Below are 56,416 nucleotides of genomic sequence, written 5' to 3'. Positions count from 1 at the left end.
GATTTACAGTAGCTGCAAGTGGCTTGGTCTTCCGATTAGAAGAAGTAGAGAACAGCTTTTAACAATTGGGTTACCTCAGGAGCTAGTGCCAGTACATTCTATTTTATGTTGTTCACTTTGTTCAAGACACCTGTGCTTGTTAATATGGGCAATAGAAAATATACTTTTTCTGAAACTTTTAAAGCAGAATTTCTTTTCTTGAGCAAAAAACAACATATACAAATGTAGAATGTACTTTATGTAATTCAGTTTTCTCCAACGAACATCAAAGTTAGGCTGATATAACACAGCACCTTAAGAAAAAGCAGTACATGTTGGGAGTTTCTGTGAGAACTTCCAGTAGTACAACTTCCTTTATAAGTACAAATTGACAACAAACTGAGCAAGATAAATGTATCACTGCTGAAGAAGGGTTGTTTGTGTTTCATACTGCAAAACAACCATTCACTCCACTCAATGGCCTGCATAGATCTTATTGTACAAGAATGTTTTGAGAAGAAATTTACATGTTCCAGGACAAATCGAGAGTCAATTTTAGTGAACGTTTTATCTTCATATGCAATGCATGAGGTGCAGCCAGAACTCAAAGACACTAAGTGCATGTCTCTTATGGTTGAAGCATCAAATCAAATAAGCGTAAAATTAGTCCCAATTATAGTTAGGTATTCAGGGCAAAATAATTTTCTGCAGAAAACTGGTGGCGAAACAGCAGAATTATTTTCCAGTTATGCCCTGGGCATCACAAGAAAGCATAATTTAGCTGACAAGATCATCACATTTTGTGCAGATAAATGTAAAGCTAACTTTGATTGGTACAAAAAGGCTGGGACACAATGGTTATTACAAAGTGAAGAGAGTGATCAAAATGAACATTCAAGGTTGGTTGGTTGGTTGGTTTGGGGAAGGAGACCAGACAGCGTGGTCATCGGTCTCATCGGATTAGGGAAGGATTGGGAAGGAAGTCGGCCGTGCCCTTTCAGAGGAACCATCCCGGCATTTGCCTGGAGTGATTTAGGGAAATCACGGAAAACCTAAATCAGGATGGCCAGACGAGGGGTTGAACCGTCGTCCTCCCGAATGCGAAACATTCAAGGCATTGGTTGTGTACCTCCCTTTGGATTGATATAAGAAATCACTATACTATCAAAACAATTGCAATCGCAATTGTTAAACCTCATTTTCAATACTTCAGCTGTACACATCAAAAAATGTTTTGCATCACCCTGGTTCCCAGAACTCATGAAGACAGATGTTGACTGGATACAGTATCACAGGCACAGTCCCTTTGACTGTTCAGAGATGTCACTAAACATGCCCAAAGATGTAAACAACCATGCATGAGCAGCACCTATTAGACGGAAGGAGTCGGACATCTGATCATTTCCAGTCATTCCACCTGAAAGGAGGTATTCACATAGCTCCAAGCACTATGGGACTTAACATCTGAGGTCATCAGTCCCCTAGACTTAGAACTACTTAAACCTAACAAACCTAAGAACATCAAATGCCCAAGGCAGGATTCAAACCTGCGACCGTAGCAGCAGTGCGGTTCCGGACTTAAGTGCCTAGAACCGCTCGGCCACAGTGGCTGGCAGGAAGAAGGTACATGGTTCATGTTGCCTGTAATTCAACAATGCCTAGATGGTCAACACCACAGTTTGATCACATCCACATTGTTACTTTGTGTCAGGAAGGCCTCTCATCAGGGGAAGTGTCCACGTGTCTCTGAGTGAACCAAAGCAATTTTGTTCGGACATGGAGAGGGGGGTGGGGGGGGGGGGGGGGGGGAGCGAGAGAGAGAGAGAGAGAGAGAGAGAGAGAGAGAGAGAGAGAGAGAGTGTAAATCACATGCCTCACTCAGGCCACCCAAGGGCTACTACTGCAGTGAATTACAGCTACCTATGGATTATGGCTCTGAGCAACCCTGATAGCAATGCCACCATGTTGAATAATGCTTTTTGTGCAGCCACAGGACGTCATGTTACAACTCAAACTGTGTGCAATAGGCTAAGTGATGCACAACTTCACTCCCATGTCCATGGCAAGGTCCACCTTTGAAACCAAGACACTGTGCAGCATGGTACAGCTGGGCCCAACAAATGCCGAAAGGACCGTTCAGGATTGGCATCATGTTCTCTTACCAATGTCACATATGCCTTCAACCAGATAATCATCAGAGATGTGTTTGGAGGCAACCTGGTCAGGTTGAACACCTTAGACACACTGCCCAGCGAGTGCAGCAAGGTGGAGGTTCCCTGCTGTTTTGGGGTGGCATTACGTGGGGCCGACGTACGCCGCTGGTGGTCGTGGAAGGTGCCGTAATGGCTACACGATACGCAAATGCCATCCTCTGACCGATAGTGCAACCATATCGGCAGCATATTGGCGAAGCATTTGTCTTCGCGGACGACAATTTGTGCCCCCATTGTGCACACCTTGTAAATGACTTCCTTCAGGATAACAACATCGCTTGACTGGAGTGGCCAGCATCTTCTTTAGGCATGAACCCTATTGAAAATGCCTGGGGTAGATTGAAAAGAACTGTTTATGGATGACGTGACCCACCAACCACTCAGAGGGATCTATGCCAAATCGCCATTGGGAAGTGGGACCATTTGGACCGACAGTGCCTTGAACTTGTGGATAATATGCCACAATGAATACAGGCATGCATCAATGCAAGAGGATATGCTACTGGGTATTACAGATATCCATGTGTACAGCAATTTGGACCACCACCTCTGAAGGTCTTGCTGTATGGTGGTACAACACGCAATGTGTGGTTTTCATGAGCAATAAGAAGGGGCAGAAATGATTTTACGTTGATCTTTATTCCTATTTTCTATACAGGTTCCGGAACTCTCGGAACCAAAGTCATGCAAAACTTTTTTTGATGTGTGTGTGTGTGTGTGTGTGTGTGTGTGTGTGTGTGTGTGTGTGTAAGGAACTCTGCAACCTGCTAACTAAGCAATCCGAAACACTTACAAGATTTCAGGTCTTCTGGTAAGTACAAAATTCCTGGTTCAGACATCATTGCGTTGGTGTTCAGGAAGTATCTGTGTCTATGGTACTGTTTTTCTTTTATTTATTTATTAATTTTTTTAATTCTGGCAGAATTCTTAGAAAAACTATGTACTAGAATATGATTCAGTGTCATGATATGTATGTTTTTAAGTTCATTATTAAAATGAATGTCTATTTCTGTATATGAAAGTTTTCATTTTTTCATTAAAGCAGTGCTGACATACACTAAGCATCCTGCTTTTTCCCCATTTTTTTAAATTTGTATTTTTCAGGAATGCTCCATTTTTTACATAAAAAACCTGGTCACCCCAAATTATCAGTAAATTTAGTTACCAATCCATCTTTTAAACCTCAGCTCCAAATGTAGTGGTGCCCCATACTTTTACTATTTGGTAACTTAATTTACCTGACACTTTTGAATGATTTATGAGATGTTCTAAACTGTAAGACTAAATCATGCATCAGTCATTTCATACTCTATAAACTCTTCATAATTGTGTTCTGCCTGAGCTATTAGTGATAGAGACTGTGTTGTTTCAGAGAAAAACATAACATTTGAGAAGATTTTAGGAATAGTGAGATGCCTTCCAATGACTTGTTGGATAGGAGTTTCCATAGTACTGATGGTTCAATAGAAAAGAGGGGGGACATGGAGAAAACAAATTTGTAAAATTAAGTAACCTTTAATAGTTTATGTAGTGGTAGTTTGTAAATACTTCTTAAGATAGTTCTTACCTCGTATGTTTATGTAATTAACTTAATTGGTAGTACTTACCAATATAGTCCAACACAAACACATGCAGACATTAAAATTATTCTAAAACATACCTGTTCTGGTATGTGCATACTAAGGGAAACTATCATAATTTTTGTGTGTGATACTTTGGGTGTGCATCTAAAGAAGCAGAATGGGGTGACTTACCACTTTGGAGACAGGCCACTTTGAATAATATCGGGCCTAGTAAACTGGGCATTTATGTCATTATTTAAAGCATTACTGGTACATATGTAACTGATTTATCTCTAAGAGTAATACATACTAAAATGAACCAAGTTCCAGTATCTATTTTTCATGTTTACTTTAGCTTCTTGATACATTACGAATTTTAAAATAATAATTACAAAGTATAACTACTCACCCACGAAAAAAGTTCGAAGTGCGTCATTGAGCAATTTATTCCTCTTGAGCTCCCACAATTTCTTGCTCATGCAATGAACTTTACTTATCTGTGGCAAAGTTATAGCGAATTGCAAAACCTAACAAGTACACGCACGAAATTATGTCAATGCAATCATATTGGCTCAGCCATTTGAGAAAGCAGCTGTTATGTTCACTAATGTTTCTTTCAAACTATTTCTACAAATTGACAACAGAAGGCAGGACAAGTCAAGGGACAGGTGGCAAGATGTCTGTACATTGTTCTCACACAAAATGAGTCCAGTTTTTGAGTGACAGGTGGCTCGCACATCAAGAAAATCGTGGCCCAAACTGTACTCAGATGCAGTCTTTTTAACACAAAGTTTTGGCCCAAGCTATGCTAGGATTTGGTCTTCAGTGTTAACAAAACTATGATTCTGACTATATCGAAGTACCTGATACTGTCTTGCAATGTTTACACGAAGTAGTAAAAACATGAGCATGCACTCCAACACTGAGTACAATATATTAATGTAATTAGAATACCTGTAACACAGCTATGGTGAAATACAATAAAAATGGAATGAAATATAGCTACTATCCGAGAATAAGTGAAAAATTTAAAGAACTGTTAAAACCTGTTCTTACAAAATTCATACACAGAATCCTCACTGTAATTATTGTTCAGCTAAGTGTAAGGTTGCAGGATTCATGTTAGTATCAAAACTGAACCTGTATTTAAAAAGTTGAGATTTTTAAATTAAACATCATTTAATAGAACTGACTGACTCAGTTTGTAGATCCTGGCATCACAAGGAGTCCAGAATTTTGTTACAGGTGGATATAAATGTTATGAGGAGATACATACCTCATTTACAAACTTCAAGAAACAGCAAATTAAGTATCCAGTTTTAGATACATGGAAGGTCACTACATTTTATGGGGATACTCAAGAATGGGTCACCCAAGTGTCCTATATGCAAACTCTTATGTAGGTAAGATACATTTTCCGAATAAAATGCTGTCTAACATTTGCATTTTCTACTACCAAAGTTATAAACTATTTTGTATTGCTTTGCAGCATTATGCCTATATATTTAATCAACATTGCTGTGTCAAGCAGCACAACACTAATACTTTATTAGAACATTATGGGATTTTTTCCACTACTCATTTACATTTTTTTTGTCATCACACCAAACAGATTCTAAGTCACTGTATCTTTCTACATGTACTTAACAGTGATACTTTCCTGATTACTGCAGCAACATGAGCAAAAATTAACAGACCGCAGCTCACGCTCTGTCAGATCATTGAGTATACAAACGTGGTCCTATCACATGTTCCTCGGGACACTACCTAAAATATCCTTATGCCTGACTGACACACACACACACACACACACACACACACACACACACAAATGTAATGGCTTCTGTTATTTAAAAAGTCTTCAAGCCACTCCCTTATCTGGGAATCTACTCCATATATTTAGACCTTCATTAACAGTCTGCAGTGGAGCACCATGTGAAGCAGTATCTGGAAATCTGAAACCATGGGATCAGCCTGTTGTCCTTCACACATGGTTTGCAGGATATCACGTGAGAAAAAGGCAATCCGAGTTTCACATGAGAGATGCTTTCTAAATTTGTGCTGATTTGTGGACAGAAGCTTTTCTGTCTGAAGAAAATAATTATACGCAAGCTTAGAATTTGTTCCAGAATTATGCAACAAACCAATGTTCTTTTACACTTCTATTACACAGGAAATGCCTGAAATTTTTCCCAGACACCTAGGACTTCGCACTGGATGGGAGGTTTGTGATGCATGCAAGCTAAGTAGAGGGGCCAATGCCGTAAGAGTACTTGCTGTAAAACAGGATTGTAAATCCATCGTAAGTGGCAACTTCTTTGTTTTCAGTTGCTTCTCTGCACCAGGGACGCCTATTAATATACAAACTTCAGCATGCTTTTTGCTGTTGTTTACTGCCACTCCAGAATAGTCACATAGATTGTCCATCTACTACCTCTTGTACTTGAGTGCTACAGATGAAATGAACACAGTCATCATATAAGATAGCCCAACAACACTAGTTGTACTTATCAGCTGTAATGTGTGTGTGGCAAAGTTGCCAACAAATTAAGGAGTACTAAACTGAAGTCCTTATTATGGACACAGGTGAAAAGACAATCTAACATACATCATTTTTAAGAAAACCATTTTCTTGTTGTGAACTGTGCTACAGATTACTGACAATTCCATAAGGTAAGTAATGCTGAGAAAGTAAGTACCACGTTACTGAAAAGAACCATTCAGATTATTGTCCATTTGTGTTATAGTTTTAATTTCTGAAGGTTTCCTCACCTGACAAACTCAACTTTCATCATGTTTTTCTGGTGAAAATATAGAAGACAAAGATGTTTTTCATGTCTGAAATGTCTTATGATGGTAATTACATGCATGAAATAATTACACAGTCTTAACTCTAAATGAAGGCACAAAATTGCCGAGAAAAGCATGCAGACAATATTTGAGGTACTCTGAAATAAAGACTTCTACAGGGTTTACATAAGAGACTTTATTCAATTGCCAATTTACACAATTCATCTCTGAAAATCTGAAGAAACATGAAAGTACATATTCTGTATAAAGTAAATATATACCAAATTAAAGACTAAAATGATTCAGCTGCCCAATTTTGCTTCATCTCGAAGAAATGAGGCACAAAGCTTTTCTAAATCATCTAAACTGAGATTTAAAATAGATTTGTAGAAATATATCATGAATTCTCTAGTAATTTTAGAAGAGTCACTTTCATTATAATACTGCCGTAAATATCTGTACATTGCATCCTTTAGGACAGTGCAGTCTGCCTCACCCTCCCTCGCCTTCACAACAGCTACTTTTGCTTCATCCTTTATTCCATACACAGAAAGCGGAAAGTCATCTGTAACACAAAAGAACACATTTCAAACAACAAGAAGTCCCAGGCAACTGGAAAAAAACTGCAAGCATTTCCTGTATACAAGAAAGCTGAAAGAACATTGGTGTGTTGCATAATTCTTTAAGACATTATAAGCTGGAATACAATAAATTTGCTTAAGACAGAATACTGACCTGGTCTGGTGGTGACAAATACAAACATCTACAAAAAAGTTTAGTATGCTAATCGAAGAATCACTGGATATGGGTCTGATGCCTATGTGTGATCAAACACTAATACATTCTCACCGCGAAGACAGTAGACTGGAAGCAATTGAAGGGTAGCAGTTTTAAGGGCACAGGGGAAAGAAGTGCCACAGCAAACAGGCACAAAGATTATGATCAGTATCTGAATAAAAGCAGTAATCATGACATCTTGGGTTGTTGGGTGTTCTGCCCAATATCAGCGTCGTACTTGCACGCTATTTCGGCAACGTAGCTCGTTATCGTCATCAGGTGCGACCTGAAACTACTCGAGTGGACCTGGTCCAGTATTTATGCCTGTGGCCTTCCTCCTTACCCAGGCACTCCCTCTGCAGTCTGCGCCCACTCACTGATCTGCTGGAGCATTGCCATTCCATTTTTTTTGTTGTCCGCTGCGGTTTTACATGTTCCCTCTATGGTCCGCGTCCGTCAGACCCGACCCTGGGTGCAGACCCGACCCTGGGCATTCCATCTTCAATCTGGCGTGCCCGGAACTCTGTATGGGGATCGTTCTGCCTGTCCAAGCCTTCAGTTCTATTTGTGGAGTGCTGCAGCTGTCCCTGTTGCTTCTTCAACAATTACAGAGCAGGATCCCAGGCTCTACTTAGCTGGTACCCCGTGTCACAGTTCACGAGATTATTGGTCACTTTTATCTCTATTGATTCCCTTATAACACTGTTCCAAAATCTGGGCATTTGTGTCAGAAACTTGGTTTCTTCATAATTCAAGGCATGACCAAGCTCTAGACAGTGTTCAGCAATGGCTGATTTTGTTGCCTGTCTTAATCGAGTGTGCCTCTGATGTTCCTTGCACCTGATATCTACTGTTCTTGTCGTATGGCCAATGTAGGACATGCCACATTGGCAAGGTATATTATAAATCCCTGGTTTCTGTAAACCCAGGTTGTCCTTAACATTTCCCACCAGTCTCCCGATCTTTCTGGATGGACAGAAAACACACTTGATATTGTGTTCACAGAGGATCCTACTAATTCTGGCAGAAACAAAACCAGCATAGGGCAAATACGCCACCTTCTTTGCTTCATCTTGCACTGCTTCTGGAACTTGTGGTATAGTGGCTGGTTGGAGTGCCAACTCAATTTTTTTCGATGTATACCCATTTTTGCAGAACACTGTTTTGAGTTGTCTATTTCTGTAGGTAAACTTTCTCCATCTGACAGGGCACGTGCTCTGTGGACCAATGTCTTAAGAACACCGTACTTCTGTGCAGGGTGGTGACAGCTGCTGGTCTGCATATATAAATCAGTATGTGTGGGTTTTCGATACGCACTGTGGCCAATTGATCCATCTGCTTTCCTTTTCACTAGTACATCCAGAAACGGCAGCTGTCCATTCTTCTCCTGTTCCATGGTGAACTTGATATTCGGGTGGCACAAGCTAAGATGTTCCAGAAACTCTTTGAGACTGTCCTTGCCATGAGGCCAGATCATGAAGGTGTCGTCCACATACCTGAAGAAGCATGTGGGTTTATATCTGGCTGTCTGTAATGCCCTCTCTTCAAATCTCTCACTGAACCTGTTGGCAACCACAGGAGACAGTGGGCTACCCATAGCTACACCTTCAGTTTGCTCATAATAGTGGTTCCCATACAGGAAATACGTGGACGTCACTATGCGTGAACAGGTCAGTAGAGCACCATCAAATTTTTTTGCCATAAGTTCTAGTGAGTCTCTCAGTGGGGTCCTTGTGAACAATGATACCACATCAAAACTAACAATGATACCCAAATCTGTGATGCGTAGTCGCTTGAGGCATTGCAGGAAGTCGTCTGAGTTTTAGATGTGGTGAACATATTTCCCCACATACGGAGGCAGCAGATTTTTCAAATACTTGGCTGTTGCATACGTAGGTGACCCAATATTACTGACAATAGGGCATAGAGGCATGCCTCCTCAAGCAACTACGCATCAAAGATTCGGACATGGTTGGTTTTGATGTAGTATCACTGTTCACTAGGGTCCCACTGAGAGACTCACTAGAACTGATGGCAGAAAAATTTGATGGTGCTCTGCTGGACCTGTTCAGGCATTAGTAGGATCCTCTGTGAACACAATATCAAGTGTGTTTTCTGTCCATCCAGCAAGATCGGGGGACTGGTGGGAAATGTTAAGGACGATCTGGGTTTACGGAAACCAGGGATTTATAATATACCTTGCCAATGTGGCATGTCCTACAATGGCCAGACGACAAGAACAGTAGATATCAGGTGCAAGGAACATCAGAGGCACACCAGATTAAAACAGGCAACAAAATCAGCCATTGCTGAATACTGTCTAGAGCTTGGTCATGCCATGAATTGTGAAGAAACCTTGTTTCAAGCACAAATGCCCAGATTTTGGGACAGTGTTATAAGGGAGTCAATAGAGATAAAAGTGACCAATAATCTCATGAACTGTGACACGGGGCACCAGCTAAGTAGAGCCTGGGATCCTGCTCTGTAATTATTGAAGAAGCAACGGGGACAGCTGCAGCACTCCACAAATAGAACTGAAGGCTTGGACAGGGAGAATGATCCCCATACAGAGTTCCAGGCATACCAGATCGAACATGGAATGCCCAGGGTTGGGTCTGACGGACGCGGCCACAGAGGGAACATCTAGAACCACAAGGGACTGAAAATGGAATGGCAACACTTCAGCAGATCACAGTGAGCGGGAGAGGATCACTGGGGGAATGCCTAATACCACAGGTGGAATTACAAACGCTCCAGACCAAAGATGCAACACCCAGGTGCATGTCTGGCGTGCGTGGCCCGCAAAGAGAACACCCAGGACTGCAGCGGACGGAAAATGGAACAGCAATGTTCCGGAAGATCGCAGTGAGTGGGCACGGGCCACAGAGGGAGCCCCTGGGGAAGGGAGAAGGCCACAGGCATAAATACTGGACCAGGTCCACTCGAGGAGTAGTGTCAGGTGGCACCTGATGAAGATAACGAGCTACGTTACCGAAATATTGTGCAAGTACGACACTGATATCCGGCATAACACCCGACAACCCAAGATGTCATTAGAGCGCCGGGAAAGTCTGCAGAATTACACCAGTACTCATTGTGATTTTCTTCCCGACAGTGAAATACGGTATCGTAACTTTGTAATTTATTTATTTATTGAGCGTATCCTGAATATCATGTTGTTGGACCTACCACAAACTGAACTGACAAAAACGGGTACCATATGTTCACAGGTTTGACTTTTACACAAACCATACCAGAAGCAATTGCAACACACACCATCACACAAATACAGTGTGGAATAAGAATGTGTTTTTTTTTACCAAAGCAAAACCTTCACATAGAAAACTACATTAAACTAAGAGGAAATGAATGTAATGAGGGTAATGCAAGGAGCATTCACTGAATTACAAGATGAAATTTTGTCCAACAATCTGAGGAACCACCCTAAGGAGCTTGGACCTTATGTAAAGACAGTAAATATGGTTAAATTATCTAGACACTCACTCATTTATCAGACTAGTACTGAATTGGATGATGACATGGGGAAATACAAAGTGATTTCGTTTTTCCTTAATGTTTTAGCTCTGGAATATCTTAATATTGTTTCTCTCTGTCATCTCACAAATAATTAAATGTGTGTTGATAGAAAACAAAATCAAGGAAAATTGCTCAACAGAGGAAAGACAACTGGAGCTAATGGTACACTTATGATCCAATATCAGAGTTTGCACAGTATGCAGAAACTGCATGCATGTGGCCCCAGGCTTGGCCTGTCTTGGCACTACTTGGCCCTTCTCAGAAGTACTCAGTGAAGGGAGACATTTCATTCGGCAATGCAGTGCGGTATTTCAGTTGAATCACTGTGTCAGCTCTATTTATCCTTCATTATTTATTCATAATATGAAGGTAGTTCACAGTTCCAGTGGCTGATTGCACAAAAAAGGCTGTCTAGTGACCTGGCACCACAAACCTTTCAAAACGAATGCCAGTAACAGAAGAGATGGACACAGTCATGGGTACCACAAATTTGTTATGGAACGATACTACAACACAGTACAGAAAGGATTTAAAGATTTAGTTAACAACAAAAGAGCAAAACATTACAATGCTCAACATATGATTTGTGCAGGATTCACTGTTCTATACACCAAGAAGTACTTTGTGCTAAATTTGCAGGCGTAGAGGATGTGCTAAAACTGGTGGAGTGAACAGTAAATGTTATTTAGTTGCATGCACTATTACACTACCTGTTGCAATAGTTTTTGACAAAAACTGAATGATGATTGTGGAGCCCTTACATATTTTGCGAACAATGTTGGTTATGTCAAGGGGCATGCCTGCAACAATATTTAAATTTAAAAGCCACTATTGTTGAATTACTAATGGAAAAAAGAAAAGCAGGAAAAAAATTAGAACGTCTGGAATAGACTGCCGATCTCAAATTTTAACTAGACTGGACTGTACCAAGTCTAAAATTAGACACTGCAAGGTCAGAAACAACTTATTTCTAATTTGACAGGGAGGCATTTAAAAAGAAAATCTAATTGTGGAAGCAACGAATCCCGACAAAAACAGTATCTATTTACATAAACTCAATGGTGTTAAAAAGAACATGATTTTGAAGAACTGTGGCATTCAAAGAATTACCAGATTAGTTTTCTAAACATTTTGAGTGCTCTGCCAATCGTATATCTGTTTCTGATCTGTTTTCGAGACCATTTGCCATTACAGAACACTGTGCATGAGCAAACATAACTGGTATATCTGGAATGTACAGGGCTTGCCCGCAAAGTAATGCACCATTTCTCTTTTTTTTAAATTTTGTGTTCAGATGGGTTCAGCAACTTAAAATTCATCCAAAGTATGACTCTTCACCGTCAATACACTTTTGCCAGCAAAACGTCCATGCATTATGAGCTTTCTGAAACACCTCAATCTGAATGCTCTTCACGGAAGCCATCGAAGTACCTTGCACATTGTCCACTGACTTAAGACGCTTTCCTTTGAGGTCCCTTTTCAGCCGAGCAAACAATAAAAAGTCTTCTGGGGACAGGATGGGACTGTAGGGTGGCTGTAGCACTGTTGCCACACTGATACTAGTCAGGTCAGAGATGACAAAAAAAGTGGTGTGAGCAAGACCACTGTTTTAGTGCAGTTTCCAAGATTCATGGAACTCCTTTCTGACATAAGCACCCCTGTGATTCAGTCTCTGGTGCACTGCCTTGTAAAACTGAGCATCGACAGTCTGGTTCCTGTTCAAAGAGTTGTTCGACTTCTTCACACAATTCCACTTGGTGCCATGTATGCACATCTGCCAAAAGTCTCAGCACAAGTTTTTCACGAACCTTTCCAATGGTCAAGTCTTTAGATACAATCTTGCAAAAAAGCATTTTCAGCATGTCCAAAATTTCCAGCACCAAGCAAACACTCAGTCTACGATCTGAATTCAGTAACTGGCACACATGAGGCACATGGTCATCCATTTTCTATGTTGTGTGTGCTGCACAGACCTTATCAGTGACCACCTCTAAATATCTTGTGCCACCTGTCTGTCTGACCCGTACAGCCAACCATCACCAAAGGTTTTCTTAAGCATTCCAAAAGTTTCCAGTGGCATCCTGTTGAGCTTCACATAAAACTTTATTGCACGGCGTTGCTCTAAAGATTTATCCGTTGCACATTCAACATGACCATTATGTAGAGGTTCACAAAAGAAGTCATCCTAAACCACACAGAGGCAATTGAGTGACTTACCACTCAAACGCTAAGGGTCCCTCCCACCCTCCCCAACTGGCCCAACTACTCTAACATATAATCACGTCACAAAAAATTTTAACATTACTTTCTGGACACAATCTTTAATTCTCATTTAACAGAAATATCTTAAGGTTAAAACTGTACAGGAGTTCTATGTAGTTTTCCTCGGGAAGGGGTTCCACATTTCCATAACGTGGCTGCAAACATGATACAATATTTCAGAAATATGAAACAAAGCTGCATGCAAGCAGTTTAGTTTTCCTAGTGAGCTGTTTTTTTTCCACCTAAATATGGCACATTCACAGTTTCCACCTCTTCCTGTGTGGACACCATTGCTTGGTAGTGGGGAAGTGTGCAGCCAGGCAACAGTGCTCCAAATGCATGCGACATTACTGTGTACATGCAGAATTCTTGGCTGTCCCCGATATGAATCACGCAGAAGAACGTATCGACTTCTAACAATAGTTTAGCATAAATTACTGGAGAAACGAACTGTTCTAAGCAATCAGAAAAAGCCACATATCGTTTCAATTACCAAGAAGGGCCATCAACTGGCTGGAGGCCTACATCAATGACATCACTCTTGGCAGAACCTATGGGGGTTTTTTGAACACTTATCTTATTAAACTGTCCTCCCTTTCTCATTCTGCCCATTCACAAAAGTGACAAACCAGTAGACCAGTAGACAACAGCACCCAGGTTGATGCCATCTCCTTAAATTTCCAGAATGTGTTCAATACAGTTTTGAATATCAGCTAGTGAATAAAGTACAAGCTCAAAGACTATTGCATCAGCTTTGAGATTGGATTGAAGACCAACTATTTTTTAAAAATAATGATATACTGAACAGACAGATTATCAGATGTAAAATTAACTTCAGGCACAATGTAGATGAATGTTAGGCACAGTGAAACAAAAAAGATGTGGCACAGGTGTGGAAGCAGGGTGGTGGACATGTGGCATGGAGAGGACATGGGCAATGCACACTAAAGCTGCACTGCTCAGACAAGACAGTCCTGCAACCAAATACTGGCAGAGATGCCATCTAGACCAGACCCAGACAGTAACTCATTTAATATTTTGTGGCATTTAGATGTTGAGCAGCAAAGAAGATACTGGATCCTTGCATTATAATTGAAAAATGAGCAGAGAAACATTAAATTGTGTACTGAACATTCCAGAATATTTACAGGATGTCTCAAAAGTGTTTCTACATTGTATTAGAGAAAGTGAAGGACACAATTCGGAGTAAAGCAACGTACTATGGCCCCATGAGAACCTATTTACCCATTTATATGAACCGTGGAACCTGGGTAACTGTCAGTGGAGTGGACAATAAACACACAAAAGTAACGATGCATGCATGATCGGCGTATGTTACTGAAACCAATCTGATTCTTTTTTAAATGTGTTGTCATTCACATATGAAGTAAGTATATTTGTAACAGGGAAGATGGGTGAAATTTCATAGCAGTTATTTTGGACAAGCTTTTTAACATCACCACCTTAATTTACCATATAAATTACATTGTCAAGTGTGATGTTTAAGGTTTCTTTCCATTCAGTGACAGGTAAGAGGGACCCCTTTGAACAAATTTAAAGGAATCTGTGTCAATGAATCTGTTTACAAACAAGCAACGAATACTCAGTACCAAGTTTTTAAGAGGACAAAAATCAGAAAAATCGATTTGGTGCTTTAATATAAAAAAATAGGAACTACACACACAAAACTGTGTTACAGCCCTCTGTAAGTTGATGTTATAATTCTAAGTACTCACATTTTACGCAACATTATTCAGATTTGTGATGGGATAATTTCCATGTCTGTGTGTCAACACCACAATACGAGGGCTATGCTGAAAGTTTTTAGCAGAATGTGTGAAAAAAAATTTATTTGCAAAAAAAGGTTTACAACTTTTCAAAATACTCTCCATCAGAGTGCATACATTTTTCCATTCTCTGAAACCACTTGGAAAACGTGTCAGTCCAAGCTTCTTTTGGGATGTCAGTGCACTCCCATACGCTGCAATGGCCTCTTCGTCTGACGAAAACCGCTGCCCTTTAATTTTTTCCTTAGTCTTAGGGAACAGAAAGAAGTCACAGCGGGCCAGGTCAGGTGAGTATGGGCTAACACTCCCACTTTTTCCTTCTCCAGAAAATCCATCGTTCTGGCAGCCCTGTGCGCAGATGCATTGTCGTGATGCAGCAGAAGGTGCCCACTCTTGGGCTTTGGTTGCTGTGACTTCCATGTGGCAATGACTTTTGGAAGACAATCTTTCACGTACCATTCAGCATTGACTGTACGACGTGTCCAAGGTCACAGAGGTGAGATGCCCGATCTTTATGAAAAAGTTGCCACCATCTTTTTTCCAGAGCTCTGATGTCGTTTAACTTTTGTGGGTGGTTCCTCCCGTGGAAAGCACCACACAGAAGACTGTCTCTTCATTTCAGGGTCATAATGGTAGACCTATATTTCATCACCTGTGACGATATTGTAGGTGTCTTGGGACTTCCCTCCACTGAATTTTTCAAGCATGAAATGACACCAGTCCACTCTCGCCTCCTTTTGGCTTTCTGTCAGGGAATGTACATGGGCACATCTCTTAGTAAGGCCTAAGTGACTATGAACGATGGTCTGCACTGCTGTTGATCCAATATTTAGGGTCCCTTCAATGTCGAAAAATGTAAGATGTGGATCTTCTTTGATGATTTTCTTCACAGCACCAATGTTTTCAGGAGTCACAGCTGTAGCTGGCCCACCAGGACGAGGTTCATGTTCAACTGACTGCTGACCCCTCGAAAACTCTAGAAACCAATTTCCAACTGTGGCCCTAGAAGGGGAAGCTTCACCAAAAACATGCAGCAAATAAGAATTGCATTCTTCGGCTCTTAAACCCTTTTTATAATTGCAAAAAATCATGGCGCAAAAGTTGCGGGGCGACAGCTTCATCCTGCACCGTCTGGCTCAGCACTGCCTGTGCTTTCTTACCGCGCTGTGGGGGGATGACCGCTAGCCAGGGGCTGCGCGCGCACGTCCCAAGGCTGAAAAACATTGCTCTTTCGAATGAAAACAATCCCATTATCCTCCGCCTTACGGTTTACGGGCTGCTAAAAACTTTCGGCATAGCCCTTGTACAACATTAAAATGGACAATTAAGGCAACAGCCATCTCCAAGATACATTGAAATCTGCCTTTCCACATACTTCCAGAAACATCCTCATTTACTTTCATAACAGCTATTGTGTTTACTAATCACTCAGATGCACAAAATTTTATTTGTTCCAGATAATGTCTTACATGCTTTACTCATGACAAGCACTGAGGTAAAATGTTTCTGATAACTGATTTCCTCAGATAAACCTGTTTAATGCTTTCAGCTAGGTATGACACAAATTCACAAGTGGTAGCCAGCATTAAATTCATTCTCATTATCTGTCAAACTGCACAGTGCTACATCTGGTCCAATACTGGAGACTGGGATGCCTCCACCACGCATCACTTTGAAACACCACTCATGGCTGCAAACTGACTTGGTGCAGCTGATGAAGGGATGTGCTGCCGCCATGCCACTCTTTTTTTTATTTTGGTTTTAGGGCGCAAAACTTCTATGGTCATTAGCACCCGGTCCGTGACTTAGGAAACAGTAAAAAGCCGAAATTGAAAACCAGCAGCAATGGGAACGAAAGTCATAAAATTGGAGAAACTAAAAGCAGAAGGAAGGCTTAAAAATCCACTACAGAATGGGGTTAGTTGTCCCCAAAAAAAGCTTCAAATGACTGACGTCATTTCACTGGCACTAATAAACTTGAGAACGCGGTCGGCTGAGCGCGTGTCATCTGCTAAAATCGACAATATATCAGGCGATAGCTGTAGACGGGAGCGTAACGGATTAAAATAGGGGCACTCAATTAAAAGGTGTCTTACCGTCCACAGCTGAGAGCAGTGGGGACAGAGTGGGGGAGGATCGCCGCTTAAAAGATGTCGATGGCTAAAAAGACAGTTCCCTATCCGCAGTCTAGTTAAAATTACCTCCTCCCGACGACGCATTCGGGAGGAAGAGGTCCAAGCACAAGGAAGAGCTTTCATGTCTCGCAATTTATTATGGGTAAGTGTCGACCAATGCGTGTGCCATAAATGAACAACACGTCGACATAGAACGCTCCGTAGATGGGCGAAGGGAATCGATTGAATAGCTGGCCGAGGGAGAGAGACTGCAGTCTTGGCTGCAATATCGGCCGCCTCATTTCCACAGATACCAACGTGTCCCGGGAGCCAGAGGAATGCCACCGAGACGCCCCCCAGGTGGAGCAAGGGCAGACAGTCCTGAATCCGGTGGACCAGAGGGTGCACTGGATAAAGAGCTTGGAGACTGAGGAGAGAGCTGAGAGAATCTGAGCAGATAACGTACTGTATCCGCTGATGGCGGCGGATGTAGTGGACAGCCTGGAGAACAGCGTAAAGCTCCGCAGTATAAACCGAACACTGGTCGGGAAGCCGAAAGTGATTTGGGGTGTTGCCAACAATATAGGCACTCCCTACACCTAACGATGTTTTCGAGCCGTCGGTGTAAATAAATGTGGCGTCAGTCATTTGTGCACATAGAGCAGCAAATGCCCGACGGTAAACAAGTGAAGGGGTACTATCCTTGGGAAATTGACAAAGGTCACGGAGCAGGCAGATCCGGGGACGGAGCCAAGGCGGTGCTCTACCCCAAGTTGTCAAGAAGGTTTTAGGAAAGTGGAAGGAAAGAGAATGGAGCAGTTGACGGAAGCGGACTCCCGGTGGTAGTAGGGAGGAGGGGCGGCCTGCATACCCTACATCAAAGGAGGCGTCGAAAAAAATGTCATGGGCTGGATTAGCAGGCATGGAAGACAGATGGCTAGCGTAACGACTCAGAAGGACTGCTCGCCGATTGAACAGCGGAGGTTCAGCAGTCTCAGCATAAAGGCTTTCCACAGGGCTGGTGTAAAAAGCTCCAGACACTAAACGTAATCCACGGTGGTGGATAGAGTCGAGACGCCGAAGAATAGACGGCCGAGCAGAGGAGTAGACTGCTTCCATAGTCCAATTTCGAGCGCACTAAGGCACGATAGAGGCGGAGAAGGACCACTCAGTCCGCTCCCCAGGAGGTACCATTCAGGACACAGAGGGTGTTGAGGGATCGTAGACAGCGAGCCGAAAGATAGGAAACGTGGGAGGACCAGCACAGTTTTCTGTCAAACATAAGACCCAAGAACTTAGCGACGTCTGAAAACGGAAGGTGGACAGGACCTAGATGTAAGGAGGGCGGAAGAAACTCCTTATGTCGCCAAAAATTAACACAAACGGTATTACTGGGAGAAAAACGGAAGCCGGTTTCGATGCTCCAAGAGCGGAGGCGATCGAGACATCCTTGAAGACGTCGTTCAAGAAGGCTGGTCCGTTGAGAGCTGTAGTAGATCGCAAAATCGTCCACAAAGAGGGAGCCCGAGACATCAGGAAGGAGACAATCCATAATTGGATTGATGGCAATGGCAAACAGTACAATACTCAGCACTGAGCCCTGGGGTACCCCGTTTTCTTGGGAGAAGGTACGGGAGAGAGTAGTGTTCACCCGCACTCTAAATGTGCGCTCTGCCATAAATTCGCGAAGAAAAAGGGGCAGCCGACCTCGAAAGCCCCAAGAGAACAGTGTGCGGAGGATGCCTGTCCTCCAACAGGTATCGTATGCTCTCTCCAGATCAAAAAATATTGCTACTGTTTGGCGTTTCCGGAGAAAATTGTTCATGATATAAGTGGAGAGAGTAACAAGATGGTCAATGACAGAACGATGCTTTCGGAAACCGCATTGGGCAGGTGTTAAAAGACTGCGGGATTCCAGCCACCAAGCTAAACGGTAATTCACCATACGCTCCAAAACCTTACAGACACTACTCGTGAGAGAAATGGGGCAATAGCTAGAGGGGAGATGTTTGTCCTTTCCAGGTTTCGGAACAGGAACGACGATAGCTTCCCGCCATCGTCTGGGAAAAGTACTGTCGGTCCAAATTCGATTATAAATGCGAAGGAGGTAACGCAGATTATGGGTTGATAAATGCAGCAACATTTGGACGTGGATACCATCCGGTCCTGGGGCGGAGGAGCGAGAAGAAGAGAGTGCATGTTTGAGTTCCCGCAAGGAGAAAACAGTATTGTAGCTTTCGCGATTTTGAGAGGAGAAAGCAAGAGGTCGCACTTTCGCTGCACGTTTCTTCGGGAGAAACGCTGGCGGGTAATTTGAAGAGCTCGAAATTTCAGCTAAGTGCTGACCCAATGAGTTAGAAATTGCGACGGGGTCCACTAATGTATCATGCGCGACAGTGAGCCCAGAGACCGGGGAGAAACTAGGCGCGCCTGAGAACTGTCGAAGCCGACTCCAAACTTCCGAGGAGGGAGTGAAGGTGTTAAATGAGCTAATAAAGAATTTCCAGCTTGCCTCCTTGCTATCGCGGATGACACGACGGCATCGCGCTCGGAGCTGCTTATAGCGGATACAGTTGGCTAAAGTAGGATGGTGGCGGAAAACGCGGAGAGCACGTCGCCGCTCACGTATTGCATCACTGCATGCCTCGTTCCACCAAGGAACTGGGGGGCGCCGGGGCAATTCGGAGGTGCGTGGTATTGAATGTTCCGCAGCTGTAAGAATAACGTTGGTAATATGTGTGACCTCATTGTCGACACTGGGGAAGTGACTGTCATCGAAAGTCGCTAGAGACGAAAAGTGTCCAATCGGCTTGGGCAAACTTCCAGCGTCGCGGGCGCATGTAGGGCAGTTGAGGCTGCAGTCAAAGGACACATGGAAAGTGGTCACTCGAGTGTGTATCATCAAGGGGGAACCATTTGAAGCGCCAAGCTAGCGGAACAGTACCGACCACAAGGTCCAAATGAGATAAATTTGTCGTGGAGGCAGACAAAAATGTAGGGACCCCAGTGTTGAGGCAAACTAGATCTGCTTGGTGGAAAACGTCTAGCAATAGTGAGCCACGTGGACAAGGATGTGGAGATCCCCAAAGCGGGTGGTGGGCAATTTGTCGTGGAGGCAAATATGGGGGTGGAAGCTGACCAAGAAGATGAAGGAGATCAGCTCGTGCCATTGGTGTGGATGATGGAATGTATACAGTACAAAGAGAGAACGTGTATCCGGAAAGGTAAAGACGGATGGCGACAGCTTGGAAGGAAGTGTTTAAGTGGATTGGGTGATAATGGAGAGTATCATGGAGAAGAATCATGAGTCCTCCATGGGCTGGAGTGCCTTCAACAGAGGCGAGATCATATCGGATGGACTGAAAATGAGGGAGAAGAAAGCGGTCATGGGGACGCAGCTTTGTTTCCTGAAGACAGAAGATGACCGGCGAGTAGGATCGTATGAGGACCGACAATTCATCCCGATTGGCTCGAATGCCGCGGATATTCCAGTGGATAATGGACATAGGGTTAACAGAAAATGGAGGAATGTGACCAAGGTCGCTGTCAACTCAACGACTGCTCAGAGCTTGCGACCGACAGCATGGAATGGCATTCAACCGAAGGCAGAAGATCCTGATCCATAGGTTGGTCAGGAGCAGCTCCTGCCACCAGCAATCGGCCGGTTGAGCGGCCGCCAGCAGTGCGCCTCGGCGACACAGAGGACGGCCGAGGGCGATTTCCGCCAGGTGGTGCTGTAGATGGGACACGCCTTTGCGGAGAAGGAGAGGAACTGGGTTTCTTTGTAGCCTTCTTGGAAGTATGATGTTTAGAGGAAGGAGGAACCGATGGTTGTGAAGTTGGGGTACGTAAAAACTCTTCACGAGTATGCTCTTTTTTCAAAGTCTTGGTGTCTGACTTTTGGGCTCAAGATTTAGCAGAACTCGACGAAGGGTGAGCCCGAGAGTGGGCAGGCGAAAGTGGTGAGGTTGAACGGGCGATCTTTGCGCTGGCCGATCTGACGACTGTGGCACTAAAGGTGAGGTCGCAAGTCAGCGTGGCCGCCTCTTTTGTTGACCGAGGAGAAGCAAGGACAGTGCTGTATTTTCCTTTCTGAGGCACGGTGGGCTGTCGACTGGCGAATAATTTTCGAGCAGCAAAGGTCAACACCTTTTCCTTCACTCTGATTTCCTGGATGAGCTTTTCGTCTTTAAAAATGGGGCAATCTCGAGAGGAAGCAGCGTGGTCACCCATACAGTTGATGCAGCGAGGGGATGGAGGTGGACAAGCACCCTCGTGGGCATCCTTGCCACACGTAACACATTTGGCTGGATTGGAACAGGACTGGCTGGTGTGATTGAACTGCTGACACCGATAGCAACGCGTAGGGTTTGGGACGTAAGGGCAAACGGAAATTATCTCATAGCCCGCTTTGATTTTCGATGGGAGTTGAACTTTGTCAAATGTCAAGAAGACAGTGCGGGTTGGAATGATGTTCGTGTCAACCCTTTTCATAACCCTATGAACAGCCGTTACGCCCTGGTCAGACAGGTAGTGCTGAATTTCTTCATCAGACAATCCATCGAGGGAGCGTGTATAAACGACTCCACGCGAGGAATTTAAAGTACAGTGCGGTGCCACCCGGACAGGGAAGGTGTGTAGTAGTGAGGTACGCAGCAATTTTTGTGCCTGGAGGGCACTGACTGTTTCTAACAACAGGGTGCCATTCCGTAATCTGGAACAAGACTTTAGAGGACCTGAAATTGCGTTGACACCTTTCTGAATAATGAAAGGGTTGACCGTGGAGAAGTCGTGACCTTTGTCAGACCGAGAAACAACAAGGAACTGTGGCAACGATGGAAGAACTGACTGTGGCTGAGACTTAGTGAACTTACGTTTGTGAGCAGACATAGTGGAAGGTGAGGAAACCATTGCGGAAGAATCCCCATGATTACCGGCGTCTTCGATGGCGCGCTCCTCCCTTGTGGGGGCCCTCACCGAGGGCACACCCACCTTAGGGGATTGTTCACACCTCAGGTCACACCTCCCGACAAACGGACAGAGGGACCAATCAGCACTTTCGGAAGGTATCAGCTCAGGTAATCACCCCTCCCTGGGCCTGGCCGTTACCAGGGGGTACGTACGTGTCCTACCTGTCTACCCGGGGCGGGGAATTATGCGTTACCCCGTCACCGGCTACGCATGGAAGTGCGTGGGTCGGCCTTCAGACACGCACAGTGAGGAAGAAAGAGAAAGGGAAAGGAAAGAAGAGAGGTCTCAAACGCCGCAGCGGAGAAAAGGGTAAAGAGAAGAGGTAAGGAAAAGAGAAGGACAAAGGAAGGATGAAGACATACAAGCAAGGAAGGCGAAGAATGCGGTACATTTACAAGCGTCCGTCTCCGGACGTAGGCACAAACCATACTCCCAGAGGGGGAGAAAGGGAAGGAAAGAGCCAGAGGTGAGGGGGGGGGGGCGAAAATGGGGGATGGGGAAGGATGCGGAAAGGGAAGGTATGCAGCCCGGAAAGGAAGGCCACATTAGCTCGGGGTCCCGCGCTCGCTATGCAAGTATCCACAAAAGAGTTGTGGATCCCCTGGGGGGATGCCACTCATGTGTGTGATGTCCCATTTGTTAATAAGAGGGCAGCCCTTAACCAGTGCCATGACTGCCACACATCCATGCCATGCCACTCTTGTGTGCATTGGACCTTATAGGGACATACTGCTTGAATATAAATTCACTATCAACTGGGTAATGTCTGAAGCTCCATTAGGCTGTTCACTGATATTGAGTGAGGATGTATGCAGGGAACACCACGAAGTTTTAGTTATAGGCAGGAAACTCTCCAGAGGATCAACACTTAGTACAGAGACTGGCACTCATTTTCCCTAATCACACGATGCAAGACAAGAACAAAGAGAACCGTGAACAAAAGATCAGAACTAACAGCATCTCCTAGCATGCACTTCTCAACTATTTGTGAAGCACAGATCTAACACTGTATTTTTTCATTTTGCCCATTGTCAGAGTGGTTATTTTTAGCAATGCCTGCACTACTTATGGTAATTACTATGGCTGATGCTGCAGGTATGTCCAACACCACCCAAATATCCAGAGTTGCAAACATAGCTGGTCTTAGGATTTTATATAATTTGACTTTCATCTCTAGGAATGCGCCATGTAAGGGAAGAAAAGTTACACCACACACCTGATCTCATATTACACTGTCAGTTCGGAAGACCTCATCTAGAAAAACATTTAATGTCAAACGAACCTCCAGGTTGCTAATCGCTTAACATTTTTAATTTTAGTACAAGCAACTTATGGGATTACATATTTTTCAACAAAATTTTTTAGAAATTCTGAACAGAACAGGAAGTTCTACTGGCAACAAAGAGTAACTAAGGGAATGTGGAGAGAGAGAGAGAGAGAGAGAGAGAGAGAGAGAGAGAGAGAGAGAGAGAGAGAGAGAGAGAGAGAGAGGGGGGGGGGGGGGGGGGGGGGGGGGGAACGCACACTGAGTATGAATGCAAAGAATAGACCTTGAAGAATCAAGAGTTTCCAAACAGTCACGCAACACTGAAGTGTTTTCCTTCAAAAGTAATGATAAAGTATACACAGCATCACATTATTACTTTATCATCACTATTACAATGTAAGATCTGTCCCAAAACAGTACTATTAATTATGTGATGCAAGCAGATTTCTCCACTTTGTGGTATCAATGGGAGCACTTCCCCACACTTCACTTTTCACAGAATGGAAACTTTGAGCTGGGAGAAGGCATTGCAGTTAAGAACTTAAAGCTCTTCACAGAAATGTAGAGGCCAGCTGCCTGAAGTGTTCTTGAGGCAAATATGCACTTGACTGTGCCCACTTGCAGAGATTGGGGTATGGAAATATTGTCACATTAAAAGCACAAGGAAAAGTAAGTTAAAAGTGAGAGTAGAACATTCAGATCCCAAGATGAGAGGGACTCAACCTTAGTGGACAGCGGTAGACAAAGATGCCTGCCTGTCTTTCCTTTCTAACATCCCCTAAACTATCCCTCTCTCCTCCCCTGGGAAGGACCTATTAGTTACAAAATCTAAATGATTTGTCTAATGGCAGTTCTATACATTTTGCCTCCTTGAAACCAAGTACCGGCCAGAAATTCTGTCTCACATTATGATTTTTCCTTTGATACGTTATCCTCCTTTCAAGTATTTTATTATCCTGGCCCAGTTCCCTGCAATCAATAGTTTCACAAAGGCTGCAGTATGCTAACCTTAAGAAGGGCCCAGTGTAATGTGGGATAGCACTGTTGCACTCACATACCGATAGTTACACTGTCAAGACAACCCTCAGAAACTGTAACGCAATGTGTCACATTGCTTGCAGTGCAGCTACCAGACACAGCTCATGAGATGCCACTGACAACATGACATGACTACATTGTGCAAGGAAACAGATTAAGCATTTCTTTAACTGAGGCACTTATTTATCATTTGTGTATTGCTGAATTGTTAATTCTTTTTATTAATACCACTGAGTTTTAACACTCACTTCTCAGTTTAGCAGATTTCAATGTTTGTTTAGATTCGTTTCAGATCATATCACAGGCACAGGCCAATAAAAATAAATTAAGAGCACATAATTAGCAACTGCATCATTGCACATGCTCTAAAACTGGAGCCCCAAAATTATAAAACAAACACTAGGGCCTCATTCTAAAAAAACAAATACTAACTCCTCCCACTCCCCTCCCTAAATAACCATAAACAGTGAAAAATGTGATAAGTTGACAAACTTGCCATTTGTTTGTGATGAAGGAATGAAATTGAAGCCACACAAAAAACAGGAAAATTATCTTTTCTTAACAGTGCAGTAAGTAACACTATAAATGACAGATACAAAAATTAGTTAGAAGAGTGTGCCATAGTGGAACTTAATCCAGATACGTGCTTTTCAAAGTATGTTACCTATTTCACCATTTGAGCATACTGTTCATGAAAATCTGGTCTTTGGGTTCGAGTTCCAGTCTGTCACAAGGTTTTAATTTGCTAAAAAAATTACTTATGTTTGAAGGTCAGTCATTTAAGAGGACATGTTTTTCTATAAAAAGCTTTGCAAGTAAAAGAACAGGATGGCAAGTCAGTAACTAAATAAGCTACATGCTGTATCAGCAATGTAATCTTGGTAACTACACTGTGCTATGTTATACTGAATGAATGTTTTGATATAAATATAATAATGAAATTTATTATTACATAATGGTAAGACAGCTTACAAAACCAGATTTTGATGTTTCAGTCATTTCCCAGGGCAGATGTGGACCGCACATAACTGATCGGTTGCAAACTGTACATTAAAACAGAACTTCTGACAATAGAAAATTAAAGAGTTTGTATCTAGATAAGTTGAAAGCATCAGAGGTAGCTGCAGAGAGAGAGAGAGAGAGAGAGAGAGAGAGAGAGAGAGAGAGAGAGAGAGAGAGAGAGAGGGGGGGGGGGGGGGATTAGGCGACATGGGTCAAATAGGAGAATACAGTAGAAGACAAAAGGATAGCTTTGAGAGATTAAACAGTGAAGGTAGCTGAGGATCAAAATCGTAAAAAGACAAGGCTTACTAGAAAACTTTGGATAACTCAAGAGATAATGAATTTCACTGATTTAAGAAGAAAATACAAAAATGTTACATATGAAGCACATCAAATGGAATACAGACAACTAGAAAAATGAGTGACAGGAAATACAAAATGGCTAAACAGGAGTAACTAGAGGACAAATGCAAGACTACAGAAGTATGCAGAACTAAGGGAAAGGTAGGTACTGCCTATATACTATTAAAGAGAAGTTTGGAGACAAGTAAAGCTGCTATATTAATACCAAAATCTCAAATGGAAAACCAGTGCTAGGCACAACAGAAAAGCTCAAAGGTGAAAGTAATATATAGATGAGCTATACAAGGGAAATGAACTTTAAGGCAATATTGTAGAAGGGGAAGGGGAAGTATATGAAGATGAGATGGAAGATATGATACTTTAATTCGGTTTTGTTTTGCTTTAGGGTGCAAAAAACAGCTGGGGTCATATGCACCTAAGCCAAAACTATAGAAGGTGAAGACAGAGAGGAGTTAAGAATGACTGTGTCAGTCCCAACTGACATAATAGAAGACAGCTGAAACAGGCATGTGGCAAAAGGGCTAAAAGAGACACCATACAGAAACATAGGTCCAAAACTAAAAATTAAATTGCCTTCACCATATTGCTTTGGCAGATAAAAAGTAAGACACAGTCGACAACCCGTGCGTCATTCACTGAAATGGCCGATAACTCAGACCACAAACCCAAGCAGGGCTGTAAAAGGTTAAAAAAATGGACATTCCAGCAGGAAGTGACAGACAGTTGAAACTTGAGTGCAATGTGTACAAAGTGATGGGGTAGTGCCACTTAGCAAATGACAATGGCTAAAAAGGCAATGTCCAATATGCAGCAGAGTTAAAATAACCTCCTCCTGGCGGGAGGGCTGAGAGGTGGTCATCAAGCCCCTGCGAGAGGCTTAATAAGCCAGAGCTTATTCCTGTGAAGGGAGAACCATTGGCGATGTCAAAGGGACACCACCTCCTGAAAGACAGCAAAACAGAGATCAGAAGGAATATAGGTACTCGCGGGCTGAGGTACAAGAACTTCAGCTTTGGCATCAGTGTCAGCAGCCTCGTTTCCTGATGGATCGACATGACCAGGAACCCACAGAAACATCACACTGGCTCCACCAAGAGTGAGCAGTTGACAGTTTTCCTGGACCCGTTGCACTAAGGGACGGGCAGAGTACAGCGCGCGCACACGCACACACTTTGAAGGGCGCCAAGTGAGTGAGCAGATGGTAGACTCACAAAGGCTGTGTCACCGGATTTACTCCATGGCCTGATACAAGGCAAAGAGCTTGGCTGAAAATACTGAGGAGTGTGCCGGAAACTAATATCAAACAACACGGGTGCCAATGATGAAGGCACAACTGACCCCACAGTCAGACCAAGAGCCACCAGTGTATACAAAGGTACTAAAGCGAAGTTCCATGCAAAGGTCGTGAAATTGAAAGCGATAGACCGAGGCTGGAGTAGTGTCCTTAGGAAGAGCATGAAGGCAAAGGTTAACATAGGCCACTTCACGATGCCAAGGTGGCAAAGGGCTCACACCCACCGGAAAAGTGCAGGTAGTGTAAAGTTAAGCCACCGTAACCAGTGCCGAAAGTGGACTCCAGGAGGTAACAGAGAAGAAGGATGAGCCCCATACTAACGATCAAAGAAATCATCAAAGAATGAAGCACAGGATGGATGGCCACACATGGCAGATAGACGGCACGCATACCTGCTGAGGAGAAAGTCACAGCGGTAGGACAAGGATAGTTCAGCAGCATCAGCATACAGACACTCAACCGGGCTAGTGTGAAAGGCACCCATGGCCAAATGAATGCCACAATGGTGGATAGTGTTGAGATGGCGTAAGAGGGATGGGCGTGTAGATGCATAAACAAAGCACCCATAGATGCGTTTCGAACAGGCAAGGGACTGGTACAAATAGAGGAGGCTGGTTCAACCAACACCCCAGGAAGTACCATTGAGGACACTAAGGCCGGTATTACACTATCAAATTTCTTCGTCCAATATCTTTGTCAAAGATATTTGATGGTGTAATGGGGACTTTGTCAAATGTCGTCCAATATTTGATCAAATCTAGGGCCTGGCTGTAGATTTGATCAAAGAAATCTGTCTTCTGTTCACTCCAATGTGACATGTTACCACACGGAGCGCTAGCATCGCTGCAGCGTTCTGTCGTCTGTAGTGTTTTTATAAACATTGCCGGTAAATACAATTAGCGTGTGCCGACAACTACAAAATTAATAGAGATGTATGAAGCTGATGAAGCGCTTTACAACGTGAGGCACCCTGAATACAAAAATAGACTAAGAAGATTGGAGACCTGACCTGACCTGACCTAGCCCAAACCCAAACCCAAACCCAAACCCAAACCCAAACCCAAACCCAAACCCAAACCCAAACCCAACCCTCTCCTGTAGCAAGGAATCCGAGTGTTACAGTGAGCCTGTCTTCTGAAAGATGTAACAGTTCTTAAGTGAATATTGTGCTTTGTGATACACTTCACTGAGCACATACAGAAATGTATGCTCATCCACTCTTAATTAATTGATGTACGATTTGACGTCTTCCACTGTAAGCTCACGTAACAAGTTTTGTTGAATGCTTTTATCGTGTCGTCGTAAAACCCATGGCTTCACCCAGATTAGATTAGTTTTTTGTTCCATAGATCTGTGCTGAAGAGATCCTCGGGGATGTGGACCATGTCCATTTTTTTAAAGCTGGAATAACAATACTAATAGTATGAATTAATACGTCATTTGTTTCTATTAAAAATTTCGTCAATGGAGTAGAAGGAGTTGGCCACTAGTAAGTCTTTCAGGCTTCTTTTAAACTGATCTTTATTTGTAACTAAATTTTTTATGTTTGCTGGCAAATTATTGAACATGAGTGTTCCTGAGTAGTGGACCCCTTTTTTGAACTAAAGTAAGCGCTTTTAAGTCCTTGTGCAGATCATTTTTGTTCCTGGTATTGTATGTATGAACTGAGTTGTTTGTTGGAAAAAGAGATATTATTTAGGACAAATTTCATTAACGAGTAAATATACTGAGAGGCAGTAGTTAGTATACCCAGTTCTTTGAAGAGGTTTCTGCAGGACGTCCGTGAAATTACTCCACAAATAATACGTATTACATGCTTTTGGACTCCGAAAACTTGTTTGACTTTAAGATTTACCCCAAAATATTATACCATATGACATTATGGAATGAAAGTAGGTAAAGTATGCAAGATTTTTCATTTTTACGTTGCCTACGTCTGCTAACACTCGAATTGCAAATACAGATTTGTTAAGGCGTTTCTGCAGTTCTGTGGTGTGCTCTTCCCAACTGAATTTATTATCAAGTTGTAATCCCAGGAATTTAAAACCTTGTATGTATGGTTCCTTTTTTCCCCCCCACTTCTTTCCCGCATGTGCACACAATGCAATTGCGGTACGTGCAACTGCTGCGGTTAATAACAAGTTGTTGTCAGCTATCTTGAACTTTGACGAAAAAGTTGATGACAGTGTAATACCCCTTCTAGCGCTATGCCAAAGATCTTTGTCAAATATATTTGACGGAATATTTGATCACATCTTTGATCAAATCTTTGACAAAGAAATTTGATAGTGTAATCCCGGCCTAAGGAACCACGTACAGCGGGCTGCCAGGTACACGGGAGGACCAAAAGAGCTTCCTATCAAGCATGAGCTCCAGGAAATTCGTAGTTTCAACAAACGGAAGGGCAACAGGTCCATGCTGTAAAGATAGTTTGAGAAACCACTTGCATCACCAGAAATTCATACAGACAGTTTTGTCAGTGGAAAAGCGAAAGCCACTGTCGATGCTCAAGGAGTAAAGATGATAAAGACACCGCTGAAGATGCCACTCACTGAAACAGGTCCGTGGAGAACTGCAACAGATGGCAAAATGATCAACAAAAATGGGGCTGGAGATGCCCGGTGGGAGACTGGCCATGATAGGGTTGATGGCAATAGCAAAGAGGATGACACTCAGGACGGAACCCTGAAGCACACTGTTTTCATGGATGAAGGTGTCCGACAAGGCAGAACCCACACGCACCTTGAAAACTCAATCTGGTAAAAATGCCTGAAGGAAACAGAGCAGGCGGCTACGGAAGACTATGTGAAAAGAGTACGGAGGATAACAGTTCTCCAGCAGTTGTCATAGGCACTCTCCAAATCGAAAAACACAGCCACGATCTGGGAATTCCACAGTAAGCCATTCATGACATGGGTGGATAAAGTAACGCAATGGTCACTGCAGAATGCCTCGCTCGAAATCCACATTGGCATTCATCAGTGAAGTGCGAGACTCAAGCCACCATACCAGCCGGGCAAGAATCATATGTTCCATCACATTGCAAACACAGCTGGTAAGAGAGGTGGGGCGGCAGCTAGAAGGAAAGTTTTTGTCTTTACCGGGCTTAGGTATGGGCATGACGGTAGCTTCACGCCAGTGTCCAGGAAATGTGCCCTCTGCCCAGATGAGGTTGTATATGTTAAGCAGAAATTGCTTGCCTGCAAGAGAAAGGTGCTGCAACATCTGAATGTGGATGGCATATGGTTCTGGGGTAGAGGATTGGGATGAACTGAGAGCATGATCGAGCTCCCTCATAGTGAAGGTGGCACTGTAGCACTTACAATTTGGAGAAGAGAAGGGTATTGCTCATGCCTCCTCCTCTCATTTCCAATTGAGGAATGGAAGGTGTTGGAGATAGTAATAGGGTCCACAAGGACATTGTCTGCTACTGTCAGGCCGGAAATTGGGGAATGGATCTTGGTCCCAGAGAACCGTCTGAGTTTGACCCACACTACAGAGGAAGGGGTGGAACTGTTAAAAGAACTAGTGAATGAAATACAGCTAGCTCTTTTGCTTTCCCGAAGAATGCGACAACACTTTGCTTGCATTTGTTTATAATGAACGCAGTTCGCCATTTTAGGATGATGGTTAGAAATGTGGAGAATACGTCTCTGTGTGTGAATTGCATCGCGGCATGCCTCGGTCCACCAAGGGACTGGAACACGGCATGGTAAAGAGGAAGTGCGAGGAATGGAACGTTCTGCAGCAGTAAGGGTAACATTCATGAGTTATTTCACCTGGTCATCACAACTGGGGAAATAATGTTGTTCAAAGGTTGCCAGGGAGGAGTAAAGCTGCCAGTCAGCCTTAGTAAGCTGCCATTTAGGTGTGCACGTGGATGCGGTAGGAGTCAATGGGTAGCACACATGAAATGCTCACTCGAGTAGGTGTCAGGAAGAAAAGACCACTCACGACAATGGGCAACATGGGCAGTGCAGAAGAATAGGTCCAAATGGGAATAGGTATGTGATGAGTTGGGAAGGAAAGTGGGTGCTCCAGTGTTAAGACAGAAGAGGTTAAGTTTGTTAAGAAGGTCAGCCAAGAGGGCACCCCTTTGACAGGTCCTGGGAGAATGCCACAGGGGATGATGCACATTGAAGTCACCAAGTAGCAAAAATGGGGAGGTAGTTGCTCAATAAGCTGAAGGAAGTCTGCCCTGGTGACATCGAATGATGGAGGTACATAAATCGTACAGAGCGAGAAAGTCAGGCGGGGAAGGAAAAGGCGAACTGCAACAGCTTTAAGACAGGTCGTCAGGGAGATGGATTGACTATGATTGTCATCCCACATGAGCAGCATGACGCCGCCATGAGATGGAATGCCAACCTCAGGGGGAAGGTCAAAACAGATCGGTAAGTAATATGAAGGCTCAAAGCGGTCGTGAGGGTGCAATTTCATTTCCTGAAGGCAGAGAACAAGGGGATGCTGTGATGCTAAAAGCAGCCATAAATCCTCCTTGAGGGACAAATGGCCACAAACGTTCCATTGGAGGACAGTCATGAGGAGGAAGAGATGTAGGGGTGTCAACTTGGCAGCTGCCAAATGACAGCCTGTGTAGAGTCACTACTACAGGGCACAGAAGCACGAGGATCCTGCTCCATGGGGTCCACAGAAGCATCAGCTTGCTAGTGGGGTCGGTCTGTGGAGTTCACCGCTGAGGAACTGTTGGTGGTGTGCAATGGCGAGAGAGGCCGGCCGGGTTAAGGTATCACGTGGCAACACAGTCAAAGAGGATCTTCAAGTTGACAAAGAAGACCATTTGCCTTTGATGGACTTCTTCGAGCCTTTCTCATTAGAGGAAGACTCTGATGTTCTTTGGCTGGAGGGACGGAGGAAGTCTTCATGGGAGTACTACTCCTATCCTTTCCAGCCTAACAGTTGTGTAGCTGGTGGCTTTCCCACTTGAGCCAGAAGTTTGACAGATTGTTGCACAGCAGGATGGGGGAATGGTGATGCTACCTTGACACTGGGTGATTTCACAACCTCAGGGCCGAATCTGAGGTCGCATGTCTGCACGACCATGTCCTTCATGGAGTGAGGGGTAAGAAGAACAGAACTATAGATGCCAGATGGAAGAATGCATGGTTTTCGACTAGCTGGTATCTTGCGAGCTACTGGGTAAGGCACTTTTACCTTTCTCCGAATCTCTTTGACACCACGCTCATCAAGATACACGGGACAATCCCAAAATGAGGTCGCATGGCCACCATTGCAGTTGATACAGCGGGGAGAAGAAGGCAGACAACCGCCCTCGTGCACATCCCTACCACAGGTGACAAATGTGGCTGGGTGTTGGCAAGACGTTGTAGCGTGGTTGAAACGATGACACTGGTAGCAGTGAATCAGGTTCAGTATATACGGCTGGACTGTGATTATTTCATAACCTGCTTTGATCTTTGACCAAAGCACCACTCTATCAAAGGTGAGGAAAAGAGTGAGGGTGGGCACTAAGGAGGAATCTACCTTTTTCATTACACGATGCATGACACTGACACCTTGATCAGAGAGGTAAGATTGGATTTTGGCCTCGGTTAGATCGTCATGGAGCCTGGTATAAATGACACCACAGGAAGAATGCAAAGTTCTATGGGCCTCAACACGAACAGGGTAGCCATGGAAATGTGAAGCAGCAAGAAGTTGTGCTTGAAAATCAGAAGTAGTCTCCAAAAGCAAAGTGCCATTCCGTAAAGAAGAGCATGATTTCACAGGGCCGGCAATTACAACAAAACCTTTCTGAATGATGAACAGATTTACTGTGTCGAATGACTGACCATCTTCAATATGTGAGACCACGAGGAACCATGGTGCAGTAGGAAGGGTCTTCGAACCATTAGTGTCGTTACGTTTACGTTTTGTAGACATTGACTGGAAAGATGATTGACTCACCACGAGGAAATCCCCCATGATTGCCAACGTCTGCGATGGTGTACCCTTCCAACTGTGGGCCTTCACAAGGGGCGCACCTGCCTTAGGTGATTGTTCAGACCCATGGTCACAGCACCTGAACACCTGACAGAGGGAACAATCGTCAATTTGTGAAGGTCGCAGCTCAGGCGATCACCCCTCCCTGCTCCCGGCCTGTACCAGGGGATATGTGCAGACCCTGCCAGTCAACCCAGGGCTGGAAATTATGCATTACACAGTCACCTGTTATGCATCAAATGCATAGGACAGCCTTCAGGAGCGCACAGGGAGGACAAAGAAAAAGAGAAACCTCAAACACTGAAGCAAAAGAACGAGAGGAGAAGAGAGAGAAAGGAAAAGGGAGCGAAAAACAAAGGTGAGATGGTTCTTACATCAGCCAAAGACAATGCAGAACATTCCTAATAACATCCCAGGTATGTTCCTGAAGTGGAGGGAAAAAACAGCAAGACGATGGGCATGCAGCAGAGAAGGGAAAAAATGCTGCAAAGGCTGGGGCCCCGTGGTAGCCAAACATGAATCCACGAAAGAGTGGAGAGCCCCCTGGGGGGATGATATTGTGAGAAAACACACAGCATCGAAGTCTGAACAAACACCCCTGAGCGGACGACATCTCTCAGAATTACTGAGAGCCTTGGGACAGTAAGCCAAGACAAAACTATTCCACCTTGTGTGCATGATGTATGAGACAGGCAAAAATACTGCCAGACCTAAAGAAGAATATAATTCCAATTCCAAAGAAACCAAGCGCTGACATGTGTGAACATTATTTAACTATCAACTTCATAACTCATGGTTTCAAAACACAATTATTTACAGAAGAATGGTGCAACTGGTAGCAACTGACCACTGGAGCAATGTAGAAACACGTGACACAATAATGACCCAAGGATTATCTTACATGATATGTTAATGGAAGGTAAATCAATGTTCACAGCATTTATAGATTTACAGAAAGCTTATGATAATGTTGAATCAGCTATAGTCTTCGGAATTTTACAGCCACCAGGAATAAAATACTGGGACGTAAAGGTTATACATAGCTTGTAAATAAATCAGATTGCAGTCAGAGGACATGAAAGGGAAGCTACAGTTGAGAAGGGAGTGAGACAGGGTTGCAGCCTGTCCACAGTTTTCTTCACTCTTTATGTTCAGCAAGCAGTGAAGGAAATCAAATAAAAATTTGGAGAACAAATTCCAGTTCACGAAGAAGAAATAGAAATTGATGTTAGCTGACGATACTATAATTAACTCAGCAAATGACTTAAGACAAGTGGAACAGAATGGATATTGTCTTGAGAAAGGTTATAACGAGGGCATCAACAAAATTAAAACAAGGGTAATGGAATATAGTGGAATTAAATCAGGTGATACTGAAAGAATTGGATTATGAAATGAGAGAGAAAGTAGCAGACAAGTTCTGCTATTTGAACAGCGAATTAACTGACTGCCACAGTAGAGTGCATATAAAATGCATACTGACTATAGAAAGGAACTTATTTCTGAAGGAGGAATTTGTTAACATTGAAGATAAACTTAGGTGACAAGAAATCTTTTCTGAAGGTCTTTAGTGTAGCCAGGTATGGAAGTAAAACACTGATAATACAAAGTCCTGACAAAAAGGGAATACAAGCTATTGACATGTGGTGCTCTTTAAGAATGATGAAGATTAGATGGGTAGATCATATGACTAATGAGGAGGTACTGAATCAAACAGGGGAGGGGGGGGGGGGGCATTTGTGGCACAACCTGATAAAGGACGGATGACTAAATGGTCATCAAGAATAGTCAATTTGGTTTTAGAGGAAAGTAAAGTGGGAGGGGGGGCAGAAATATCAGAGGGAGGACAAGGTGTGACTACAGCAAGCAGGTTCAAATAAATGCAGCCTGCAGTAATTAATCAGAGACAGTAAGTTTGCTCAAGATAAACTAGCATTGAGAGCAGTAAATTTCCTTTACTTTGTGTCTATGGTCACAAATTTTTTGTCATCAGACTATCAGCTTCAGTCTACGTTTCATAAAAACATGTCCTAATATACTGGAGCCATTGTGGCATCATCAAATGCTAAACACAAAATCAGCGCCAGCATTGTCAAATGTATATACTATTACTTATATAGAAGAGTCATCTTGTCAGCAGCATTACTGTTCAAAGCAAACTTATGCTGTATCAAATCAGTCTTTTGACTAAACACAACAGCAAAACCAATGTTAAAATGAAATTTTCATTTGTAATTTTCATGTTTGAGAAGCAGGTAACTTAACAGGATTTAGAGGGCTTTATTCAGAGGAGTACAGTAGTCCCTAAATGACAAATTCCTGGCATTCCACTGAAGCATTTCTTCAGAAAACCTACTGATACTCGACTATCATGTAACATGTGGCTTGGGGGCTCAGTGGTGTGCTTAGATTACATTTCGTCAGGTTCCGGGTTCAAATTCCAGTCAGTCCTAATCTTTTTATCCGTCACTTATACCTCTGTATCACCTCTTGCAAGTTTTGTTAATTTGAAAACAGCCAAACTGTTCCACGATTATGAACCCACATTAAACCGTAGGTCCTCCTCTAACTGGCTGTGAAAGTCAGTCCAGTGATCTGAGCAAGGCAAGAGTATACTACCTTGAATGCAGCAATGCCTAATGAAGCATTGTGTTCAAACCAACCTTTTTGCTGACAACTTTACTTTTTTTTTTTTAACCATTGAACTTTAATCCTGTTAAGTATTAGACTTCCTTACACCCAAAGCATAGGAATGCCATCTGTGCAAGCAAGCACTCTAAGCTGGTTTCAATTGATACATAGCTACATTAGCCTAAGAATTATATTATCACTTTAAAATGCATACCGTAACATACTTCTGCTGATCTGTGAAGGGTGCTACAAAATACCTCCTCACTTATTCACCAAATTTCTATATGATTATTGATACATCATACTGGGGTACACATGCCATTTAAGTGTCATAGAAAAAGTCTACACACGCCCCCAACAAAATTTGGTATGGAAGCTCCTTTAAGATCATCCAGTGCACGTGCTTTATTGATCTACACCCTCAATTTCAGGATGAGACCTGATAAACATGGTGGTCAAGAAATGTCATAATTGTGAGAAATTAGGCAACCACTAAATACACTCCTGGAAATTGAAATAAGAACACCGTGAATTCATTGTCCCAGGAAGGGGAAACTTTATTGACACATTCCTGGGGTCAGATACATCACATGATCACACTGACAGAACCACAGGCACATAGACACAGGCAACAGAGCATGCACAATGTCGGCACTAGTACAGTGTATATCCACCTTTCGCAGCAATGCAGGCTGCTATTCTCCCATGGAGACGATCGTAGAGATGCTGGATGTAGTCCTGTGGAACGGCTTGCCATGCCATTTCCACCTGGCGCCTCAGTTGGACCAGCGTTCGTGCTGGACGTGCAGACCGCGTGAGACGACGCTTCATCCAGTCCCAAACATGCTCAATGGGGGACAGATCCGGAGATCTTGCTGGCCAGGGTAGTTGACTTACACCTTCTAGAGCACGTTGGGTGGCACGGGATACATGCGGACGTGCACTGTCCTGTTGGAACAGCAAGTTCCCTTGCCGGTCTAGGAATGGTAGAACGATGGGTTCGATGACGGTTTGGATGTACCGTGCACTATTCAGTGTCCCCTCGACGATCACCAGTGGTGTACGGCCAGTGTAGGAGATCGCTCCCCACACCATGATGCCGGGTGTTGGCCCTGTGTGCCTCGGTCGTATGCAGTCCTGATTGTGGCGCTCACCTGCACGGCGCCAAACACGCATACGACCATCATTGGCACCAAGGCAGAAGCGACTCTCATCGCTGAAGACGACACGTCTCCATTCGTCCCTCCATTCACGCCTGTCGCGACACCACTGGAGGCGGGCTGCACGATGTTGGGGCGTGAGCGGAAGACGGCCTAACGGTGTGCCGGACCGCAGCCCAGCTTCATGGAGACGGTTGCGAATGGTCCTCGCCGATACCCCAGGAGCAACAGTGTCCCTAATTTGCTGGGAAGTGGCGGTGCGGTCCCCTACGGCACTGCGTAGGATCCTACGGTCTTGGCGTGCATCCGTGCGTCGCTGCGGTCCGGTCCCAGGTCGATGGGCACGTGCACCTTCCGCCGACCACTGGCGACAACATCGATGTACTGTGGAGACCTCACGCCTCACGTGTTGAGCAATTCGGCGGTACGTCCACCCGGCCTCCCACATGCCCACTATACGCCCTCGCTCAAAGTCCGTCAACTGTACATACGGTTCACGTCCACGCTGTCGCGGCATGCTACCAGTGTTAAAGACTGCGATGGAGCTCCGTATGCCACGGCAAACTGGCTGACACTGACGGCGGCGGTGCACAAATGCTGCGCAGCTAGCGCCATTTGACGGCCAACACCGCGGTTCCTGGTGTGTCCGCTGTGCCGTGCGTGTGATCATTGCTTGTACAGCCCTCTCGCAGTGTCCGGAGCAAGGATGGTGGGTCTGACACACCGGTGTCAATGTGTTCTTTTTTCCATTTCCAGGAGTGTATAATGCTAAAAGAATTAATTGAAACTTTACAACAGTAAAGCTGTATTATTGGAACCATATTCATTTGCCTCCTAGAGGAAGTTGGCTGACAAAATCCAAGATTAAGATCAAACTTTACAACAGCAAGAGCTTCATCTATCATGATTTTCTAGCAACAAGAGGTGGGGAAGAGAAACACCATGTCACTGACTGTAACTTGTAATTTAGAGCGCACTGGTAGCACCAGGTCTCATCATCTGTAATGATGCGGATATCGAACAACATATGATCACAGTGCTTTAAGTGATTCTACAAGAAGTGTTTGCTGATCGTTGCCAACAGCTTTACAACTGATATTGGAAGTGTGTTGTAGCTAATGGTGATTACTTTGAAGGCCAGTAAGAGCAGTTTGTTTGTAACTCTTGTTTCCTTCATTTTTTTAGACCATTCAATGAGCTTTTCAGGTGCACAATTTATGGGCAATAACGTAAGTTTTGGTTGTTAAGCACGTAATTGGCAAAACCCTTTTCAGTCATACTGAGAATCACGTCATCAGTCATCACTTCCAGAATTTGTTCTAAAAATGTTACAAATCTTTTGCAATCTTGAGTCTTCAGTTGCTAAACCTCAGCCATAATGTAAGGGCAATAATGAAGCAGTAACCTCTGACAGTTATCAGACACACACATAGCGGACATGCTTATGAGCTGCCTAATATTTAATAATGTCCAATGTCATACTTTCGCAATACTTTTTAATGTTCTGATTGATGGATGACCCTTTCACAGATTTTACCCCTTAACTGTTTCTCTGAAGTTTTTCACCCACAACAAAATTTTGTCACAGGATGGAACATGTCCTCTTCAACACATCCCGAAGTGCTGGGCAAATTGATTTAAAAGAAAAGTTTCCAGAAGAAATGCATGGTGCTTACTAGCAACAGCACTATGGCCATGAAAATGGCATCAAACAGGCAACAGTTACAATGTTGTGACAGACTTTTGCTACAACTTGTATTAATCTGTAGATGAAATGTTTTTTGACTTGCTGCAAATTGCTCTATTTCACTCAGTGATCCTGTTTGGAAAATTAGCAGCTCTTTTCTTTTCCAACTATGTTTGCCTATTTTGTTTTCCTAATAAATTCTTCAAATTTGAACATCACACCATGTATGCATGTATGTATGTATGTATGTATGTATGTATGTAAATGATATCTAAAAGCACAAAGCTCTTGTAGGGCCCCCAAACCACATATATGTTAGCCTTAGGGTCACAGTTAACAGCAACCTATAGCTGAAGAGTGGGTAAAGGCACAGACACAGAAAATATGCTTTCTCCAGCTATAAATCAAAGACAAAAATCCGGAAACTATCTGAAATGATTTTTCAGAGATTCTAATACTGAGCCAGCTGGAATCTACCCACCCGTATTTTTCACTATAATTATCAAATAATGAAACACAGCAGAATCTCTGGACTGTGAAACAGTTCATCGAACAGTTCACTGACGTAAATGAATCGACACTTTTCACTTGCTTTGTAAAGCTACCATTCTGCATGCACAATTACAAAGATTTTTACTTCTTTCATGTATTTATGTTTACTTACCAAATATTGCGACACCCCTGAAAATTATCCTCTGATTAGCAGCTGGTATGCCACTGGTTTCAGAAATAGCTTGTTTAAGGGATTGAAGAGTTGCATCTGGAGCAACCTACAAGAGATAATACAAAGATGAATGAGTGGCATGGGTAACTTGTTATGAAAAAAATTAAAATCCCTTACATTGTTAACAGGCATTTCTGAATTTTGAGTAATTATGATTTACATACCATGAACAGAAAATTATCCCGTAACGTCACTTTACTAATATCTTGATTAGGATATAGGATACATGAAATTTGTAACTTCATTGGTACACAACCACAGCTAACGAGATGCCCAAGCCTTTTCTGCTCAAACTCTCACATTTACAAAATTTTTCCTTCAATGAGCTGTTCTACCAGACAAATTTGCATAAGAAATGTACAGCAGTTGCTTTCCTGTGATTCTATATACTGAAATTACAGTAACATTTGTTCCTTAACACTACACAGCAACCCTTAAAAACCACTCTAAATGGAAATAGTGGAATTCTGATCTACCTGCCTAATTTATACTGTAATTAAGAAGTGGTAAGAAGCATTAAACAAATCAAGTGATTATAGTTAAAAAGCAGCAGATACTGAAGAAAGCCCATGTTTTAAATAAAAATTAGTGTTCCAACACTGCGTCTCCAAATCATACAAATCTCAACAAGCTTTAGGCAAGGTACTTGCTCAGATTCAAAGATCACTCCCACAATGTCCTAAAAATAAACAGTTCTGATAAAAATTAGTGAATTGCTTCAGCTTGTGATAAAAAAGCGCATAAAATGTTATAAAGGATTTAAGTTTCTATAAATGTGACAATACATTACATCAGGACCCCGGAAGGAAAAGGTGGTACTGTCACTAGACTAGGTCTTTCATAAGAAGAAACAACGGAATAAATGTGTCTATTATGATACTTAAAAGTAAACATTCAGATGCAAAAACCGGTTTCTATTGTTCGTGGAAAGAGAGATTGTTAGTATGCCTCTGTGTGGGCTCAAACCTCTCTGATTTTATCCTCATGGTCTCTTCGCGAGATATACGTAGGAGGGAGCAATATACTTCTTGACTCCTCGGTGAAGGTATGTTCTCGAAACTTCAACAGAAGCCCGTACCGAGCTACTGAGCTTCTCTCTTGCAGAGTGTTCCAATGGAGTTTATCTATTATCTCCATAACGCTTTCGCGATTACTAAATGATCCTGTAACAAAGCGCGCTGCTCTCCGTTGGATCTTCTCTATCTCTTCTATCAACACTATCTGGTACGCAGCCCACACCGGTCAGCAGTATTCAAGCAGTCGGCGAACAAATGTACTGCAACCTATTTCCTCTGTTTTTGGACTGCATTTCTTTAGGATTCTTCCAATGAATCTCAGTCTGGCATCTTGATTTACCAACGATTAATTTTATATGGTCACTCCATTTTAAACCACTCCTAATGCCTACTCACTGATAATTTATGGAATTAACTGCTTCCAGTTGCTGACGTTATATTGTAGCTAAATAGTAAGGGATCTATCTTTCTATGTATTCGCAGCACATTACACTTGTCTACATTGAGATTTAATTCCATTCCCTGCACCATGCGTCAATTCGTTGCAGATCCTCCTGCATTTCAGTAAAATTTTCTATTGTTGCAACCTCTCAATATACTACAGCATCATCCGCAAAAAGCCTCAGGGAACTTCCGACGTTATCCACAAGGTCATTTTTATATATTGTGAATAGCAACAGTCCTACGACACTCCCCTGCGGCACACCTGAAATCACTCACTTCGGAAGGCTTCTCTCCATTGAGAATGACATGCTGCGTTCTGTTATCTAGGAACTCTTCAATCCAATCACACAACTGGTCTGATAGTCCATATGCTCTTACTTTGTTCACTGAACAACTGTGGGGAACTGTATCTAGTGCCTTGCGGAAGTCAAGAAACATGGCATGTACCTGCGAACCCGTGTCTATGGCCATCTGAATCTCCTGGATGAATAGTGTGAGCTGGGTTTCACACAATCACCTTTTTCAAAACCCATGCTGATTCCTACAGAGTAGATTTCTAGTCTGCAGGAAAGTCATTATACTCTACGCTCTTAGAGAGACCTACAGTACACAGCTGCAAGAAGGGGGGGCAAGTTCCTTCATGTACCCTGTGTAAAATCGAACTGGTCCCCTATCAGGTCCAGCAGCCTTTCCTCTTTTGAGCAATTTTAATTGTTTTTCTATCCCCTGTCATCTATTTCCATATCTACCATTTTGTCATCTGTGCAACAATCTAGAGAAGGAACTACAGTGCAGTCTTTTTCTGTAAAACAGCTTTGGAAAAAGACATTTAGTATTTCAGCCTTTAGTCTGCCATCCTCTGTTTCAGTACCCTTTTGGTCAGAGAGTGCCTGAACATTTTGTTTTGATCCACCTACCACTTTGATGTAAGACCAAAATTTCTTAGGATTTTCTGCCAAGTCAGAACATAGAACTTTACTTTCGAATTCGTTGAACACCTCTCGCATAGCCCTACTCACACTACATTGCACTCCGTGTAATTTTTATTTGTCTGCAAGGCTTTGACTATGTTTATGTTTGCTGTGAAGTTCCCTTTGCATCCGTAGCAGTTTTCTAACTCTGTTGTTGTACCACGGTGGCCGTTTGTCATCTTACAATCTAGAATGGCACATACTCACCTGATGCAAATTGTACGATGGTTTTGAACTTTGTCCACTGATTCTCAACTCTATCTGTACTTGAGATAAAACTATAAAACTTCTGTGTTGAATCGTCAAGTACTCTGAAACCTGCTTTTTGTCACTTTTGCTAAACAGAAAAATCTTCCTACCTTTTTTAATATTACCAAGGCTGTAACTACTTCATGATCGCTGATTCCCTGTTCTGCGTTAACTGTTTCAAATAGTTCAGGTCTGTTTGTCACCAGAAGGTCTAATATGTTATCACCACGAGTCGGTTCTCTGTTTAACTGCTCAAGGTAGTTTTCAGATAAAGCACTTAAAAAAATTTCACTGGATTCTTTGTCCTGCCACCCGTTGTAAACATTTGAGACACCCAATCTATATCTAGTAAATTAAAATCTCCACCCAAAACTATAACATGTATGTGATGCAAAAAAAAAAGTGTATTTGGAAAAAGACTAGGAATGTGGAAATTTAATGATGCAAAAATAATCCCTATACTCTTTCTCACCACGCTCAAATGAACTCTTCAGCTGGTATCAATGGAAAAATGGCACAACAGAAGTGTAGTGAAGTTGGTTCAGGAAGGTTCTACAGATGATGCTTTCAAAATCTTTGAGAACACATTACCAAAGCCCCTTATCCACTGATGATATTCTTCCCAGATCTGCAATCATCTGAACACACTATTTCAGCAGTGCACCTAGCTGCCATCTTCAGATGGTAACACTGTATGCTAATCTCTTGATTGCTACCATGAATGGCTGCCCTCATATGCCTCAGAAGACCAACAGCATGTGTGTCAGCAATCGTCACTGCTGTCCCCTAACAGAAGTGAATGTGCAATGCCCCGTGGTGAAGCTGGCAAAAATGATGAATCGCTGTCGAGTACCACTGTCAATACATTCTTGACCATTGTTATTTAAAGTTAGGTAAAATGGCTTCCAAATCTTACATCAAGGCTAACCTTCACAATGCTTTCTGCCAGTCTAATTTCATTAGGTTAAAACACAGTCCCAAAAGAGAGACACAGGTGGCAACCATTTGTGTCACCGTACTGAGGGACACAGAATGTTTAAAGACAGTGCTCTGCCACCACAGATTAGCAAGGCTGCATCAAACATGTTTGGCAACGGTGTTCAGCCCATCTGTGTTGAATGATTTAAATTGTACAGCCAATTTACGATTTTCCCACTGTGGCAAGAGGTTTGTAAATACTGGGTTTTCTCAATCCTACAACACCTTTTATTGAGCTAAAGAGCACTCTAGTCTTAGGTAGTGGATGAATACATTCTGTTGATACGTATCTTTCTAAAATTATTGTTATTTCTAAAGACAGGCCCCCAGGATACGTTAGAGAACCCACCATCCTACATGCACAGTAACAAACTGACTCAGCCAGCAAAATGTATTGACAGCGAGTCCTCATTTTTGCCAGCTTTCACCAGTGGGGTGCTGTACATTCATATGGGCTAAGGGACAGTTGCAACACTTTTTGTACACATGCTGTTGGTCTTCTGCAGTGTAGGAAAGGGCCACCATTCATGGTATGAATCAGTTCCAGCGATATTAGCATAGATGATTATTATTATTTTTTTCTTTCTTTTCTCAGACGTTATGTCTGGTCAAAAATGGAAAGTGACGCGGACCTTGATCAAGCGTGACTTCCTTTTAACTGTACGGTATATGTTATATTGCATTTAGGAATTTTCGGGTGATTGAACATTTATCAATAATTACGGATTTCTGTAGTTGTATATATAAGTTTGGATGTAGCTGTATTGCATTGATGTACTGGTGGATAGTGTGTGGTATGACTCCTGTAGTTGATAGTATAATTGGTATAATGTCAACTATATCCTGATGCCACATGTCCTTGACTTCCTCAGCCAGTTGGATGTATTTTTCAATTTCTTTTCTCCTGTTTTCTTTCGTATATTTGTTGTATTGGGTATGGATATTTCGATTAGTTGTGTTAATTTCTTCTTTTTATTGGTGAGTATGATGTCAGGTTTGTTATGTGGTGTTTTATCTGTTATAATGGTTCTGTTCCAGTATTATTTGTATTCATCATTCTCCAGTACATTTTGTGGTGCATACTTGTATGTGGGAACGTGTTGTTTTATAAGTTTGTGATGTAAGGCAAGCTGTTGATGTATTATTTTTGCTACATTGTCATGTCTTCTGGGGTATTCTGTATTTGCTAGTATTATACATCCACTTGTGATGTGATCTACTGTTTCTATTTGTTGTTTGCAAAGTCTGCATTTATCTGTTGTGGTATTGGGGTCTTTAATAATATGCTTGCTGTAATATCTGGTGTTTATTGTTTGATCCTGTATTGCAATCACGAATCCTTCCGTCTCACTGTATATATTCCCTTTTCTTAGCCATGTGTTGGATGCGTCTTGATCGATGTGTGGCCGTGTTAGATGATACGGGTGCTTGCCATGTAGTGTTTTCTTTTTCCAATTTACTTTCTTCGTATCTGTTGATGTTATGTGATCTAGAGGGTTGTAGAAGTGGTTATAAAATTGCAGTGGTGTAGCTTAAAATTGTCTACCTGTCCATAATGTAGGTTTTTTATGTCGATAAATCCCCTTCCTCCTTCCTTTCTGCTTAATGTGAATCTTTCTGTTGCTGAATGTATGTGATGTATTCTATATTTGTGGCATTGTGATTGTGTAAGTGTATTGAGTGCTTCTAGGTCTGTGTTACTCCATTTCACTACTCCAAATGAGTAGGTCAATATTGTTATAGCATAAGTATTTATAGCTTTTGTCTTTTTTCTTGCTGCCAATTCTGTTTTCAGTATTTTTGTTAGTCTTTGTCTATATTTTCTTTTAGTTCTTTAATATTTGTATTATCTATTCCTATTTCTTGTCTGTATCCTAAATATTTATAGGCATCTGTTTTTTTCCATCGCTTCTATGCAGTCGCTGTGGTTATCCAATATGTAACCTTCCTGTTTAGTGTGTTTTCCCTTGACTATGCTATTTTTCTTACATTTGTCTGTTCCAAAAGCCATATTTAAATCATTGCTGAATACTGCTGTTATCTTTAGTAATTGGTTGAGTTGTTGCTGCCAGTAGTTTTAGATCACCAATGTATAGCAAATGTGTGATTTTGTGTTGGTATGTTCCAGTAATACCGTATCCATAATTTGTATTATTTAGCATGTTGGATAGTGGGTTCAGAGCAAGGCAGAACCAGAAAGGACTTAATGAGTCTCCTTGGTATATTCCACGCTTAATCTGTATTGGCTGTGATGTGATATTATCTGAATTTGTTTGGATATTAAGTGTGGTTTTCCAATTTTTCATTACTATGTTTAGGAACTGTATCAATTTACGATCTACTTTGGTATAATGTCAACTATATCCTGATGCCACATGTCCTTGACTTCCTCAGCCAGTTGGATGTATTTTTCAATTTTTTCTCCTGTTTTCTTTTGTATATTTGTTGTATTGGGTATGGATATTTCAATTAGTTGTGTTAATTTCTTCTTTTTATATTTGTATATTTCCAATATTTGTAGTGGGGTACACTATCAAAAGTTTTTTGGTAATCAATGTATGCGTAGCGACCTTTGTTTAGTTTTAGCTTGATATGTCACCTCTGCATCTATTATCAGTTGCTCTTTACATCCTCGTGCTCCTATGCAACAGCCTTTTTGTTCTTCATTTATAATTTTGTTCTGTGTTGTATGTGTTATTAATTTCTGTGTAATGACTGAAGTTAATATTTTGTATATTGTTGATAGGCATGTTATGGGGCGATATTTAGCTGGGTTTGCTGTGTCTGCTTGATCTTTAAGTTCAGATAAGTTATTCCATGTGTAAGTGTATCAGGGAATGTGTATGGGTCTGCAATGTAACTTAATTTAGTTAGATGTTAATGTGTTGAGGTGAACTACTTTAGCCAGAAATTTGGTATTTTATCTTTTCCAGGGCCTTTCCAATTGCGCGTAGAATTAATTGTTTGGGTGACTTCATGTTGCAAAATTATCACTTCAGGCGTCCGCGGTATTATCTGTTATGTGTGTGTGTCCGCTTGTATCCACCGTGCATGCCTGTTATGTTGTACCGGGTTTGACCATATGTTGCTCCAGAAGTGTTCCATGTCTGTTATGCTTGGTGGATTGTCTATTTTAATGTGTGTGTTATCTATTGTCTGGTAAAATTTCTTTTGGTTTGTGTTGAATGTTTGGTTTTGTTTCCTTCTATTTTCACTTTTTTTGTGTGTTCTAAGTCGTTTGGCCAATGCTTGTAATTTCTGCTTCTTTTCATCTAATTGCTCTATCGCCTCTTGTTGTGAGATTTTACCTAACCTTTTTCGTTTTTTTTCCCCCTGACATTTCATTTCTTATGAATTGTGTAAGCTGTCCGATGTCTTCTCAGTTTTTCTATTCTGATCTGTAGCCTGTGTTGCCATGCTGGTTTTGTGGGTTTCTTCTGTGTGTTGGTTGGTTCTGATCTCTGCCTAGTGTGTATATTTAGTGTAGTGAATGCTCCTATATAAACCAGTAGCTGTAACTCTTCCATATTTTGTTTTGTACGATTGTGTTGATAGTTGTTTCGACTTGTGGGTTATTTGGTGGTCTATGCAAGAATGGTCTAATGTCTGTATTTGTGTCTTTGTATTATTTATATGTCAGCTGAAATTTTTCTTCTATATCTAACATGTGTGTCACTTTGTTTTCTATTTGTGCTTGTTCTGGTGGCTGTCTTAAGATTCCGTTTTCCTCTGATTGTTTAATTGATGCGTGTTGTTCTTTCTTTGTTTGTTTGTTAGCTCCGGGATGTTTGAGTCCATTACTGTATTTTCTTCTTCTGATTGTACATTATTTTGTTTCAGTATTTGTTGTACTTGTTGTTTGATGTTTTCTAATTCTGACTGGGGTATCCTGTTATTTTTTATTATTACACGTATCTGATCAACACGGATCTGATCAGCTAGTCCTTGTTCCGTTAAAAATTTTAATTCTGGGTATCTGGTAATAAATATTCTGTATACTTGTGATCTGTATCCAGTTGTGTTGGTTCCTAAGTTTGTTGCTTGGTAATAACAGAACATGAGGTTTTTGTTAACTTCATCTGACCATCTCATCCTCTGTCTTTGCTTTCCTTCTAGAGTGGTTGCAGGAAGCATACCCTGCAAAACACCTCCATTTGGATTTAAATCATCTTCCGTGTGGCTAACAGTGTCGTTATCATTGTGGACGGGCATAGGGTTCAAGCGTCGTCCTCGACCATGACAGCGCTTGTCCGAGGATTCATTAGTTCTGTCCTGAACCAAATAATCACACTAAAAGGGGGGTTAGCCCTATTAGTGGTTTGTTTTTTTCTTCGCCTTTTATGACTGGCAGAAAATACCAGATTATTATTATTGGGTGCTCGACATCATTGTCGTCAGTGCCATGATGAAAAGTCAGCAAGCAAATCTCGTAGGTTGAGACGAAGGCTGTCCCCACATGCGGATCAGTTTATAATACATTAAAGACTGTCACCCTCTCCCACCAGTTTACCGACGAGACTTGGCAGTTCACAAAATTTCACCACCCTTGTAACACAAATCGATATCTGTGAGGATGATGGGCATATCTCCAGCGACAATGAGGGCTGCCTTAATATCAGTATATAGAGCATATGTAGCCAAAATATGATGAACTGAGAGTGGCACACAACAAACTTCACAGATTGGTGGTTCTTCCCACCGGAGGAGGAAGCCATGTGTTAAAAAGCTATGCCTGATGCACAGTCTGGTAAGCAGAATCTCCTTCCAGCAGTGAGATTGATATATAGTCCACCACACCTTTGTGGTTGATCTGAGTGACCGCAGTTTGTTATTTGTCATCTGCAACCATTCAGTCTCCCATTGATGCATGATACATCTGTCAGAAAATAAGATGATGACATGCAAATGGATGGGAATTGATGGATGGCACTATCCCAACACGTTTACTTGGCACCTTTGTCGGCCATGTCATTGCCATATATTCCAATGTCGCCAGGTATCCAGCAAAAGATCACCTCCTTGCCTCTGTGTTGAAGCTGCTTTAAGGAGTCATGGATGAGCTTAATTAGTGGGTCTACTGGATACATTTGGTGAAATGCTTACAGTGCACTAAGAGAGTCAGAACAGACAAGAAACCTTTTACAGTGATGTCTTTGAATCTCCTCTAATGCTATCAGAATGCCATGTAATTCCCCATCATTTGTAAATTGTTTTGGAAGATGCACTTCAAAAACCCCATCAAGGAAAACAGCAGAACAATTGAGAGCATTCTCTTGCTGAGATCCATCTGTATAAACAACGATAAAACTGTGGTATGTACTTAAAATGGACAAAAAAATTAGCATGGAGTGTTTTCACCTGAACATGGTGGCCAGGTGGAATCCTGAAATAGTGTGTTCAGATTATTGCATGATTTGACTACAGACCCAAGAAGAATATAATCAGTTAATGCACCAGGAGAGTCAATGTAGCCAAATTTCTTATCTACTGTTTTATGGGAAAGAAGCAAAGTTCCTTTTTTAAAGTGACAAAAGCTGAGAATGTTTGAAAGAGCATTTGTGCTCTCCAGACTGATATTGCCGAACTATCTCCAGACTGACATAACTAAATCACTCTTCAGAGAGGTGCAGAGTACAGGCACTGGAGGCTTTAACAAATCATTTACACAGCAGTAATCAAAACTCAAAACCTATTTTATCTGAGCAGCAAACCCAGCAATACTTCACAATTGCTAAATATTTATGGGAGTTAGATACATGTCCTAATCTTCTGACCCCCTCCCCTTCTCGCTAAACTTGAGCCTTGTTCAATGTTACTGCAAACAAAACTTGATAGGGTATTGAAGTCTCTTGAAATGAATGGATGTTTTCTTTCTCAGTGTTTTAAAGGAGACCTGAACACTGCTGTTTAAGAAATTTATAGCCTACATCCACTTTAATTTTTATTACAGTATCGTGTAAAAATCTGAAGAAAATATGTAAAGAACTTTTTGATATTTTGGGAACAATGTTAAGCAACATTGTGTCTTTATGCAGTAGTATCTATTATCTGCAACATGGTAAATGAGCCGTTTATGCTTTTAATCAAAAATACTTCAGAATCTAAAAAAATATATTTCCTAACCTTACAGTGGTGGAAATATTCTCTATCGGGCTAGTCAAAATTTCAAACAGCGATACACAGACAACATAACTTTCAGCAAAGAAGTTTACTATTTTGTGTTATATTGGCACTTCCTTTGTACATCCCATGGAGAAGGGGCTGTTGACAGTGCTGAATGACTGCTGATACATCTGATGTCACAGCACATGAATCCTAGATAAAGTCCTCCTTCACTGCACGTCTTTTGTACAAACTGAAAAAACTGTAACTGATAAAGCTAATACAATAGAAGTTCCAGCATCTCAGGCAAAAAGTCAATAAGTTACAGCAGCACCAGAGCAATATATCTCTTCCAAACACTCATTGAGTTCAGTGTTCAAAGCACTGAGAAATACACAGTTGAGGTAAGTTTGTTTTGCGAGGACGATGGTGTACAGTTGACCACGGTGGTTGTATACGTTGTGAGGAATTGCGTTTTTTGGAAGTAATGGATAAATAATGAAGCCAATATTATCATCGTAACATTTTGTATTCACTACCCTTATGAAATTTACTGTCCCATTCAGGGAACTGTGACAGGAGCTATATTACAAGTGGAGAGGAAGGCACACTTCTCTGCATTACATTTCTGAAAAGGCAGCAGAACTGTTGAAATGAAGGAAATTAAACATTGGAAAATACACAGTCCAGTCATATTAATGTGGCCACTACCTATGTTTGACATCAACTTGCAATAGCCACTCAGACTGCAGGTGGCAGCACTAGCAGTGGAGGATGGTATAAAACATGTCAGAGGGATGTGGCATACAGCGCAATCATTGTCATAATGCACAAACAGAATGATGTATCTGATGTCCAAAAAGACGTCAGTGGCTTTCAGGTCAAGGATGTAAGGGTAAATCTCCAAGTAAATACAAAACCCTGACTTTCCTTAAACGGGATTCAATGAAAAAGGAAAGACAGAGTTGGTTTATTTCAGGGAGGCGACCAAACAGCGAGGTCATCGCATCGGTCCCATCGGATTAGGGAAGGATGGGGACGGGAGTCAATCATGCCCTTTCAAAGGAACCATCATGGCATTTGCCTAAAGCAATTTAGGGAAATCATGGAAAATGTAAATCAGGATGACCGGACGCAGGCTTGGGTCTTCTAATGTGAGTCAAGTGTGGTAACCACTGCACCAGCTTGCTCTATAGGACACCGCGACTTTCATTTTAAAACCTAAACATAAGCACGCTATCTTTTGGGTGCAATTATTGTAAACTAGGGCATATGCCCGAGAAAGATATGGCCAAAATATGACAGCATTTAGCAACAAAGGTAACACGAATGGTGAAGCAAACCATACACCTTTAGAAAAATAATTACGGTGGAACACATTTCCCTCAGTGGTGGTAATTAAAATGGTTTGTAAACATAATGACAAAAAAAAAAAAAACCTTAAATAAAATCACAATATTAAATACAAATAAAAACTTTCATTCTATATGCAACTTAGGTATCAGTAACTGCAACAGTTGCTAGTAAACTTATTTATCCTTTTATTGGAAATAACTACCTGCTGTAAAAGGGACATACAACAGAAATCAAAAATAAATCTTTCATGAAATACCAATACAGCCATTAACATTTTTATCTCAATTGAACACCACCAGATTTTGCTTCATCTTTTCACATAATCTGGATATCAAACACATGAAGACAATCAATACACATATTCGAGTCACAATGGGAATAATTCTACCTTGCTATTGTTAACAGCTCTGAAAGTTATATAGACTAGATGACAGCCAAAACAATACACTGAACTCAACATCTGAAAACCCTCAGCAGTGACTTCATGAATGCCAAGCAGAAAATTCTCCCACTGCAATTAGCTTTCTTTATAATATCATATGGCTACAGGTAACAATTATATGAAATGCAATGGCTTCATTTTTAGAGTCTATATGGAAAGAACTAAGGCACAAATGCATGCCAAACACCTTATGTGTGTAGGCGTTTCGTGGAATTTAATTTATCGAAACTGGCGGCTCTCTTTTGAAAAAATCAAGATATTGCACTTAGTCGCTAACGACTTATGAAAAGTAAACAAACAATGTTTTTCCATTTATCTGTGACACAGCTTTACCAAATATATATATGTTTTATGAAAACTGCTACCAATGGTGGATTTGACATGACAACAGAGTAAGTTTGTGTGAACAACAAATGACAGTGTGGAAATAACAAAGCGTGAACTTTTCCAAAATTACTTGAGGCAAATGCGGGGACGATTGTCCAAGAAAACAACGGTCGATCCCTACCACCCGCCGTCGTCACCTCATTACAGACCTGTGAGTCTTTACACATGATTTGCCTTTATATTAAGCTCAGAAAATACAAATCATTCTGAAATCACACTTGGAAGATTAATTTACTTACAGCAGTTGGGAAAATTAGAAAGCACCGTCAAAAACGTTTCGCACACAATACCATGTTCTTTTTGGCTTGCTTTCGAAGTTACGAACTGTCTGAAAACGTAAACTTCGCTACACTACATACACACTTCTTAACCCCTTGTCGTCGCTGTCTACGTATACTTCTATTTCTTACCTCCACCGGTAGCAGGGTACTGCTATCCGGAACTTTTACACTGATTTTCATCATGTTCCAGCACTCAGTAAGAGATTTGTCTGAAATTGGTCTCTGGAAGCAGACGCCAAACTCTTCACAATTTTCAAATATCAATTTCCATCACTATCGATATTACGAACTGCAAAGATGAGAGTCGGAAGCATCTAGTGATCTCTGGAAGCACCATTCAACAACGTTCTTCACAACAGTCTAGAAAGTAAAATAATCGCATTTCATTACTGTGAGTCATCATTCATCCAAGTTCTCGTTATAATAATTTCCTTGAATTTTACACTAAGGTATTCGTTTCATTTTTGTCTTCCGTTCCGATGACGCCCTGTGCGAATCATAATCAGTATGCACAGAAATCGTACATACAGGGTATTCTGAAATTCCCGTTACAAACTTCCAGGGCTTGCAGAGGGGAGTGAGTAGATAATATTTTGAACTGGAACCCATGTCCGGATCGTTTCCGTGCTATAATTATTTGAAAACATGTTGGTAATGCGACCACTTTTACAAGTAACTGATTAGACATGACCAAGCAAATCACTTGTTTTACAATTGAACTCATTAATAGCTAAAGATGTTGCTCCTGTACTCGTTGACGGGCTCTTTTCAACGTGATACTGTACGGCTTCTTCTAATTTGGGTGTGTGACGTCTCCTTAGAGAATCACAGTCACGCCTGCTGACAGTGACATTTCTCAAAGTCATTGTCTAATTGTGACGAAAAGGGTATGCCATGGAGACGGACGTCGTGGAGAACGATCTTCATACAGGCGACGAATCGCTCTTCCATTACTGTGAGCTTCGCCGGTCAGAAGGATCATGTCAGTGTATTCTACAGATGTGTAGATTAGATTAGATAAGATTACATTCAGTTTTCGTTCTATGGACCCAAAAATGATGTTATTCTCGTGGGTGTGGAACATATCAGAAAGTATAACATAAAAAACAAAATACATTTGAATACAATACTTACTACACTGATCATTTGTCTGGAAACTGTCAAAATACATTGCAGTAAACTGGAACTGCTAATATTTACAGAATAAATACATTGTCGGAATGAAACACTGTTATGCACTTTTAATAAATTTATCACACACAGAATACCTAATCTTGGCTGTTGTGATCAAGTGCTGTCAAAACTGAAATGTAACATACATTTTTCCTTAGCTTGCCTAATAGTCCCTGTAAAGATATTCATCTATAGGTTAGAAGGAGTGGCCTATCAAAACGTCATTCAGATTCTCTTTAAACCGTGCTTTATCTGAAACCAAAATTTGTATGGTGGCTGGCCATTTATTGAAAATGCGTGTTTCTGAATATAGGACCCCTTTTTGGACCAAAGTAAGTGATTTTAGGTCTCTATGTAGATGGTTCTTATTCCTAGTATTGATACTATGTATTGAGCTATTGGTTTGGAATAGAGATATATTACTTGCAACAAATTTCATTAAGGACTAAATATACTAAGAAGCAGTGGTTAGAATACAAAGTTCTGTGAATAGGTTTCTACATGGTGTTCTTGAATTTACACCGCAAATGATTCTTATTACACGCTTTTGCACGCTCAAAACTTTTGCTTGGTTTGATGAGTTACCCCAGAATATGATCCTGCACGACATAATAGAATGGAAGTAAACGATGTATGTAAGTTTTTTATTTTATGCATATAGTGGGTCTTTTCAAAGTTTAAAGATAGTGTACTAGCTTTAAACCATTTATTAATGTCAATGAAAATTTGATTAGCAGCTGTTTCTCAGTATTTAATTCACTTGTTACTTACTGCAATGTTTGTATCCTCTGCAGACAAAACAAACATAGCATCTGGCAGTGTAACTATGACGAGAGATCATTAACGTACACAAGACAAAGCAATGGATCCAAGATGGAACCTTGAGGAACACCACATCTAATTAATTCCCAATCAGATGAAGGCTGACTGATTACTCACAGGTAGTTCGCAGTGACACCCTATGTTTTCTGTTAGTTAGATAAGAATCAAACCCTTTCGGAGCAGTGCTGGTGACACTGTAATATTTTAACTTACTTCAGAGGATGCTGTGATTCACACAGTCAAAGGCTCTTGACAGGTCACAGAAAATGACAGGAGCCTCAAATTTACTATCTAATGAATTAAGTATATTCTCACTGTGTCAATAGCTTTATCTATATCAGAACCATTAAGAAACCCAAACTGTGACGTGGACAATATATTATTTGCAGTTAGATGCTTAAGGAGACACTTGAGCATAACTTTTTCAAATATTTTTGGAACAGCCAGCTAAAGTGACGTGAAACTGGCCGATAGTTTGATGGTGTCTCTTTATCTCCCTTCTTGTAACGAGACTTAACCTTACCATATTTTAGCCAGTCTAGATATCTTCCACTGATAAGAGATTGATTACACATATAACTTTAGATAGAAGTCAACTTGGATGAGCACTCTTTGATTAACTTCGTTGATATGTTATCATACCCCCTAGAATACTCGGATTTTTAGGATTTTATGATGGATGCTGCTCCTTTGGAAGATGTAAGTGTCATTTCCATTTCACTAAACTTATTTTTAAAGAATGGTCTCAGATAATCCATTACACTGTTCACCAAAGCTGATAACCCCATACTGTAAGCAACAGAAACAAATTACTTGTTTAGGAGGTTTGCAACACCACCTGCACTTGTTACCAATGTCTTATTTATTTTTGGAGCTATCTGTTCATCTTCCTTTTTGACCCCACCTGTCTCTGTCTTCACATACAGTTTTTATTTTTTGCCAGATGTAATTATCTTTTTCTCATAATAAAACTGCTTTGTTTTCTGGATTACTTGCTTCAGTACTGTACAGTATTTTTTGCAATGCATTACAATGAGAACATCAAGGCTGTACCTAGATAGTAGATAGTCTCCTTTTTGTCCCACATGATATCTTTATTCCTTGTGCAATCCATGGTTTATTTTTTGACTTCGTTTGATTTGACTTACCTTTAGGGGAATACAATTTTCAAAAGCGGAAGTAACTTTATTAATGAATGCTTTGTATTTTCCATTTGAGTCAGAAGTATTTTAAACATCTATCCAGTTCATGTCTTTGAGCAATCTCCTACAGTTCTCTAATTTTGAGTGATTTATTAATCTCCTGTACTCAGATTTAGTAGATTTTTTTTATTCTGAGAAGTTTCAATATTTAACCATGTTGCTCTAACACACACAGACACGTGAATGGAGGCTCAAAACAGGTCAGAGAGGTAGGACGAACGTTAAATGACATCAGTTGATCTGGCATAACCACCTCTAGTCACTACTCTGCAGTGGCGAAGTGTGTCATTTGTTTTATAGGATATGCTAATAATTACGAATATTGAAAGAAGACAAAAGAACCTTAAAACAATAACTTGTAAAACAGAAACACTGCAAAAGTAACTTATTGCAACTATGACTGAAACTTGTACATAAATTATTGTAAAGAAATGCATAAAAATATTAAACAGTCACACATTAATAAAAATATAACGTATAGTAACTCACTGTTACATCTTTTTTATAAATTAGTTCTATTCTGTTGTCCTCTTTCTGGGCGCAAATATCGACAACACGAGATATTAACTCCTGTCGTTTGATTGAAGATTTCACAGTTCCCTCCTCTATAGCTAACTAAAACTGCCAAGTTTGTCATTATGTTGTGAAGATACGTTTTACTGTGTTTTAATGTACTCATGCGTCTTTGGCAAGATCTGGTGTTTGCTGGAATTGCAAGAGCCAACGACAGTGATTTCACACATTCAAAGAACACGTTTTTTAATCTGTTTCTTATAATGGATCTATGGTGGTCATGAGGCTGTAGAAGTTTAGCCTCACTGTTGTAAATATATAAATTCTCTTTCCAGTTTTTCACTGTCAGGGAAAGGATATATTTTTAGTAGTTTTTCAACTTCATGTACCAGGAGATTGTTTGGCCTACTGTAACCTGCGAAATTTTTATCATTTACAAGTTTTGTAAAACGTATTTCATGAAAGTCCTGGAATCTAATTTTTATGTTTACTATTACTGTGTCAATTATTTCGAATGCTAGCCTTCTCAATTTCCGAATACTTGCTTATGTTTCATTAAAATTTATTTCAGATACTCGTGCTGAATTTGTAAGTCTCTTAGGTCCCATTATGCATTTCAGAATAATTTCCCCACATCTTAATCTTTCAATACCCTTAATGCAGTTTTCAGTTTCGAATTTAGGGAGTTTTACTTTGCAAGATGTCAGACAAGATACTTGTATTCTGGAAAATCGAATTGGACAGTTGCAGTAGAAAAAGGAAAGTTTGACCATCCAGTACACTATTTAGCCCAATTGCTTCATGTAATGAATTATCATCCCACCCTTCAATTTTTACCATATTATTAAAGGCTGCTCTCAGAGCTGTATAGTGAAGCATAATGGTTTGTACAGTGTGCACATTTTGCACATAACGAATCAGGAGAAATATAAGAGAAATTCGTAGTGTTTTATGACATATCGAAAAGGCTGGAGTGCACAAGGCATAAACTCTGTTTTGTTGGAAGTACTAAGTAGCTGGAATACTGATAAAAACAAATGAGTATCACAAACATACGGTGGCTGCAGAGCAACGGCAGGGAAAAATTAGGGTGTCCATTCTATTGTGAAAGAAGCATACCCTTTTGCTGTCTTTATCTGGTGCTATGCATGTCAATTGGACCTAGTGCTCCTGTATGCTTGTAAAAACATTGCAGAAGTAAAAATCTATCATCTGATGTGACATGACCTTGCTGTGGCGCATGGGCTTACATAACTAACAGTATCACACCTGTACACTCATGCACACTGAGCATGCACACTGAGTAGTACAGTTCGTTTAAAGTCAAATGTACATCGTAGGCATTGTTGTATGATTTG

The 56,416-nt window shown here is 41.6% G+C and overlaps 1 protein-coding gene across 1 annotated transcript; it reads right to left on the bottom strand.

Annotated features, from left to right (window-relative positions):
* Positions 1-6,720: 6,720 nt before the first annotated feature.
* Positions 6,721-51,639, bottom strand: LOC124556014 (ubiquitin domain-containing protein DSK2). The gene is made up of 3 exons (XM_047130052.1): positions 51,478-51,639; positions 39,063-39,168; positions 6,721-7,109 (listed from the first exon to the last, which is right to left on the bottom strand). Exons 1-3 carry the CDS (start codon positions 51,529-51,531, stop codon positions 6,847-6,849), a joined length of 423 nt encoding a protein of 140 aa, XP_046986008.1. The 5' UTR covers positions 51,532-51,639; the 3' UTR covers positions 6,721-6,846.
* Between the last annotated feature and the right edge of the window lie 4,777 nt (positions 51,640-56,416).

Source organism: Schistocerca americana, chromosome X, assembly GCF_021461395.2.
Source record: "Schistocerca americana isolate TAMUIC-IGC-003095 chromosome X, iqSchAmer2.1, whole genome shotgun sequence".
In the NCBI taxonomy this organism is placed as follows: domain Eukaryota; kingdom Metazoa; phylum Arthropoda; class Insecta; order Orthoptera; family Acrididae; genus Schistocerca; species Schistocerca americana.
Note: the sequence above shows the minus strand (reverse complement) of the source record. Positions and strands in the feature narration are given on the sequence as shown.

Excerpts from the sequence above, each read along its gene's own strand:
- LOC124556014 (XM_047130052.1), bottom strand. The coding sequence starts at position 51,531 with ATGATGAAAATCAGTGTAAAAGTTCCGGATAGCAGTACCCTGCTACCG. Across the intron at positions 39,169-51,477 it reads GTACCCTGCTACCGGTGGAG|GTTGCTCCAGATGCAACTCT; the intron begins GTAAGAAATAGA and ends TATCTCTTGTAG. Across the intron at positions 7,110-39,062 it reads CAGGGGTGTCGCAATATTTG|ATGACTTTCCGCTTTCTGTG; the intron begins GTAAGTAAACAT and ends TTTGTGTTACAG.